This window comes from Arachis stenosperma, chromosome 2 (genome assembly GCF_014773155.1).
Source record: "Arachis stenosperma cultivar V10309 chromosome 2, arast.V10309.gnm1.PFL2, whole genome shotgun sequence".
Classification (NCBI taxonomy): Eukaryota; Viridiplantae; Streptophyta; class Magnoliopsida; order Fabales; family Fabaceae; genus Arachis; species Arachis stenosperma.
In genome coordinates this window covers 119754000-119814947 of record NC_080378.1, presented here as the reverse complement: position 1 = coordinate 119814947, position 60948 = coordinate 119754000, and the positions used below count along the sequence as shown (strand labels likewise).

The 60948-nt window shown below is 33.2% G+C and overlaps 4 protein-coding genes and 1 long non-coding RNA gene across 7 annotated transcripts in view; 2 read left to right on the top strand and 3 right to left on the bottom strand.

Moving 5' to 3' along the window:
- Window positions 1-225: 225 nt before the first annotated feature.
- LOC130960413 (uncharacterized) lies at window positions 226-3979 on the bottom strand. 2 transcript variants are annotated; one of them, XR_009079095.1, is made up of 3 exons: window positions 3720-3978; window positions 1151-3293; window positions 226-646 (listed from the first exon to the last, which is right to left on the bottom strand). XR_009079095.1 is itself a non-coding variant. In XM_057885803.1 (2 exons), exon 2 carries the CDS (start codon window positions 3291-3293, stop codon window positions 1248-1250), a length of 2046 nt encoding a protein of 681 aa, XP_057741786.1. In that variant the 5' UTR covers window positions 3720-3979; the 3' UTR covers window positions 733-1247. The 2 variants fall into 2 exon arrangements, 1 of the variants encoding a protein (XP_057741786.1); XM_057885803.1 differs by lacking the exon at window positions 226-646 and having other exon boundaries at window positions 733-3293; window positions 3720-3979.
- An 821-nt stretch (window positions 3980-4800) lies between these two features.
- Window positions 4801-12289, bottom strand: LOC130961576 (methionine S-methyltransferase). The gene is made up of 12 exons (XM_057887528.1): window positions 11936-12289; window positions 11163-11356; window positions 10718-10924; window positions 9893-9988; window positions 9278-9466; window positions 9008-9196; window positions 8682-8918; window positions 8398-8532; window positions 7691-8011; window positions 7406-7585; window positions 5728-6687; window positions 4801-5409 (listed from the first exon to the last, which is right to left on the bottom strand). The coding sequence occupies exons 1-12, from the start codon at window positions 12150-12152 to the stop codon at window positions 5086-5088; spliced, it is 3249 nt and encodes a 1082-aa protein (XP_057743511.1). The 5' UTR covers window positions 12153-12289; the 3' UTR covers window positions 4801-5085.
- Window positions 12290-17496: 5207 nt separating this feature from the next.
- LOC130961442 (ubiquitin-conjugating enzyme E2 variant 1C) lies at window positions 17497-20151 on the bottom strand. Its single transcript, XM_057887337.1, has 4 exons — window positions 19897-20151; window positions 19000-19139; window positions 18364-18489; window positions 17497-18039 (listed from the first exon to the last, which is right to left on the bottom strand). Exons 1-4 carry the CDS (start codon window positions 19928-19930, stop codon window positions 17899-17901), a joined length of 441 nt encoding a protein of 146 aa, XP_057743320.1. The 5' UTR covers window positions 19931-20151; the 3' UTR covers window positions 17497-17898.
- Window positions 20152-25010: 4859 nt separating this feature from the next.
- On the top strand, window positions 25011-26175 carry LOC130961909 (probable CCR4-associated factor 1 homolog 11). Its single transcript, XM_057887949.1, has one exon. It carries the CDS (start codon window positions 25222-25224, stop codon window positions 26077-26079), a length of 858 nt encoding a protein of 285 aa, XP_057743932.1. The 5' UTR covers window positions 25011-25221; the 3' UTR covers window positions 26080-26175.
- Window positions 26176-56728: 30553 nt separating this feature from the next.
- The window catches only part of LOC130962094 (uncharacterized), a 7051-nt gene continuing 2831 nt past the window's right edge, over window positions 56729-60948 (top strand). The window contains exons 1-3 of one of the 2 annotated variants that reach the window (XR_009079719.1): window positions 56729-57016; window positions 58200-58294; window positions 58894-58950. This is a non-coding gene — a long non-coding RNA (uncharacterized LOC130962094). Of the gene's footprint in view, window positions 57017-58199; window positions 58295-58893; window positions 59329-60948 lie in introns of those variants that run through there. The other variant, XR_009079718.1, reaches the window with a different exon arrangement.

Sequence of the window (60948 nt, the reverse complement as noted above, 5' to 3'; positions counted from 1 at the left end):
TTACTGGTTTAACTAACAACACTGCGATGCCTGAAAGGGACTGCTTTCTCTATTAAGATAGATGTGGTTTCACTAAAAAGAATGAGAATGTTATTTTTTTTTTTCTCAAGCCAAAAGACAAACCGATAACTTAAGTCTATTTCTTTTTTCAAAAAATAAAGTGGCAAGCTATTTGAACTGAACAAATGTTTATCATATTTTTTAGCAATGTGTATATAGTACATACTCAGACACCCCCCACCGCCCCCTCCTTTTCTTTCTGACACCCCTCTTCTCTTTCTTTTCTAAGAATTAAATTGACAAGCTCAATGGCAATAATCCTTCAATTAAGTCCATCATCAGACAAAGAAGAAAACAAAAACTATTATCCTATTGTTCTACCCAACACATTACAGACACAAAATGCCATTTACCAGCAAAGCAAACATGTTTTTTTCTGATTAACCCATACTATAGTTATTTCTTGATTTTCTGATTCCGCACAAGATTAGTTCAGTTATTATTTACATGAAGATATGCTAATGTTATTCAATCCAAAACCCAGCCTACTTGAAAAGGAAAGGAAATAGCTATAGTCCACCAGTCAATGAGATAACCTAGGATGATGAGCAACACCCTTTTTTTTTCCCTCCATGACATGGCAAGCCTGCAACCATAAAAGCCTCACTAAATGTTTTCTTAATTATCATAATAAATGCACGTATTCATATTTTTGCAAGGTAATAAACAGGGCCTCACTTCATCGATCAGAAAATCTGACACAACATAATTACTAAGGATGAAAAACAACTCGAGTATAATGAAATTCAAAAGAATTACATCATATATGAAGGCTTGTCCAACAAACGCTTAGTTAAAATGATGTTCCACAATAAAATGAATTTGACACTTTGACCATTTGAAAGAAAACATGGAAGAATGAAAGGATAATGTTTGATTTGCTATACGATGAACAAGTAACTTGGTTCCTACTTCAGTTATTAATTGATGTTAACCATAGTTGTCTCCAAAAAACTATCATCGGTTATCTACAATCTCTGCATTTGGCATGCTACATTTCTAATATATTTTTATCAGCTTTTAAATGGTGTTGTGCCAATAGTAACCGGAAATAAGTTGGCAAAGCAATACAGCATGTTTTGCAAATTACCTGGGCAAATACAGAGCCATGCCAAAAAGAACATCACAATGTAGTGCACTCAACGAGGTTAAATCTACTAAAGAGGGGATCACTTGTAGCTGCAGTATTAAGAATTCACAAGATCAACTTCTCCCCATCCACTGCTGCTTCTTATATACTTATCAACAATGCCAAATTCCTGATTCTGTGCAACACGCCTAGCATAGTTCTCAGCTGAAATTGGGCCCTTCTTCAACCTACGGTAATAAACGATATGCCAAGGCCACAATCGAGCAGAACCAAAGAATGCATCCACTGATAAAGTTTCTTCATTGTCTTTTGGAAGTTCCAACCCATAATTCTTAAGAACCATGAACATTTCCTCTGTGGATATGGCTGTTGTATGACGAGAATGGGAATTGACACAAGTTTCTGATACTTGGTTCTGAATTCCCTTCTGAATATCATGCACCAATGGTGTCTCAGTGTGACAAGAAAGCTCTTTCTCTTTCACAACCTCTGTAGACAAATTCCTGGTAACAAGCGATTTGGTTAAATCTGCTAATGTATCTGATGGTCTTAGACTACTATTTTTATCATTGTCCACCTGAATGCATTGGTCATTTTCAATGTCATCCACCACTGTAGAGTGCACTGCAGAAGTTCCATTTACAGCAAGACCTTCATCCTTGGATTGAACATTTTCCGACTCCATTGCACTCCCATTCTTATGTCCCTGTACAACCAAATGATCCATACATTCAAGTGCGGTAGCATTAATGGAAGATGATTTTGAATTGGGCTCGATCTTTTTCGCAGATGATGGCAAAGGCTGATTGAGTGAGACAGACAAAGATCTATGAGAGCTTGACCTCCTATAATCCGAACTTTTGCCATTGCGGTGTGGAGATTTTGAAGAAGATATTAACTTTGAAGATGAGGAGTGTGATCTAGAAGACACTGATCTTGATCTGGAACAGAAACGTGACTTCCGCAGAGACTTGGGTGATCGAGAATTTGGGAGTGAGTGAGAAGTAGAGTAATCTGAATGCAAGGAAGAACTGGTTGACCGTCTTGATCTTTTTCCCCTGGGTCTTTTAGGTGATTCTACTTCGTTTCTGCACCGCTTCTTCCCTCCATATTCCCTTCTTCGGTGCCTGTCGGTTTCCTTTGCCATAGGGGACAATTTGTTTCTTAATGGTGAATGGTATTGTCGTGATGCAGACACCCTCCGTTCATCTCTCTGGTTCCTCATTGATAAAGCATCCCCACTTGACCGCATCTTCGACCAGGATTCAGACCTGAATTTATCTTCATCTTCAATTCTATGATTTCCATCTATTTTATTATTTCGCCTACCATCCAACCTCTCATACTTTCTCCGTGAAGAATGCTGTTTTGGACAATCTCGCATTTTGTGACCTGGCTCACCACATCTATAGCATGTTTGCCGGAATTTTGAGTCCTTTGGACGATTCACGGTTTCCTCACCAATCCGCACTCTGGCCATATTCTCTAAGGATGTTGCCCTAGGAGAACTACCGCGGTAACCTATATGATTATCATCATGCTTCATGTCATAGCCATGGTAAGGTTCATACCGATCAAATTCTAGAGCATTTTCGTTTCCATTGCCAGCCGATGTGTCCTGAATTGGCTCACCCCATCTTCCATTTTCCTCCAGGGCAGGCACAACTCCACTGCCATCATCACGAAACTCTTCCCTATAATCTCTTTCTTCCCTAACATAGTCTTTAAAATCATCTTGATGATATCCTCTCTCCTCACTAGGAACCCCAACAGATCCACCCCTACCATCATTGCCCATCTCCTGATCCCTCCATCCATCAGAATCCATTTTCCTCCTCGCATGCCCTATCCTCTCAGAATTCCTTCCACGTCTTGGTTCGTAGATCTTACCACCACCCCTAGGAAACCTCTGAAAACTCCCAGCAGGCTGCTTATTGGACCACGTCAGAGTCAGTGGTTCCCCACATATATTCCTACCTTTCAATGCCCTCAAAGCCTTTGTCGCATTAGGAGGAAAGTCAAACACCACAAACCCATATCCTTCCCTTTTCAGCTGAACGTTACAATGCCCAAACCTACGGAAAACATGCTCGAGCTCATCCTTTCGGGTGTGCTCGGACATATTACCAATATACAAAGACATCTGCATGGTTACAGGAACAAAACCACATTCAAAACACAAGCAGAAATAACATACCAAGCAGAATTTTCAATTTTCAAAGTCTCAGCATATAGCTAGATACACATTTTAAATTATCATCACGTCCTATGCAACATAAGTATCAATAACACCATTGCTTTATATACCATAAACTATGTATAATGACAAGTAATGAAAATCCAAATCTATTTTCAATGGTTTTTTTTTTCACTAGAATAATAAAAAAAAATAAGGGTTTATCGTCACAGGAATTTCGTCGAACACGTAAAACGCATAAGTTTTAAAAAAGAGAGAACAGAAAACCCTAGGTGCAAGGCAAAAGGAGGATCAATCCACGTGTGTTTATTCAGTGAATGAAATCATTTACAGGTGCAAAGTGCGTGTAGATGAAGATTTAAGGAGTGGAACCTTCTAGAAGCGATGGAGAAGTCAGTGGAGTTTGTTGCGTCTGGTAGCTCTGTTTTTTCTTTCTTTTTTTTTCCCTTCTGTCAGTGAAGGAGTTGGCGGAACTCGACTCGCTGTTATTCACTTGAGTTGGAATCGGCGTGAGCAAAACGATGCGTTTCGAAAGCGTAGAATGCGTAGTGGAGTGGAGTGGAATGAAGGAGAAGAAGAAGAAGCAGCACTCGGAAAGGAAGGAATATGAAAGTGCAGTGAAAAATGAAAATGAAAAATGAAAAAGATGGTGGCACTCCTCGTGAGTCCTCAGCTCAGTCACGAGCCACGCACGTTGTTGTTGTTATTATTATTATTATTATTATTATTATTATTATTATTATTATTATTATTATTATTATTATTATTATTATGTTACCCTTTTTGAAAAGATTATTTTTTTAATTTTATTAAATTAGAATTTCTTTATAATTTTCAAAGATATCATATTTTATTAGAAAGATATTAATATCATAATATACTACTGAATTTACTTTCACCTTCTTTTTTCAACTTCATTTATCCCTTTGTAGTTAAATTAAATACTAAATTTTTCATATTAGTAATGGAACATATTTCACCTCCTTCGCCTTTTTAATATTATATGCTCCAACTACCTCCATCGTTTATTCATTATTAATTTCTCACGAGTATACTATGTATATATTAAAATTAGCTATCAAAATTAGCTACCAATATAAAATACATACTAAAATATAAATACACATTAAAAATAAATTAAACTACATATATTTATACACAAATATATTAATAAATAATTTTAGTGTATAAATAGTATTTTTTATTTTTCGCTATGCAAGAGAAATTAAAGATATCGAACCAATCACTACTTGAATAGGTATAAAGAAAAAAATAATGTAAAAACAAAAAACATTTAATTATTAGACTAAAAAAGTTTTGGAATCAACATTGAGTTGGTGAAAGGATAAAAGACTATAAAAATTTTAGATAATTAGCCTGCTTGGGAACTTAGACTTGAATTAAATCAAGATACAACTTGAAGATAGGATACTAAAGATTAAGGACAATAATATACATCCTAAAACCTTTAACATTAAGGGAAGGGGAAACAATTTCATTTTAACGTTGGAAGTTCACATTTCACAATGCAGCGAGTTACTGCATGCTGAGTGGCCATTATACTATGTGTATATATCAAAACAATCCTACACTAAGTGGAAGAACAGAAATTGAAAGTTGGGCATAACCTTTCAAGCATCATAGCCACTGCTTTTTTTTTTTTCTCAAACAAGAAAAGGACCACAAACACTAATGATCAAATCTAAAAGAACACGTGTGCACTAATGACAGAGCTTGTTTAATGTAGTGCAATCTCTTTGAACTTCTTAATGCAATCCAATGCTTTGCTGAAATCGCTCTCTTCCAACGCAATGTTGAAACGACAGTATCCAGGAATTCCAGTCCAGGAGCCACTATTGATGCATAGTCCAGTAGATTTGAGAAGGGCATTCCTAATATTGGAGTCATCAAGTGTGATTTTCATGGTGGCATTGTCTTGTCCACCTTCACCTTCTGGCAAAATCTTTAGTGTAACAGTCTTGTTGAGATAGGCAGAGGGCTTTGCCACTACGGAGACACCGGCACACGATTCAAGCACTTCCCACCCATTTTGCTCAAGTGCCTAAGATCATAACCCAAAAATGGCAAGAATTAAAGCTATGAAAACAAACCAATTAAAACACAGACCAGTTCCAAGATTAGGTGATATTACATGCATCATCTCTTAATTTGTACAACATACACTAACCTCACCTTAAGTTTAACCAATGTTACAACTTACAACTGATACCCTTGGATTTATAAATGTAGCATTGACCTCAGTTGTAAACATGACAAATCAAAGGGTGCAAAGTGTAATATCACTTAAACTTGAGAGGGATCAATGTAATATACATGTTAAATACATCTCAAACATAAAAGTTGACAGATCTGGAATTACCTCTTTCAAAGACTTAGACCTGTTTTTCAATATTGCAGTGTATTCAACAATAGCATCTGATAAACTTGAAGGTTTTTGTGCCCTAAGCTCCAGCAACTTCTTTATAGCATATCTAGCAGTACTGTGAGGCCTGATTAATCCTGGAAAACTATGGAAGGTGTCAACCAAATGCGGCTCATTTAGAATAAGAAACCCGAATTTGAGAACACCGTTTAGCATTGGCAGAGACAACCCTCCAAGAAGAGACACACAAAATGATGGGTTGCATGAAGACTTCAACTTAGATAAACACTGCTCCAAATCCCAGCCATTGCTGTCAAACTCGAGACCAGAAGACGATGTATCAATTATAACTCTTGCGCCAAATTTAGCACAAGTGCTCAAAATCTCTCCTATTTCATTGTTGCTATAAACTAAGCCTGTTGGGTTAACTGTAGGGCCAGAAATATACACCCATGGGTTCTTCACAGTCCCAAAGACTTTGGTGAGTGCCTTCTCCGTAAACTTGAAACCCACATTGGCATCTGTAGGGACTATCACTGTGTCAGCTTTCAAAAATCTGGCAGAAGAAACATAGTTCCCATTTGATCCAGCCGGAAAACAGAGGGTGCCAGCTTCTTTGATGCAGCAGAGGACAAGCTTATTGAAAAGAGCCTTTGAATTGTCAGCGTATATAAATTCAGTGCCGCTTTTAGTTGGAAAACCATAGTTGCTTTTAACATAGTTTTTGATGCTTGTGTTAACATCAGCCTCGGATTCTGACATGTTTTGCCTAGCAAAACTTTCAAAAAGAGCACCCTTAACAGGAGATGGAACAGGCAAGAAGGTTTGATCAACATCCATGTGAATAACAGAGTCGCTCTCCACCCCGTTAATTGAAAGCTCAGCATTATCAAGCACTGATGAGGCTGCTGCGGAATATCCTATCATATCTACTGATTTGGCATTGTTGCTCTTTCTCTGAAGGATGAGTTGAAAAATGAAAGCAATGAGAATCCTAGCAGCAGATATGACATAAATAAATAACATAGAGATGCCTATCCTATTTTCTGGCATAATTGCCATTCTGAGCAACAATAAGCTTAGAAAAAAACAGCCATAAAAATGTGCAGAATTGGAAAATTTAGCAAACAAATTCTGCCTTTAGTTTCCAATCTTACAAAGTCCCAGGACCTAGGGTGTTTATGATATTCAGGTCAGTAATTAGCCATGCATCATATCAGATCATGTATGCTGGAGAAAATATTTTCACAAATATCTCAACAATCTCAACAACCAGGTTGCCCTTATTTTTCTACTTACTAGATTAAGTGATGGCCTTTGCTCTTCTGCTAGCAAAATTTAGACCTTAAGTTCCCAATGTAATTGATCAAAACATCCAGCTAGTAGAATAATGGCACTTACATGATTCCTTGTTTGAATTTAATAAGAGGCAAAGATAAAGAGAAATGCATTTTATGTAACGAAGGCAATTAAAATTGTACCAGGAAAATTCTTGGAATATGTATTCCATATTCAACTTTTTGCACATATTCAACAAGGTTCTTTTATGGTCCATTTGGAGCAAAAAGAAAAAACTAATATTTATATTATATCAGGAATGAAATTTACGTAATGATGGCAATTAAAATTCTACTAGGAAAGTTCAGCTATAGGCAAAAAGAAAAGAGTGACAAACCTCAGCTGGTGCATGTCGGCCAGAAAGCTGAAATGCAAGCAGCTCATGAAAAATACAACCATAATAGTATTGATTAATCAATGAAGTATTGCCTTCTAGTAATTCCACAGTTTTGGACAGTGCACTAAAGAGGGATTCTTCTTCTGTAACGACAAAGGCTGTTTCTAAATCTGGATAAACCTGAAAACCATGTGAATGCAATCAGTAAGAAATTGCGAAAATCAAACCAAAATAGAATGATATCTTACAGACTAAGAAAGCCAGGAAGTTAGCATGGAACATCACCTTGTTTTTTACCAGTCCGCATATGATTGCTGCATGAGATGGCAAAGGAGTTCCTGAAAGATACTTAAGGACACCATTTGATCCTGGAAGACTGGATAGCTCAAAGTGATCTGATATGTCCAAGAAAAGACGAGACCCAATCTCCTGTGTTGTATCTAGAAGGTGCACAAAAGCTGAACTAGTAACTGCCTCAAAATGAGCAATCCCCGTCACCACCACTTGAGGCTTCAATTTCTTTATTAGTTCTATCAGTAAATCTGATTGCCGAGGGGCTTCAATTACAGTAATTGCATCATCTAAAGGCTCAATGGTTTCTGTGCCCTGCAAGAAAGAGAAAAATCATTAAAGTAGACTCAAACAACCAAACTACATTGTTCACAAAAGAATATTCAAAGAAAATCATTCAATCCTTTGTTTTCTTTTATCAATTTATGGAATCCAAAGCTCATAATTAGCAACCATAATGGTAAAATTTGAAAAGGCAAACAGGCATGAAGCTACATTTCTTTCTCAATAGTGCTGCTCATCTAAAGAACTTCTTAAATGATTGTTGCTATAGCAGAAATTTCACAGCAAGGACAAACATACAATTAACTGCATTCATTGACATATCAAATTCTAAAATTCACAGAAATAATATTGCAAATAGCATATGCCATTCGGAAAAGTATGAGAAACAAGGGGAGGAAGGAAGAGCTACTCCATACCTTAAGGGCCAAAGATGTCAACCATTTCCTAGGGAGGTGTCGAGTTAGATGTTCATCAACAATAGCAAGGCGAGGCGAGAACAAGTGAAGAGCATTTTCAATTGCAGCAGCCCTTGAGGGGAAAATGACAACATTCTTGCACAAGATTTCAACAGATCAAGTCAATATTATGTTAGCAGAATTTCATGCTTAAATCAAAGACAGCCAGAAAATCAGAAGAGAATGCAGGCCTGCAGAGTTATACAGGATCTAAAGTAGAACTAATAACATATTTGGAATCTTACATTAGCAGAGAGTGGAATATGGTGATAAGTCTTCAAAAACCCTGCAATAAGATTGCGAAAACGTTTGCTTCCAGCAGGTGGCTCGTATGGAAAATAAGAACTATTTTTTAAAGTGCTTGCAAGATAAGCCAAAAAAGGAATCTTCTCATCGGCAACAGAATCATCCTCAAAGGACAAATCTAGAGAGCTGCTGATCCCTTGAAATCCATTTTTAAGAAACTCAAAAATAACTTTGATCTGTCATATGCAAATGGATTTTGCATCAATTTCCTTCAGGGAAACAGATATTATCTTCTTGAAATATTAAGCTTTAGAGAAGCACCCACCTGGGTAGGATTACGAAGTTGACAACTGTAAACTGATAAAGCATGGGAAATTCTGCCACCAGCCTTTCCATAGGCCCATGCTGTCCGTGCACAAATAGGCTGATCACCAGAAAGTCCCATAAAGAATTCAAAACGGTGGGGGCTGTTCTTCTCAATCTCAACCAATGCTGCAATATCTGTGTCACCAGCCTATACCAATATTTCTCAGTAAGATTGCACTTTCACTGGAGAATTGATGTATAGCCAAATATCTGTTTTCTAAATTCTAACCTGAAGAATTTTGGTTTGCCAAAGCTTTGTAATGCAGAAACCCCGTCGTTCAAACAACCTTTTGCAAACAGCTTGACCTGGTCGGCCTCCCATATTAAAGATCATAATTCCGGCAGCTTTGATTACTGATATCCCCTCTTCAACCGCCCTAGCAATTAAACCCAAGCCAACCTGATCCTCCACAAAACCCTAAATACAAAGTAAAGTAAATATGAAAATGCTGCATTAGATCATCTAATACATCAATCAAAGACATTTCTACAAAGCCAAAACATCTTATCACAAGAGTGTATCAAGGATAAGTTGTGCAGGTAGAAGTAAAATCTTAATAACAAGATTCTTCTAGACTTCTAGTGGCTTGGAACATTTATGAATTATTTCATGAATAAATGGAAAAGGCTTGCTCTAAGGAACAATACGAATATAAAATAATAACTAAGCATGTGACTTAAAGAAAGTTGGAGCAAACCAAAAAATCCAGTGGTGTATAACTTTTTTCCTTTCAAATTGATGAGATTCACATTAAAGCACTTAGCATGAAAGAATGCAAGACATAATAGTCAAGCTCCAGCAAAAGAGCAGATGACCATCATAATAGAATAAAGATCCATTTACCTGAAGTGCACAATAATTACTCAATGCATGAAGGAATTCTTCACTTGCATTTTCTGTTATCATCTTAGACATTGCATCTGGATTTGGATTAAGAATCTGCATAAAGCCAATAACAAGAATAACTGATATTTAGTTGAATTAAAACACATTACAATATCATTTGCAAAAAAAAAAAAAAAGATTCTCCAGCCATGATAATTTTCTTTTATGAGCCAAAGTTTGCAATTAATCCAACTTATAAGACTGCCAGTAAAAGCTACCAATGACAACAACAACAACAACAACAATTATTTGTCTCTCGGGACACTCTTTTAGCTAAAAAAGCTTTATCTGCTTTTAGAAACAATTAAAAATAATGATTACACGTGTAGATGTTAATATATCCAATACCAAAATGATTACTTTGTTCCACAAAATTAAAGAACCAAGACTCAATAGCAGTGGCAGGCATAGCTTAGAAAGTAAGAACATGAAGAATAACATAAAAGACATATTAGCATCTGTAGTCAAATCAAAATTGCACTAATCTATATTCAGTAACTTTAATTCAACAACACTCAACAAAGGAATCTAAATGAAAAACACTATGCATAAAATATTTTAAGGTATAATTTTAGAATCAATAATTTGCCACTAAGCCACACAATACTAAAAGGTATCACCATGTCAAAAGGTCAACATAGAAAACAGCAGGTAGAGAAGTGGCCCTCGAAGAGGCACCTCAATGAAACTTCTATGTACTAGGCACACTAATAAGAAGCAACTATATCATTAATCATAGTAACCTACTTAGTGCTTGGTTGGAAATATGTAATGGTTCTGTACCTGTGGTATGCATCCTACAATTCTGTCAAGTTGAATATGATTTTCTCTGCAATATGACAGAAGATCAGATTCATAGAACTCTACCCTGTCCAGCAAAGTTTTTTTCTCCTCATCATAGATGAGCTGGCCTTTATCATCTAAAGCATTTAAATATAAGTTTATCCAGGATATCTTTATCGCTCTAGGATTGATATCAAGGCCATAAACCTGCAAAAATTACAGCTTGTGCTATGAGTGATTTCAAGGAATAGTTGACAGAAAAAAAAATGCATGTAGAGTGTTTCTAGGCAGTTGTATGAATTTTTAAGAGTCTGTTCAGTTACCACTTTCATTTCATTGTTTCATCTTGTGTGTTTATGCATTCACAATTATGTGAAGAAAATAGTGATGGCCACTATAATTAAAGAGGCCTTAAATAAAAAATGCTGCACATGATTGAAAAAACCTTGGAAGGCAACCACTTGTCAGCAATGGCAATGGATATCCACCCATTTCCACAGCCTAGCTCGGCAACAGTCCTGTCCTTGAAAATGGAGTCCGGGTGCCTATTAATCCCTTCAAAGAAAGTAAAAGACCAGTCCTCTGGCAGAAATATGCTAGGAATCACCATCGTAGTCAATTTCTTTCTCCCCTTGTGTCCTGCAACAAAGCAAACAAGTTTCCCATTATGCACATCAAAAATGGAATTAATGTATATGCAGTAATATAATACAAAAAATTTTACACTGCTGACCAATAACATTGTTAGAAAGTGTCAAAATCAACTTAGATAACTAACCACCATGATTTCTCAGTTCAATTTTATTAGCTGCCACTATAAAACTCGTTTACCCTATCAGTGCATAGAAATTAACATAAATATCAACCCATCACAAAAACTACACACCTTTATTTTTGACAACACAACACTACAAATAAAATTTTCTTGTCTTTTAGTCCTTTATTACTATTATTACTTAATTAATCTTAACTTTTGAATTTTTACAGAGCCATGCATTAACCTTCAACATCAACATCAAAATCAGAGTTGTAATGTCATTATATCACATGTAAAACCTCCAAATTGAACAGTGAAATTAGTAAACAGAGTCAAAGTGAAACTCAATCCAATCAAATCCAATCCAAACAAAATACGTTGTGGCTTTTGGTTGGTGCCTTTATGACTGTGTTTTGCGGCTATAAACGACAAAAAAGAAAACAAAAAAAAAAAGTGTATACCTTCGTTTTGGTCCAAAAGCACGTCTTCGATTCGGAAGTGGTAGGTTTCAAAGCAGCTATCACAATCTTCCTTCGTCGGAAACCGTTTCTGAAGCTCCGACAAGAAGATCCGAGTGTCCGTACGAGTCTTCGGATCCTCGAGCTTGTCAAGCACCGACCTTAGGGCGGCGTATGCGGCGTCGCCGGAGACCTTGCAGGTGTTCAAAAACTCGTCCATTGTTTGTTCACCGGAAAATCTGTGAATGCTGATTGGTTAATGGATTGAGTGTCTCTCTCACTCTCACATCAGAAGAAGAATGCTCCACCTGTTTCTGTGTTCTAAGCTCTCAGTCTTCTGACTCAGTTAGCAACGACCTTTTCCTTTTTCTTCTAAAAAATATAAAATTATAATATAAAAGTGTAGCTACGTCAATAAATTTGTTTATTTAATTGAATTGTTTATTGTTATTTGCATTTGTATATGTAATCTTTCCTTTTTATTTTTTTTAAATTAGGATTCAGATTGGAATCCAAGATTTTTAGGTAAAAAGAAGAGATTATGTGTTTGTTTCAGGCTATCAATAAAAAATATATTTTTTTAATGAAAAAAATTTTATTTTTTATTTTTTAGTGTGTTTAGTAAATTTTTAATAATAAAAGTAAAAGTACTACAAAAATAAAAAAAAATCTTTTTTAATAAGTTATAATTTATATCTTTTTTAAAAGTTATTTTTAAAAAAAATATTTCTTATATATAAATAAACAAAAAAGTATTTTTATCTTAGTTTATTCAAATATAATTAATAAATAAAAATATTTTTTTACATGAGATATTCAAACTTAAAATCACTTTTATTTTTGTAAAAGATCTTTTAAAAAAATATTATTTAAAAAAAATTAGAATAGCACCCATATATTTATACATAAATATATTAATAACTAATTTAATATATAAATAATTTTTTATATTCGTATATGTAATCTTTTAATTAATTAATTAATAATTTTAATATTACCATAATATTTTTTATACTTTGCAAATTAAAGATTAATATACAGCAAATTAAAATTTTATTAAGTGTTTATTTTTGTCAATGAATTACAATATACGTAAAATTCAAATTTTGGTAGTTATTTAAGTTAACTAGTGAATTGATTATTCGACTAATTGATATTAGTTATTTTGTTCTAATAATAATAACATAAGAGAATCAATAATTTTTTTTCAAAAATAATTAATAAACTAAATTTGTAGTATTTTATCAATTTTTGAACATATATATATACATGTATAAATTAATATAATTTATATACTACATAACAAATTTGTTTATATAAATTGACTAAGAATATACACATAAATTATTATATTTTATACTTTTATACATTTATTCAAGTAAATATATGTATTTATTTGTTTTTATTAATGTAATAATATAAAATAGATGCATGTATAAAATAATTTGAAAGAATAAGATTCAATTGTTTATTATCTAGTGTTGATTTTTGATGATTAAATAAGCATTGACCGGAAAAGGCGCGCATGGGTAATTGTGAGGCTAAAAAATTTTGATATTGGAACAAAAGGAATGATATACTTTAACATGGTAATTTTTGGTGTTTTTTAAAACTGTGGGAGTACACAAATCGGACCCTCCGATTTGTGTTTTAAAAGTTGAAAAAATCTAGAGCACACAAATCGGAGGGTCCGATTTGTATTAAAAAATTTGAAAAAATTCAGAGTACACAAATCGGACCATGCGAGTTGTTTGATTTTAAAATTTTGCTTAAGAAATCGCATGGTCCGACTTGTGGTTGGGCAAATATAAATTTCGGAAGCTAGAAAACGGACCATCCGAGTTGTTTGTTGTTTTCAATTTTTTTATTAATAGAGAACTCGCATGGTTCGAGTTCTGTTCCATTGACACCACATGACTGTGAAGCTTATGTATTCCCCACATTTGAGTTCAACATCACTTTTTTATCCATATTCAAATTAAAAAACCTAATTGTGAATGTTTATATATGGGGACACAAATTATTTATTATTGACGTGGATTTGCTTTATTCAATCCTGAAGGATGGATTTGTTAATTGTTGGTTGTATTCAATCACTTTCTATAAACAAATATATTTCATAACTTGCAACTTTTTAATCTTAAAAACTACACTATTATATTTGATATTGTATACTTCTTTTTTTTTTTTTTTCTTCCAGGATTTAGTACCTACTACTGAATATAATGATTAATTATTTCGATGGCTTATAAGCATTTTAAATCTTAATGGGTGAAATTATTAGTTTAAAATTTTAATTTTTTCTTACTTATAAGACAAAAATTAAACTATTAACACTTAATTAGTATAATATAAACATAAAACAGCCAATGAATTATAGTTCAAATGACATAATCTCCTCATATTTAGTTAAAAAATCACGAGTTTAAATCTTCTTATTTTTTGGTCAAAAACAAAAAAAAATATAAAATATTAATTTGAACTAGGGATGGCACCCGCAGATACCCACTCCGTCTCTACCCTCTCGGGGCAGATTCTTGGAAGTAGTAGGACGGGTCAAGTTTAGGTAATGAGGCCTGTTACACATACAAGTTTTTTTGGCTTACAAGTCTTACAAGTTGGCACAAACCCAACAAAACACACGCACTATACTCCCACATTCAAGAGTAAATAAACACATGTTATTCAACCACTTCCTGTTTCCAAAGCGCGCTACTCACCATGCATTATGAACGACTCTTCTTCTTCTTCCTCCATGAAAACAAGTTTCTTGTCAAATTTGAAGATAATGGAACTTCAGAAATACACCCAAACGATTACAGAAATACACCCAAAATTCGTTGAAGTACACCTTATGCATAATTCAGAATTCTTTCTCTTTCTCCTCCTTATCTTCTTTCCGCTGTTTTTTCTTCTTCAAAAACGATTTCAGAGCTTGATGTCAAAAAACAATGAAAATCGAGAATAACGAAAAAAGAAAATAGAGAGAAAAGCACGTAAATGAAGAAGGAAAAAGAGAAGGTAAGAAACGAAAGAAAAGAAGAAGAACAGGAAGAGGAAGAAGAACGTGCAGCAAGAAGAATAAGGTGCAGTGAAAACGTGCAGTAACGGTTCGCAGCGCGTTAATATAAATGACTTGTAAAGACTTGTATAAAAAAACGCTTGTATGTGGAGAATTATACTCTTAGGTAATACCCGCCCCTACCTGCCCCAATATATATATATATATATATATATATATATATATATATATATATATATATATATATATATATATATAATTTTAATATATAATACATATAATATATGTAAAATAATTAGTAAATGATTAATAATATTGTATTATATTTAAGTTTTTACTTTAATTTATGTTATGTATGTGATGATAGTTATATAAAATTTGAAATTTAATTTTATTTGTTGGATTTTAATAATTATAGGGACGGGTAGAGGCGGGACGAGTACCCGCATGGGCGGATTAGGTTTCAACGTTTTACTATTCGGGGATAGAAGTGAAGTGAGTTTTATACATGTTATTGTAAGACAGGCGGGTCAGGTAGAGAAAAAATCCACCTCGTTGCCACCCATAGTTTGAACGTTAAAATAAGAGTGAGGTGGTAAAAAAAATAATTATTATTTTGCTTATTGTTTTATATTTGGTCATTCTTCAAAATATAAAAAATCAACATTTTAGAGATATATAAACGCGATTTCCAAAGAGAAAATCCTTTCAAAATATATAAAGAATTTGTACATTTTGTAAATATAAAAAAATCCAACATTTTAGAGATGCATAAAACGTGATTCTTTTACTCCAAAAAGAATGCCAAAAAGATAACTAATACAGAGAATGTGAGTGAGAAATAGAGAATCCACCTAAAAATAAACATGTAAACCCTATTGCATTTTAAAAATAAAAATAGAGAGAATGTGAATGAGAAATAGAGATTCCTCCTAAAAATTCTTAACAATTCACAAAGATACATTGCGGGTTGCCGTACAAACAAAATATTCTTTTTAAAAAAAAATGTTAGATACTTTTTTATAATACTTTAATCTCACGCACTGACGCACATTTGGTGCCAATTGGCTAATTGCAAATTTATGTCCCAAGCCACTTGCTTATATTATTAGAATAACCTTTTTTTTTTAATTTGGTCATGTGACATGTGACACCTACAATAATATAATACCATATGCGCAATTAGTGGGTGCCAAATAATTGAGTAACATAATTAGAATACCTACTTATTCATGACTTTCACACCGTCATCTAAAAGTCTAACTTATTGCATAATCAATTTAATTTTTTTAACATGAAATGACTATAGAATAAGGATGAGATTCAGTATGAATTGACCTTAGATAGAGAAGGTAACTTGGTAGTAATTGTATGATAGAACAACTTCTATTTTAATTTAGGGTTTAAAACATTTATCCGGTCATTATAATGAACCAAAACTACTTTGGTTGTCTTAGTTATAGTACTAAAAAGAAACAAAAATAATAAAAATAGAGTGTTGCTAAAAGACATATGTTAAAGTCACTTAAAATAAATCTTTTACTTATTTTGATAAATGTATTACAAAAACATTGAAAACTTCAAAATTTTAGATTTTCAACAAACATTATATTTTTTTATGGTATTCCTCAACCCAACAAATCAAGGATTAATCCGCCGTAGTACTAACCTCTATTTAAGAATTTATCAATAGCTAATAAATTACTGTATGCATAAGACAAAATTTAAATTCACGGTACTTGTTTATGAACTAACCACTAGACCAATTTCACTATTATATAAAGGGAGGATCTAATCCACTCTCTAAAAGGAACGTGGCAAAACATCTGCAACAAGCCCTAGTACACGCCAAAAGCAATTGGGTCCAACCTGGCCCAATAAAGCCACTAAGACCACATGACAAGTCTCGGACCCCAAACCAAGCCTACATGACCTGGCACCCGACCCGACTTGGAGAAGAAGTTAAGACCTTCCCACTACAAGTTCAGCGACGCAGGCAGGGCAGTAACCTCCCACCACTATGCAGATAACTGCCGCACGACTAACAAATGAGCCCTCTTCTTTGTTATGATCAACTAGGATTGAACTCAATTCAATAAATACTTAAGAAACACTATTTGGTTTTTATATTTAAAACCTTAATATATACTATAGAAAAACTCTTAAAACAAAAACAAAGAGTTACTATTCTCAAACCACTCATATAGACCAAATCAAATAATAAATAAATCAACACAATATCCTATTAAGAAAGAGAATGAGTTAAATTTTTTCTTTAGTTAACAGTGAGATTACTTAATCCAAAATAGTCTAAGTGACATCTCTTGAGAAGGATAGAACTCAATTCAAACACCAATGGCTATTATCCTCTTCAAGGATCACATTGCCAAATTTAAATAATAGAAATGAGTATATAGAACTCAAACAAGTGGCTCTACATACTCAAAAGTTTGAAACACTTGTTAAATATACTCTAACGTCTTAACTCTTTAAGAGCATGCACGATTTTCACCTCATATATGAGTAAGCAACAAATCCATCCTAAATCGCAATAGCCCCTTTTCCATTTGGCTTCAGCTTACTTACATGTTACAATGCATAAAAATAAAGAAAGAAAGAAAATAAAAGCGGAAAATTGAAAGCATTAATCCGAAGGGAACATTACTACTTAAAAAGAGTTGCTTTCAATATTTGACACACACAGTTTTGATTTTTTGTTTTTTTAATCAAACAGCATCCCCTTCAGCACAGTTAACAAAGATAATTAAAAACAACTCTGAAGCCATGGGAGGGAAAATATGAAGCTTTTTTTTGGGAGGTTGGGGAGGGGGGCATTCCCCTAATATGATCTTGAATTCAGAATGATCCACAAAAGGCATGACACACTATATATTGCATACTGCAAATGCAATATGATCCCGACATCTATATGCGACCTTGGACGCTAAAAGTAGGTGCCTTCTGGTGGCTGGACAAGCTTCCGGTTATGAGGGGCGGCCATTTCCTTCTTCAGCTGGGTAAGTATGTCCTCCATAGTGTACTCTCTTTGCCAGTTTGCGAGAAGGCCGAATTTCTTTGGTTCAACCTGTTTTCATTCACAAGTCTATAAATCTTGCTACAAAGAAAATTTGCCATCAAGTTCGTTAAATCAGAAAACCATGTATAAACCGTAAGTGATAAGGGATGGGGATGAGGCAACCCTGCACTTTCTCATCACCGGGAAGGAGGAATATATTTCGATATTCCTCTCATTAGTTAGAACTATATGCTATCATTCATCTCAAAGTTATCGAAAGAGAATTCAAAGTGGAAAACATTGTAGTAAGCATAGTTTATGTATCAGAAAACATCATGCTCTAAACAAGAAATATTTAAAAGCTGAAAGCATGTATGGAATTATAAATGATACCACTCCAGTTTCATGATTAACACAAGTCATGTTGATCCTTGAATGAAACCGAACACTTGGGGGCTTTTCTGGGTAGTCTTTGTCACAGAACAGCTTCAACTGATAAATTCTTCCCTCATGAACAGTCTAACAGAGAAAAAAATTGAAAAATTACACAATTATTTCAAGTAAATTACAGAGAAAAAGATGTACTTAGATTAAACTTTGAAATTTATAGATAGATAAATAGTTTATACTCTAGAATTCTCTACAACTGGAGCAAATACGCTACATTAATCAGGCAATAGCAACAATCCAACACCCCAACAGAAGGTCATATATATGATACACTATGTCATTCTATTATTAATAACACTACCAATTATAAGTTAGCAGTCATCAACGTCATCATGCATACTTAAGTTTCAGAAAGATAGACAGGGTAGTTGAATCTTGCACAAACACATGCTCCGTTGCTAAGAGCTGCGTAGTAAGGTCTCAAATTTTAGAAAGTCTAACTTCCACACTTTAATTGATTCTAGCATTGAGGATTAAGCTAATTGCTTCATGTTAATTCAATTGTTTAGACAAAATAAGCTGAAATGCACACACATACAAAAGGTAAAATTGAAGTATTGCGGCAACATAGCTATTTACATTGTGGGGGCCGATGATGGTTCCAGTCCAAGAGCGCATGTAAATGTCATCTCCATCATCCATTCCATAGCTAACTGTGCCATCTCCAATACCTTTTTCTCCGCGTTCAAGTTCCTCCAGCAATCTGAAGTTCCTAGGAACTGCGACCGAGAATAAACCACACTTAACAACTCACACTACCAATCTTAAATTTAGCTGAAAAATTAGCATCTTCTAATATCAAAGAGAAATAATTTACATTGCCACACAGTGATTCATAATAACATTACATTGCCACTTAGTGGGACAAGGCTTTGTTGTTGTTGTTGTTGTTGTATACTTATAGACAAACCAATTTATTTAAACCCTAAACAAGTGTAACATATTTAATTGAACCTCAAAATCATCAAAAACATGTTTCATGAACAATCTCAGTAATTGAAATGGCAGAATTAACTCATGCAACAATGCATTTATCACTCAATCAAGGTATTATTAATGACTAACCATCATTTCAAGTTTTCAAGTTCTCAACCCCACGAATAAAAATTCAAATTACAAACGAAATGCACAAAATCAAACAAAAGGCTAATTTATTAATACATCAATCAAAGTAAACCCATAAAAAAATATAAACAAATAAAAGCCCCCAGCTGAGAAAACTGAAATCACGATCCAAAATTCCACCGGCATAAAACGAAACAAGAAAACATACATATTATATTTATTAATTATTGTTTTTAACGAGAAAAAAATAACGCATCGAATGTTCTAGGTCAACGGCACACAAACATGAGCAAAATCTAGAAACTCGAAGAAACAAAAAAATCAACAAAGAAAAAGAAAAAAAAAAAAGAAAACGAGAGAGATATTATAAAGGAAAAGGTACGGTTGAGGTGTATAATAAGGGTTTCTCACCCACGACACTGGATCCTGCTGAGCCAAGCGTCATGGATATAGCAGATAGAGGGGTTTTGGCGATGTGGATGTTGCGGATCTGATGAAAGAGAATCGAAGTTTGGTGAGGGAAGACGCAGAGAGAAGCGAAGGAGAGAATCTGGGGTGCGGTGAAATTGGGAATTGGGAAGAGAAGAAAAGAAGGAATAGGGTGTGTGTGCGCGACTGACGAATAAGGGAACAAAGGAAAAAGAAGGAAAAAAATGTGAGACTAGAGGGTAATGTAGTAATATTATGGATTTTGTCTACTTAATGATGAGAAATGGAAAATTAAAGACAGAGAATAAGAGAAAAAAAAAAGAATGGGTCTTATTTCTTATTTCAAGATTTATTATTGGCCAATTGATCATTACCTACAAAAATTAAAATTCAAACGCTTATTTAAATAAACAAGTAAATTGATTATTTAACCAATTTTTTATAGTTTCTCACGGTATCTCTCAATCCGACAGGGCAAGAACTAATTCACTGCGCTACTGAACTCTATTTAAAGATTTATGGCTGGCTAATGGGTTACTACATGTACAAGACAAAATTCAAACTTCTTACACTTATTTAAATAAACTAATGAACTAATTATTAGAATAACCCAACTTGATTATCATTTAACCAACTTAACTCGCATAATTTCTTCCTATTGGACCAAAGGGCCCATTTGCTTCTAATAAGCTCGCTTGTTTTATAATTTTTTTAAAAAATATTTTTTTAAATTTAATTTTAACATATTATTATTATAAAATAATTTTATACTTATATCTAATTATATAATGTCATATTAATAAAAATAATTATTTTTTATATAATAATTATTTAAAAAATTAATGTAATTATACGACTATATAAAATGTTTTATATTTTGGTATACTAAGATTAAACGATATTTTTTAGTGATATTTTCAAAAGTAATGTTACTAAAAGAAATAAGTAGATGGATGCCGTAATAAAAATGTTTTATGTATATTAAACGACTTTAATTTTGATTTATTTATTGTATACAATCTTTTACATGATTATTTAATTAATTTTATTTTTTAGATAATTATTTAATCAATTCATGTATAGTAATTATTGTTATTAACGTAATATTTAATGTAGGTATAAAATTATTTTATATTAAAGTTCAATTTACATAAAAGATAAGTATTATGTATTTGTGTGAATATTTATAATATTAGTTCACACATTGTTTTAAGTTAACAATCAATTATTAGAATAATAAAAATATGCCTACTAAAATAATTAACTACGTATCAGACAAATAATTTATTGTATTTAAAATAGTATGATAAGTTGATAATATTTTCTATAAGATATTAAATATATATTTTTTAGTAACAATAAATGTATAGATTGTTTTATTAATTAAGTCCAACTAAAATGGTTTAAGACTATTAAAAATCATTTTTTTATTACTCTCACTTATTTACTCATTCAAATTTTATTATTTACTTTAGTTAAATTTAATTGACAAAAAAAATTATGCATATAGTATTTTTTATATTTTTTATACTTAATAACTAATTTTTTTAATTAAACTCTAAAATGATTTATGAGATTTACAAATTATACTAGTTTAGTTTTTTATTTGTCAATATATTATTTAAGTCTTTGACATTGTAAAAAATGCACTTAATTAGTCCCTCGTCCTATTTTCGTCCATTTAATCTTGCCATTGACAGTGATATGGCACTGGCATGCCACACTGGAGTATGTAACGGACAGTTGAATTGCCAGTTGAAACTATTTGATTAAATATAGTTTCTCTATATATTTTAACCCTAATTTAGCAGCATTTTTCTATCGTTCTTCTTCTTCTCTTTGTTCACCAATGTTTATTTTTTGTTGTTTTTATTTAAAACTAAAAGTAGAATTATAATTGGAAGTGTGAGTCAGAGTTAAAAAAACTCTATGCTATTAACATCAAGAACTCTAAGTCGGACTCCAGGTTTGTGGGTGGCAAAATATTGTGGGTGCAATTGTTGTTCTGTGCTCCGATGGTTTGCAACAGATACTAACCAAAATAAACACTTCTTCAATTGTCCCAATTACAATGTAAGTATTTTTCTTAAAAATGATTGTTAAGTGTTTGTATGTTCATAACTTCTAACCCTACTTCATACAAACTAGGGACAAAACATGGCGTGAGGTTTTTCTCTGGAATGATGATGTAGAAGAAAAGCATAAAAAAAATTATCCACTACATCTTTCTCCTTTGATGGTAACCTGTGTCTAAGAGAAGGGGGGTTGAATCTTAGCTATCCTTTTTGCAGAACATTACTTTTGTCCTTGTACAGAAACTTCATGATATATTTTTACTTTTGTCTCATAAGAAGTTGAGAGACATTTTCATTTTGTCTCCTGAGTGCATGAAGCATAAACGAAGCAAAGAAGAGAGAATCACACCAAGATGTATCCTGATTCAGCTGCTAAGTGCAATGCAGTCTACATCCAGTCTCCATCACAACAATGATGAAATTTCACTATCTTTTAACAGTATTACATTCACCAATTCTCCCTAAGATCTACCCAGTCCTATATGGGACAAGTACAGATTCTAACCCAACCTGAACTTGACTAGGACTCACTTTAGCTTTCAACAGCAAAATGCTCACCCAACTTGTAAGGGAACAAGTCCACATTCTAACCCAACCTGAACTTGACTATGACTCAAACCTAGCTTTCAACGACAAAGTGCTAACCCAACTTGTAAGGAAATCTCCTCAGGATCATGACAACAAAACAAAAATACATACAAAAATTTCTGAGATAACTATAGATTTTTCTTTAACTATTTGCCTTTTTCCACTCATTAGCTTTTTCTTACAAAATCTCACATTTTGCCTTCTCCCAATGAAACATAGACAGACTAAATTGAGAAAATGAATTATTCAATGAAAGCCACGAAGGAGAAGAATAAATAACTCAAAGAGCTATGGGAACCCAAACGTGTGCTCTCACTCCTTGCCTTCAAACCTTAGCCGTTCACCCTTAATATAGAAGAGTGAAGCTTCCAAGGTTGAATCACGTTCAACCCTAGCACTGTCTTCTTCTCCAACATCAGAGTAGCGGCAACTTCGCTAGAGGAGAGAGAGATCACCCGAATCTGTTGCATGCATCTCTCTCATCCTTTTTCTTCCATCTTCTTCAATCTTGGCAATTGATCTTGACTTTTGCTCTAAGAATTGATTATGAGCGTTGATGAGTGTCTGACCCAAGCTAGTTTCAAACTTTCCATTTTCGCTTCTTCCAGCTTGAGACTCAGAAGCTATCTTCTTCTTAGTGGAACAAAAACGGAAATAAACTTTTTACCAAGGAAGATCTGTTTCCTGACCGAGGCCGATCTTTTTCTTTTCTTGGCAACAAAAATCTTAAAGTCTTTTTCCAAATCTTTCTTTTTTGTAGCAAATATCTTTCATAGCCTTTCTTCTTCATAGGTTTTTCTGTGACTTCTTATTTCTTCTATCTTTTTCTTTGATAGATTGAAGTGTTTGAAAGCAAGAGAGAGGAGAAAGAAGAGAGAGAAAACTTTCAAAGGAAGCATTAAATGGAATTAAACCAAATTGAATTTTCACTTCCATTACCCAATAGATAAAATAACGTGTGAAGCTTTCAAAGCACATTAAACTCAATTGAATTTTAGCTTCCAATTCCCAAGGCATAAAGTCATGTTTTAGACTTTTGGTTCATGGAGGAAGCTTCCTTGTGATCACCAAATGGTTTATGAAGACTTTGGGCCAATTTGAGCTTCTTTGTCTTTTAGCCACTTGAAGTGAACAATTATTATTGGGCTAAACATGTTTAGTAACCAAACTGGGCTTCTATCACTTGGGCCAACTTGTTTCTTTTTTATTTTCTACACATATGGCTTGTTTTCTTTTTCTTGGTTCAGCCGTTTCCCATTTAAGATAAAGACTTGAAGTTACAGAGTGGGCTTGCTCCATGAATGATTAATGTGTGAGATATATTGTGTGCATGCATGGATCATACGGAGTTTGGGCTGCATCTCAAACTTTTTGGTCCATTTTTGTTTAACTTATTTTTCTGCACACTAAACCAAATAAATTACACAAACAAATAACCCAATAATATTTAGTCATCATCTTAATTATAGTTTAGCTCTCTAAACTCACCATCCTTTTCTCAAAGTACACAAAGCTCATAGTGCGAGCGAACTTCACTCCGTCGAATAGTTTCACCCTTCAAACCCTAAACAACATTTACAGAAGATTGCATATCGTTAAGTGTTTAATTTCATAGAAAGAAGAAGATGAAATGATTACTGACTTTGGAGTTTTAAAATTTTAACTCGCAAAATTTGTCAAACAACGTTGTTCCAAAAGTGTTTTAGTGTCATAATCTGTACGATATTATTATATGATGTATAACGTGATTTTCATTTGTCATGTCATTACCGCCAATAATGTTAAATGGCCAAAAATAAAGTGAAAGATCAACTAAATATATTTTTTTATAATATAAAAAATAAAAATAGTACAATTAATAAATTAAAGACTAAATTAATACAATTCGTAAATCTTAAAAACTACTTTAGAGTTTAACCCCTTTTTTCTTTAATCTATACATCATGTAACATGATTGTTATCTCATAAATGAAAACCAATCAACATAATAATACATACAATCATCAATTTGAATGATAAATTATCTTTTTAATTAATAATTAATTAAAACATAAATTTTTTACTATTTTAATTAATATTTTAGTTGATATTATCACACTGCATAAATATATAAAAATATACAAAACTTAAAATTAGAACATTAATAAAAATAAAATAATAATAATAATAATAAATATAATTTTTATTACGTATAAATCACATTGCATTGATTTAAAAATAATTAAATCTTTACTTTATTATTTTACAAACAATTTTATTTTTTCTTTTATTTTTAAACACACTTGACGAGTCCTAATTAGTAATTACATGCACACAGCACACAAAAAGGTAACAAAGATTTTGAGGACCGACTAACGTAATTCATAATAATTTATTTATAATTAATTAAAAAGGTTGAAAGAAATAAGAAAGAGGGCAATGGCTACCAAAGCGGTAATTAGAAGGAAGGAGAGTTACGTAAACACCAAAATGTTGTTCATCTCTTTCTCTTCTCTTCCTATAAAAATTCAATGACACTCTTAATCACTCTCTCTCTTTCTCTTCCTTCGTCTTCTCCTTCTTCTCATTTTCATTATTACAAACCCTAAAATGTAACCGTTCCCCAAAAAAAAAAAAAATCGGAGATTCTTTTCAGCTAAACACCATGATCGTGCCTTCTCCGCCGTCACTACACGGCACCTCCTCCGCCGTCCCCGTCATCGTCACACGATCAGTGTGGTCATCGAATCTCGAATCGGAGTTCAAGTTGATCCGTTCCATCATCGGTTCCTTCCCTCTAATCTCAATGGACACAGAGTTCCCCGGCGTCGTAGTTCGCCGCCTCGCCGATTCCAACCTCCGCCGCCCCTCTGCGCACTACGCCGTCCTCAAATCCAACGTCGACAGTCTCCCAATCATACAGATTGGACTCGCTTTTTCGGACAACAAGGGAAACCTACCGAACCTCGGAACCTCAGAGAACTTCATTTGGGAATTCAACTTCAACGACTTCGACGTGGCGCGTGACCCTCACTCGCACGATTCAGTCGAGCTTCTCCGCCGCCAGGGCATCGATTTCGACCGTAATTTGAGATTCGGCATCGAGTCGAGGCGTTTCGCCGAGCTCATGATGTCGTCGGGGCTCGTCTGCAACGACGACGTTTCGTGGATAACGTTCCACAGTGCTTACGATTTCGGATACTTGGTTAAGATGCTGACGCAGAAACAGTTGCCGGTGGAATTGGGGAAATTTTTGGGGCTGGTTAGGGTCTTCTTTGGGGATAGGGTTTTTGATGTGAAACACTTGATTAGGTTCTGTTCAAATCTGTATGGAGGATTGGACCGGGTTTGCAAGATGTTGAAGGTGGACCGGGTTGTTGGAAAGAGTCACCAAGCTGGTTCAGATAGCTTGCTGACCCTACATGGTTTCCGGAGGATAAGAGAAGTTTACTTCGGTAAAGAAGATGATGCTGGTTTGGCTAAATATGCTGGGGTATTATATGGTTTGGAAGAGATCTTTTGATATTTTTCCGAGTTTTTCTTTTTTACTTTTTGTTCTAATAATTGTGTAGACTTTGCAAGTGGTTAGTCCTTAATAATGAAAATTTCCTTTAAATTATGCATATATGTGTAGATGAGATTAGATTTTACGTGTTGATTGTGTTTTTGTTAATAGTAGATTGATAGCATTGTTGTTGGAAGTGTGCATTTCAAAAGTAATGAATTTCAAGTAGAGTGGGATTTTAACGCTTAGTTGAGGAATGCTTTGGATTCTGATTTTTGCTTCTCAGGCAACCATGGATGATGTTGTTGAGGCCAATTTTGCTTCAAATGGAAGCAGAGGAAGAGTCACTGATGGTTTGTAAGTCATACTTTACTCACATCTTCAAAGGGGGCAGATTTTCATCTATTCTTAGGGCTACCTATAAAACTTGTACATGATAATAGAGTAACAAAAAATGTTGAGCACATGAATGCAAGCAGTTCTGGCCTTACTTTATGCCTCAAAAATTGTACGTTCTGCATATACTCATTACTTAGTAGTTAGTATTATATACGATTGAATAGATATTTTCCAGAAATGTTTGTGCTAATGTATACTCAAGAATTCAGATAATGTTTTATTGAATCATATAGCTATTTCTGCCTCGGAAAATAAGATTGTGTCTCATGCAGATTCATTACTTAGTACTGTGCAGATTGATGTAGTTTTTATTAGAAAATATCAATTCATCTTCAATTCATCTGTTGACAACAACCTTCCCTCTTTTTATTTTGCTACTTTGATGATTTTTGAAATGCAAGAGCTGCTTAGTTGAAGAATATAGTATGGAATAGTAAATGCACATGCTTCTATGATTTTGGATGACTCCTAATTCTTTGGTTCAAAAAACTCAATAACTGAAGAGCTTAGCATGTATACCATGTTCAAATGTCCAATTCTAATATGTTTTGATTTTTGGATTACTATAGCTAAAATTTCATTGTCTATTCAACCTTCTATCCAGTGAGTGTTTCGTAGTCATAGAGTAGAGCTAGGATATTAGTGCAGGATTTCTCTGTAGATTTATAGAACAGAATTGAGTCATCCACAAAAAAGTGGCTAACTGCTAGACTTTTTCTATAAATTTGAATACCTTGTATCATCTTATTTTGCCCTGGGTAGTATGAAAAAAAATCTTCTCCACAAAAAAGAGAGAGGTATGGAGACAAGAGTTCTCCTTGATGGATTCCCCTTGTTGGCTTAAAAAAGTCATAAGGATGTCTTTCCACAAGTACAGAGTAAAAAACAATAGTGACAAGTTCCCAAATCCAAAATATCCATCTAGCATCAAACCCCATTCTCTCCATTATAAACTATAGGAAACTTCACTCAACTCTATCATTCGCTTTGCTCTTGTCCAATTTAATGGTCATCTCATATTCCAAACCAAATTTCTTAGTCTTTAAATAATGCATACATTCATGAGTCACAAGAATATTGTCAGAAATTAGTCTACCGTTCAGGAAAACACTTTGATTGAGGTTAATAAGATCATTCATAAAATGTTGCAATCTATGCACTAGATTCTTTAAAATAATCTTATAAAAAACTGAGGATAAACTAATTGGTCTGACGTGTGTCATGTCTTTGGCATCTGGAATCTTCGAAATCAAACATATTTGAGTATGTTAAAGCCCTTTAAGATTCTTCCTCCACCAAAGAAACTCTCTGCTGCTCTAAAAGACATCATTGCATACTACATCCCAAGAGAAATAAAAAATTTTGCAGTGAACCCATCATCACCTATAGGCATGGCAAGGATGGTTTTGGAGGCTAGTTTTTCCCTGCAGGAGGCGGGGACCTGTATAAAAAACAGGGAGGGAGTGGGGATAGAGGTCCTCGTCCTGTGGGTACCTGTATAATCTCATCATAGGAAATGACTAAAATACCCTTGATTTATATATTAGTTTTACACTTTCAAACATTCTAAACTGTCACTTCTCACCTCTCAGTTCATCAAGTTTGAAAACCTAAGGTAGCGTTTTGTGGAGAAACAGAGATTGAAAGACTGAGATTGAGAGATAGAGATTAAGAGACAGAGATAGAAATAAATTTCAGTATTCTGTTTGGTGCAAAGTGGAAGACGGAAATTAAAACAAGAATGAAACTCTAATTTAATTTGTACAAAACGTAAAATTGGAATTAATTAATTGAAATGAGAGTATTTTATGTATAAAGTGTTATTAAAGTTTCAGTCTCTGTCTCTAAAAATTTCAGTCCCATGTGTCTTCACTTTTTGGAGGTACTGAAATACTGAAATTTTAGGGACAGAGATAGAAATTTTAGTACCAGTCTCTGAGCCAACAAACATGATACTGAGTCTCAATCTTTCATTCTCTGTCTCAATACTTCAAATCAAACGCTACCTAAGGGATTCTCTCAATCTCAACCTTCCCCTCATCGTTGCGGCGCCGCCACCCTCCTCCACCCTCACCGCTGTGCTTCCCCTTCTTACTCCTTTCCCCTCTCGATCTCAAGGTCACTGTTCACCACAACAGTCGCATGCCTGAGAATCCTACCCGAGGAGAATATCGCGTTGCACCGTCACGCGTCTCACCCAACTGAGGAGGACGTCATCGTCATGTGCCTGACTGAGCCAAGGAGAATGTCGTCGTAACCACCCTGACCCAGTCCGAGGATAATCGTTGCGTCAGAGGCAACACCGTCACGTCAAAGAGCGTCGTCATCTTTGTTGCGTCAGAGGAGGGTCATCTTTGCTGCTTCCAGCAAGATCGTTCTTCATCGCGCCCCTGACCTAGCGGAGGAGAACGTCATCGTCGCGCGCCTAATAAGAGAGAAGGGTCGTGGGGCTGCTGCATGCAGAAATAACGTTCGGTAAAGAGAGATTGGAGAAGAAAGAGAGGCGACGTTGCTGATGGAGGTTCTGGCATCGACGATGTTACAGTTGGCAAAGAAAAAGGTGTTTCTTCTTTTTTTCAAAACAGATTTAATTTCTTCTTTTCATAAATTGATTTATTTACTACTCATAGTTAGCAGAACCGGACCGGACCGGCCGGTTCGACCGAAAAACCGGTGAACCGGATCTAGTACCGGTCCGGTTTGATATTTGGACCGTACAAGGTATAAAACCGGAACGAACCGGTCAAACCCGGAGTAAACCGGTGAGAACCGGTCAAACTCGGTAAGACCGGTCTGACCGAACCGTTTGAAAGGCAAATTATCCAAAATGTGTGATATGGGGTTCAAACCCCTACCTGCTGGAAGATCAAAACCTCTCCTTGCCGCTGAGCTGTGTTGATTTTCATTTATATATATGCAAATTATAATATATATAGATATCTTTCATCAAATAGTTTACTTTTATTTATTTTATTTTAATTTTAGTTATAAACTCACTCATTTTTAAATTAATTATCTTTTTATTTAACAATAATTATAAACTCACTTATTTTTTCTTTTCATAATTATATAATATATTAATATTATTTTTAATGAATACATATAGCAATTTTTTATTTTACTTATATTCAATTAATTTTAATTTTAAAGTCACTCATTTTTAAATCAATTATATTTTATTTAACTATAAATTTTATTAATATATATATATATTGAAAAGATAAAAAAATTATTAACCATAATTTATTTTTTCTTTTTATGATTATATGATATCTATTAATATTATTTTTCAATAAATAATTGTAGCATATAATAATAGGTAAAGACTCACATGCAGTTATCTTCATATGAAGTTAATAATTGAAAATCGTTAGATGATATTTAGTTAAACTTGTCAAATCATCTAACTGTTTTTAAATATCAACTTCACATGAAAATTAACTGTATGTAAGTTTTTATTTATAATAATACAATAATACAATAAATATAAATTAATTAATAAAGTATTAAAATTTGAAAATAATTATTATTTTTATAAAAACAAAATAAAAGTACCTATAATAAAGAAAAAATAATTAAATTTTACATAATTACTTAATTATACCGGGTTAACCGGTTCAACCCGTGACCCACCGGTTGAACCAGTAACCCAGTGACCCAGTGACCTCATCGGTTCGATCACCGGTTCGGTTCTGACAACTATGCTACTAACAAATATTGTTCTAATTTTTTTCAAATCTGCTTCTGTTTTTTTATGAAGGTTGAGACGGGTTTGCAGAGGATCTGGTAGTTTTTTATGGTTGATGGCTGGTTTGTATAAGGTAGGGTAAACAGTTTTAGATTTGGTTTAAATTTTGTTTTTGGATTAGTGATGGCTGGATGTAAATTGGTGTTTGATGTGACTGGTTGATTAATTTGGTATGTAGTTGTGTTTGACTGAAATGAATTTAGAATTGAATGAATGAATCTGAAAGTTTTGTTGGTTTAGGTGTTTTTTGGTGTCCGATTGATTTGGTTTGGATATGGTTTGTGAATTTATGACTGAATGTTGCTGGTGATAGTGCATATTTCTATTATTTTTTTAGTTTTTTTAACCCCCGTTATCCGATGTGATGATGGGGTGAGGACGGATTATGGGTGGCGGTGATAACGGGGAATCCTCCCGTCCCATGGAAACATGGAAATCCGTTACCATCCCTAATCACCTGGAGCTCTTGGAGAGCAAACACTGAAAGTGGCTCCTTTGTTTCCTCCATTGATACTGGTTTCAGCAGCCTACGCTTCATAGAAGCTGTCACTTATATAGGGCTGAAATTATCAAACACCTTTCCAGGATCAAAGTGATTAGTGGATGAAAATAGCTCTTTGAAATAGTTTTCAGCCATCGAGGTGATGTCTTCAGGATCTGACACTACTACATTATTTCTAATTAATCCCCAAATTCTATTTGTCAATTTCTGGCTTGAAATTTCCTAGTAATTTGTCTCTCTCTTTTAGCTACTTATATCTCGATTTTTCTCTCTAGTTCTTGTTGTTACGGTGGGTAACCGGAGATAAATGAGGTGGATGGCGTTTGATGGCCCAAATGTATGAAGGAGGAGGACTCCGGGTGGATCTGCAACTCGGGAGGCTCCGTCCGACTTGCTCGCGTGAATGAATGGGGGGTGGTACCTGCAAAGACACTCCGATGCTTAAGTTAGCAAGAGTGTGAGCAGGTCTAGAGAGTATTGGGCTTAGAAATACCTGATAGGTGTCAGTGTACTTATAGTGGTGAGCCAATAACCACCGCTGGTATAGTGCCGTATCTTTAGGATATTAACCGTCCCATTATCTTGGGGAGGTTAAAATATGGCTTTAGGAAGCGGTTAGAGAGATTTTAGGGGCGGTTACTCATTTGAATGAGTGTTTATCTGCCAGCTAATCTCATGTCCGACTTCTTTAGCGCAGGTCGGGACGAACACCGACTTCTTATGTGAAGACCGGCGTTTAGTAAGGCTTAATCTATTGGATTAGGCCTTTTAATTGGACCTGGGCCCTTATCATTGGGCCAGGGTACGAACAGTGCCCCTACTTGAGCCCAAGATCCTTTTAAGGCTTGGGTTCAAGTATTCAACTCGGGTTCGTGGCCGACTTTCACGGGTTTTGGAACCGACGTGATTTTCGCGACCTTTTGTTTTTGACAGTTACGTCAATTCAAGCGTCGTGTCTGTTGAGGAAGCGTTTAGGGATTGAGGGCTTTGGTAACGGTGCAATCTCATTAATGACTGCCTCGTTTTTACCATTATGCCCCTTAGCCTATTTATAAATACTTTCCCTCTCTTTCGTTTTTCCGTTTCTGCAATCTTTCAAATTTCTCCTTTCCCTGTTTGTGTTGTATTCTTGTGCGTGAAGATTTCCGCTCTCTCCAGCCTTCATTTCTTGGATGAAGGTTAGTTTTATTTTTCCATGTCATGCCTTATGTTTGCATGTTTTGTTTTGTGAGTGGATAGGTTGGCCTGTAGATTCTAGCTTCGTATCTCTCCTCTTTAGGGGCCGTGTTTTTTTATTTTTCTTTTTCTTTTTCTTTTTGTAGGTTTCTGCCACTTTTCTTTATATATAAAAAATGGCTTCCGTAGATGTTCTTTCTTTGTGGGTTGATGACACTGTCCTTGGGGAGGAACCCCTGGTCGACGCTGAGTTTATTACTCATCTTCGTACTCATCACCGGCTTTGTACTTCAGAGGAGGACGAGCCAAAATATGAACTAATAATCCCGGGTCCTGAAGACCGGGTCTGTTTTGGGAGAGTTAATGAGGCGGCCCCTCATTTTTTCTTTATGTATGAATGTATGATCACCCATTTGAGTGTTTTTCTTCCTTTCTCAGATTTCGAAATATCTGTTTTGCACCACTGTAGAGTTGCCCCTACTCAACTTCACCCCAATTCTTGGGGTTTTTTGAAGATCTATCAGTTTATTAGCCACGCCCTGGACTTTCCGACCTCTTTGAGGATTTTCTTCTTTCTTTTCCATATGATCAAGCCTTTTAGTGGGCTAAACAACAAACAGCAGTGGGTATCCTTCCGAGCCATACAAGGTCGGAGGATTTTCACCCTTTTCGACGAATCCTTTCATGACTTCAAAAACTACTTTTTCAAGGTTCAAGCCGTAGAGGGTCACCACCCCTTTTTCCTTGATGAGCACTCTTCCCCTCGCTTTCCCCTTTATTGGTTGGCGGCCTCCCCTTGTGAAAAGTATGGTCTAGATGACCTTGACGAGGTGGAGGCGGCTATTGTGGGATTTTTCAAGGAAGCGTGGGGAAGGGCCCCTACTTGGATACCAGAAAAATCCTCCAGGGAACGCCGACTTTTGTTCAGTCTCAATTAGGTAGTGCATGCATTTCTGATTTCCGAGTTGTTTCTACCGACTTGAATGTTGCCGACTTATAACTGTTGGTTGTTTTTCTTGTAGATATGGCAAAGAAGAATGCTCAAGAGGCTTACCAAAGGGTCCAGGAGGCTAAAGCGAAGTCCCGGGCTAGGTCGGGGGGTGCCAAAGCAGTCATCTCTCCTCCTCCTCCTCCTCCTCCTAGGAATGTGGGCACTCCCTCTCAACCCCTTGTCATTTCTTCCTCAAGTTTGTCTCGACCACCTCCTTCTGCCCAACTACTCTCCGAGCCAGAGAAGAAGAAGCGCAAGACTGCAGAGTCTGGCTCTTCTTCTTTTGATGGGGGGGTTAAGGCGGATGCTCTGGCATTCGTCCGAAAGAACATCTATCCATTTATAAGTATGGATGATGCTTCTGTTCGAAACCACCTCACCACCATGGCCGAGGAGAGTTTTAGGACAGCGGGTGTTTGTGGCAAACTTTTGGACATTTTCGAGAAGACTCCCCTCAGCTCTTTGGGGGCATCCTCAAGGGTTGAGGAGTTGGAGGGGAGACTTCTTATTTTTGAAAAACATGAGAAGGAGTTGAAGGAGGAGAGAGATAAATTGAGGAAGGAGAGGGATCACCTTAAGGAGGAGGAGGGTAAGCTGCGGGCTCAATGTACTTTGGAGGCGAATTTGAGGAAAACGGCACAAGACAGCTACCACAGTTTATTTCAGGATATTGTGGCCGTGAGGAAGGACTTGCTGAATTCTCGGAACGCATACGCCGAGTTGGAGGACTCTATTGCCGATGGTGCCGAGGAGTCTTGGAGAATTTTCTTGGAACAAGTCAGAGTTATCGCTCCCGACTTGGATCTTTCTCCTCTACATCCGGACAAGGTAGTTATTGATGGCGCCATCGTTTATCCTCCTGCCCCCGAGGTTGTTTCCGAGTCAGATTTGAAGACTCGGGGGCAGAGGATAATTGAGTCTCCTCCTCGAGATCCTCCGAGTTCGTCCTCCGTTCCTCCTCCTGGCCCTGGTGGTGGTGATTCCTCTGCTTCTCTGAAAAGATAACTTTATTTTTTATGGCTATATGGGGGCTCGGCCTGTGAGTCCCCCCTTTTTAAAACTTATTTGTTGTTGGTTGTGTGAACAATTTCCTTTTGGCCTTTTAAGGCCGTAAACAAAATATTCTGATCTGTGCCCTTTTTTGGATAAGGGTTTTTAAACAAAAAGTGAATTCCCTTTTTCGGATAAGGGTTTTAAGTTACCTTGTGCGTGTATGCTTTTCTGATCGCCCCTTATCTTTTTCTTGAAAACTTTTCTTTTTTGGATTGCTCATTTTTCGTTAAGGACTTTCGGGTTGTCCTTTAAGCCTCTCCTTAGGTTTCCCTATCTCTTTTTATTCCTCTTACTCAACTTTTGTTTTAGTGAGTTCTCATGACTTAGGTTATTTTTGCGATGCGCTTTTCTTCTACTCGGTTTTATACTCCGATCTATGGATCGAAGTGTTTCCAAGTTTTCCTACTCGGGGTCTCGTTCCGACTTATGAGTCGGGTTGGTTCCCGAGTTTTTACGATCGACTCATATAACCTCTTTACACCGACTTGTACCTCGTCGTTTTATCCTGACGACCATCTAGGTCGATTCATGGGATTTTCACGTTTTGTCGAGCTTAAGTCGGCGCGTTTCGTAGAAAGACTTAGAAAAATAAAGCAGGATATTTATAAGAGATATTATGAATGAAAAAGATCTTTATTAATTGGGGAGGTACCTTCTTTTGCTACTAAGGGTCTTGATAGCTTATTTTTCCCTTAGTCTCTACTATGATGCCTCGTTAAAAACCCTTCTCCAGAAAAAACCCTTTTTTGGGAAAAAATCATGAAGTTGGGAAAAGAGTACATCAGGGAGTAGAGTTCGCTTTTAACTGTAGTACCTTTTCATATTACAAGCATGCCACGACCTTGGTAGCTCAGTTCCGCTTAGGTCGGTTACTTTATAATAACCTTTCCCTAATACTTCTTTGATTTTGTATGGTCCCTTCCAATTTGCGGCGAGCTTTCCTTCTCCCGATTTGTTGACTCCAATGTCATTTCTGATTAGGACCAAGTCGTCTGTAGCAAATGTTCTTCGAATGACTTTCTTGTTGTACCTTGTAGTCATTCTTTGCTTTAGCGCAGCTTCTCTTATCTGGGCACTTTCTCGGACTTCGGGGAGCAGGTCGAGCTCCTCTTTGTGTCCCTGTATATTTCCGACCTCGTCATGGAGAATTACCCTTGGGCTTTGCTCATTGATTTCTATTGGAATCATGGCTTCTACGCCATAGACTAGTCGGAAGGGTGTTTCTCCTGTGGCGGATTGAGGAGTTGTCCTATAAGCCCATAACACCTGAGGGAGCTCTTCAGCCCAAGCTCCCTTTGCTTCCTGTAGTCTCTTCTTGAGTCTGGCCAGTATGACCTTGTTAGCTGCCTCGGCTTGCCCGTTGGCTTGTGGGTGCTCCACCGAGGTGAATTGGTGCTTGATTTTCAGACTGGCTACTAGACTTCTGAAGGTGGCATCGGTAAATTGAGTTCCGTTGTCTGTGGTGATGGAATAAGGTATCCCGTACCTTGTGATGATGTTTTTGTAGAGGAATCTGCGACTTCTTTGGGCGGTGATAGTGGCTAATGGTTCTGCTTCTATCCACTTTGTGAAGTAGTCTATTCCCACGATCAAGTATTTGACTTGTCCTGGTGCTTGGGGAAAAGGACCTAACAAATCCATTCCCCATTTTGCAAAGGGCCAGGGAGAGGTGATACTGATGAGCTCTTCTGGTGGAGCTACGTGGAAATTTGCGTGCATCTGACATGGTTGGCACTTTTTCACAAAGTCTGTGGCATCTTTCTGCAAGGTCGGCCAGTAGAATCCTGCTCGGATTACTTTCCTGGCGAGTGACCTTACTCCTAGATGGTTCCCGCAGATCCCACTATGTACCTCCTCCAACACCTCGGTAGTTCTTGAGGTCGGTACGCACTTTAGTAATGGTGTTGATATCCCTCTTCTGTAAAGGACATTTTTCACCAAAGTATAATGTTGTGCTTCCCTTCGGATCTTTTTAGCTTCTTTTTCCTCTTTAGGGAGGATGTCGAATTTCAGGTATTCGACTAAGGGATTCATCCATGCGAGGTTTAAACCGACTACATCAAGTGTCTCTTGTTTATCTTCTGTTTTTGTTACCGAGGGTTCTTGAAGGGTTTCTTGAATCAGGCTTCTGTTGTTTCCTCCTGGTTTGGTACTTGCCAACTTGGATAGGGCATCCGCTCTGCTATTTAGATCCCGAGTTATGTGTTTGACCTCGGTTTCTGCAAAGCGTCCAAGATGCTCCAGGGTTTTTTCCAAGTACCTCTTCATATTAGGGTCTTTTGCCTGATATTCTCCGCTTATTTGGGAGGTCACCACCTGTGAGTCGCTGTAGATCGTCACCTTAGTAGCGCCGATTTCCTCTGCTAACTTTAATCCGGCAATCAAGGCTTCATATTCTGCCTGATTATTTGAAGCTGAAAATTCAAATTTTAAGGAGACCTCTATCTGGGTTCCTTTTTCATCTACCAATATTATGCCTGCGCCACTCCCTGTTTTGTTGGAGGATCCGTCTACATAGAGTTCCCATGTAGTCGGCTTTTCCTCTTGTTCTCCTGCATATTCTGCAACGAAGTCGGCGAGGCATTGGGCTTTAATTGCTGTCCGAGTTTCAAACCTCAAATCAAACTCGGAGAGCTCTATCGCCCACTGAACCATTCTTCCTGCAACATCCGTCTTTTGGAGGATTTGCTTCATGGGTTGGTTTGTGCGGACTCTTATTGTATGAGCCTGAAAGTAAGGTCGTAACCTTCGTGAGGCTATCACTAAGGAGTAGGCAAACTTCTCTAGTTTGTGGTACCTTAGTTCAGGGTCTTGTAGGACCTTACTGGTGAAGTAGACCGGGTGTTGTCCGACCTCGTCTTCTCTTATCAGGGCTGACGAGACAGCCCTGTTTGCTACGGATAGGTACAGGACGAGGTCTTTTCCCGGTATTGGTCGGGTCAAGATAGGAGGTTGGCTTAAGAACCTTTTGAACTCTTGGAACACCTCCTCACATTCCGGAGTCCATTCGAATTGGCATCCCTTCCTTAATAAGGAAAATAATGGAAGGGATTTTAGTGCCGAGCCTGCCAAAAATCTGGAGAGGGCTGCAAGTCGGCCATTGAGCTGTTGAACCTCTCTCAAACAAGTCGAACTTTTCATTTCTAAGACGGCTCTGCATTTATCGGGGTTGGCCTCAATCCCCCTCTGTGTTAGCATGAACCCTAGAAATTTTCCTGCCTCGACCGCGAAGGCGCACTTTGCAGGATTTAGCCTCATCCCATGCGACCTTATGGTGTCAAAAACTTGTGAGAGGTCGGTTAAGAGGTCGACTTCTTCCTTGGTTTTTACTAGCATGTCGTCGACATATACTTCCATCAAGCTCCCTAGGTGGGGAGAAAACACTTTATTCATCAATCTTTGATACGTGGCTCCTGCATTCTTTAGTCCGAATGGCATGACCACGTAGCAATAATTGGCTCTCGGCGTGATGAAAGATGTTTTCTCCTGGTCGGGTTCATGCATCGGGATTTGGTTATATCCCGAGTAGGCGTCCATGAATGATAAGTATTGATACCCCGAGCTGGAGTCCACCAGGGTGTCAATACTTGGTAGGGGATAAGGGTCCTTAGGACATGCCTTATTCAAGTCGGTATAGTCGACGCACATTCTCCATTTACCATTCTGTTTTTGACTAGCACTACATTGGCTAGCCATGTTGGTATTTGACCTCTCTAATAAAGCCGGCTTCCAGGAGCGCCTGTACTTGCTCTTCTACTATTAGGGCTCGTTCTGGGCCGAGCTTGCGTCTTCTTTGTTGCACAGGTCGGGACCCCGGGTAAACCGAGAGTTTGTGGGACATGAGCTCGGGATCAATCCCGGGCATGTCGGAAGCCTTCCATGCGAAGAGGTCAGAATTAACTCTCAGGAGTTCACCCAACCTTTGTTTTAGGGTTTCCCCTAGGTTGGCTCCTATGTAAGTGTTTTTTCCTTCCTCCTCTCCGACTTGTATCTCCTCGGTTTTTCCTCCCGGTTGGGGTCGCAGCTCTTCTCTGGTCCTTGTGCCGCCTAATTCTATGGTGTGAACTTCTTTGCCCTTTCCTCTCAGATTTAGGCTTTCGTTGTAGCACTTTCTTGCCAATTTCTGATCTCCCCTCACCGTTGCTATTCCTCCTGGGGTTGGGAATTTCATGCAAAGGTGGGGAGTAGATACCACTGCTCCAAGGCGATTAAGAGTAGTCCTGCCGATTAAGGCATTGTAAGCTGACCCTTCATCGATGACTATGAAGTCTATGTTCAGAGTCCTTGATTTTTCCCCTTTTCCAAAAGTGGTGTGGAGGGGTAAGAAACCCAGTGGTTTTATTGGCGTATCCCCTAATCCGTATAAGGTATCGGGGTAGGCTCTCAACTCTTTTTCATCTAACCCTAGCTTGTCGAAGGCGGGCTTGAAAAGGATGTCCGCCGAGCTTCCTTGGTCTACTAGAGTTCTGTGGAGATGGGCATTGGCTAGGATCATAGTTATCACCACGGGATCATCATGCCCGGGAATTATCCCTTGCCCATCTTCTTTTGTGAATGAGATAGTGGGGAAGTCGGGTGTCTCTTCCTCGACTTGATAGACTCTTTTGAGATGTCTTTTGCGAGAGGATTTAGTGAGGCCCCCTCCCGCAAATCCTCCCGAGATCATATGAATATGTCTCTCTGGAGTCTGTGGTGGTGGATCTCTTCTATCCATATCATCTCGCTTTCTTTTTCCATGGGCGTCCGACCTTTCCATGAGATATCTATCAAGCCGACCTTCTCTGGCCAGCTTTTCTATCACATTTTTGAGGTCGTAACAGTCGTTGGTGGAGTGACCATATATTTTATGGTACTCGCAGTAGTCGCTGCGGCTTCCCCCTTTTTTGTTTTTAATAGGTCTAGGGGGTGGCAGCCTTTCAGTGTGGCAAATCTCTCTGTACATCCACTATAGAAGTTTTGAGAGGAGTATAAGAGTGATATTTTCTGGGCCTCTCGAGGCCGAGCTCTTCCTTTTTCTTGGCTTCCCTTTCCCTCTCTTTAGATGAGGGAGGGGGTCCAGGTCGCCAACTCAGGTCTCTTAACTTTGCATTCTCTTCCATATTGATGTACTTTTCCGCCCTTTCTTGTACATCGCTTAGAGAGACGGGGTGCCTTTTAGATATGGACTGTGAGAAGGGACCTTCTCTAAGTCCATTACCCCATTATGACTGCCTCTGTGGGCAGGTCTTGGATCTCCAAACATGCCTTATTGAACCTTTCCATATAGGCTCGCAAAGACTCTCCAACCTCCTGTTTTACTCCCAGGAGGCTCGGTGCATGTTTTACCTTATCTTTCTGAATTGAAAACCTCATCAAAAACTTCCTTGAGAGGTCTTCAAAGCTAGTGATTGATCTCGGGGGGAGGCTATCGAACCACTTCATTGCCGCTTTCGATAAAGTGGTCGGGAAAGCTTTGCATCTCGTAGCGTCGGAGGCATCAGCTAGATACATCCGACTTTTGAAGTTGCTTAGATGATGCTTTGGGTCTGTGGTCCCGTCATAGAGGTCCATATCAGGGCCTTTAAAGTTTCTTGGAACTTTTGCCCTCATTATGTCCTCGCTGAAAGGATCCTCTCCGCCCGGGAATTGATCTTCTTGGTCGTCGCGGGAGTTGTGACCCTTGAGGGAGGATTCTAGCTGTAAGAGTTTTCTTTCTAACTCTTTTCGTTGTTCCATCTCCTCTTTGAGGTACCTTTCAGTTTCTTTCTGCTTCTCCCGCTCTTGCTCCAATTGTTCTAAGCGACTGTGGACTAACCCCATTAATTCAGTTATGTGGGATGGTCCACCTTTTCCCGATTCTCGCTCGTCTGAGGGGTTAGCCTTCGGGTTTTTTACCCCGGAGGCGCCCTCTCTATTCTGATCATTAACTTCCTGGTGGAGGGTTACATCCACATTGTCGTTACCTGCGTTCAGATTCTCTTCTTCGGAATCCGTTTCCGCATGTACTTCCTCATGGGATCTATCCGCCATCGTTGGATGATCTCTCGGGTCCCCGGCAACGGCGCCAATGTTACGGTGGGTAACCGGAGATAAATGAGGTGGATGGCGTTTGATGGCCCAAACGTATGAAGGAGGAGGACTCCGGGTGGATCTGCAACTCGGGAGGCTCCGTCCGACTTGCTCGCGTGAATGAATGGGGGGTGGTACCTGCAAAGACACTCCGATGCTTAAGTTAGCAAGAGTGTGAGCAGGTCTAGAGAGTATTGGGCTTAGAAATACCTGATAGGTGTCAGTGTACTTATAGTGGTGAGCCAATAACCACCGCTGGTGTAGTGCCGTATCTTTAGGATATTAACCGTCCCATTATCTTGGGGAGGTTAAGATATGGCTTTAGGAAGCGGTTAGAGAGATTTTAGGGGCGGTTACTCATTTGAATGAGTGTTTATCTGCCAGCTAATCTCATGTCCGACTTCTTTAGCGCAGGTCGGGACGAACACCGACTTCTTATGTGAAGACCGGCGTTTAGTAAGGCTTAATCTATTGGATTAGGCCTTTTAATTGGACCTGAGCCCTTATCATTGGGCCAGGGTACGAACACTTGTCATTTAACAACTCTTTCTCTAATTTATTTATGATGCAACTAATTCTTTCAATTTTCATGTTCATTATTTTATATTTATCCTCTCTCATGAATTATTCATGAATGATTTTTGTGGATGTATAATATTTTATTCTTTTCGTTTTGGAAGTAAAAAAAGGATCTTCAATAGCTCAATGCTAAATTGAAAAATTTTAAGTTTGTCATATTTTCAAGATTACTTTCTATGAAAAAGCAAATAATAATAATAATAATAATAACAATAACAATAATAATAATAATAATTCTCAAGGTCTCTTCAGGTCACAGAATGAAATATCCTTTTCGTAGAAGGGAAATTATAATACGTAACTTATTGTTAACTAAAATTGTTTTATTTTACTATTATTTATTAATAAAACGAAAACTTTAAGGGAGTTTTGAACTACATCAACAACCTTTTTTATAGGCCAACTGAAGAAGTTAAAGAGCAATATATAAGGTTACATTTTAACCGAAGACTTTAATATAAGAAGAGATTATTTCATTGTCCATAAATATATGTAAACAATAATGAGTAATACTCTTTCGAAACTTTGAAAGAAAAAAATTATACACTTTTCTTTCGTTAATTTAAGAATCGAACTTCAAACAGAATACTTAAGAAATTAAGTCATATACGTATAATTAGATGAAATGACACTAGTATTACTTTAAGTAAGTATTAGAAAACAATCACGTTAAATATATATTAAAATTAATCACTAAAATTTATTAGTGCGTAGTATATTTTAAAATATAAAATATATATTAAAAATAAATTAAATTATATATTTATACATAGATACATAACTAATTTCAGTATGTAAATAAAATTTTTTATTAAAAAAATACTAGAAAACTATACATTTAATATTTAAAAAAGAAAATTAGTTAATATTGGTTCAAATATAAGACAAAAATAGAAAAAAGAAGTATTAGTCATCTAACATTTCCTATATGATCATTTCTCAAGGTTGACTATCTAAAATAAATTTTAACAATATATCGTCAAAATCATACATAGTACATTCATTTCCGAATGGACATTATATTAAAATTTGACTATAATGTATTGAAATTTGAAACTTTTAAAATGTTTTAATACATTAGGATATTGGTCAGCAAAACCTTAATATATCATTATTACAATAATATTATTGGACTATTGGTCAACAAAATATTTATGATTACATTTGTTAATTCAATTCCATATTAGGAGTTTTTGAAATAAGTATATACTAATAAGATTTTTTTTTTAAAAAAAAATCAAGGCATTTAATGATATTCAACATCATAATTTATTTAGTATTTTCTGACGGAAATGGTTTGTTTTAAAAATATTAATAAGTACCTTTAAAATATTTGCTAGCATCTCATTACTCACACGTAGTCAAAATTAAACCTTAACATTTAAACGTTTTTCTTGAAGAGAATGCATTTTGTTTACACAGATTATGACTTAAGAAAAAATCCAAATTTTGCGGCACAAAATTTTTCTTAAAAAATGAATTTAATTATACTCAAAATAAAATTGACCTCATTCCCTAACAAAACGACAAAAGTTATACCCTTAAAAAAAATAAATAAATAAAATACTAGTAAAAACTAAAAAGTAAAAACTTTTGTTATTCATATTCTATTGCATTTAGTGCCCCAAAGCACGTACCCATTTCTCACTATTAATATGTATAAACACCAATAAGGGTAGCAATAAATGGCACACAATAAATTGGACTGACTGAATTATACATTACATTTATTTCTAAAGCCTGTAAAAAAATACATAAAAAAATAATAATATATATTGGGATTTGACCCCACCAAAACCTGCCCTTAAAATAGAGGTATTCAACTTTCTCCCAATCTTATGTCCCCACAATTTCTTTAAAATCTTCCCAATCCCATCTCTGAATTTGTCCCATTAATGCTCCCTCTCTATGGAGTTATTATTAACACACAAGTTTTCACAACCTCCAAAATTCATTTGAAAAAAAAAAACCCAATTTTTTTTTCCAATTTTTTTCCTCCACCACCCTCAACATCATTTGAAAAAATTTTATTACACTCAAAAAAAAATTATGCTCAAGAAAATGAAGTTTCTTTCATCACTTCTCAAGAGCAAAAGAATTAGGTCTTCTTTGCCATCTTGTCACCAACAACCTAGAACACTTTCTTTCAAAGCCTTAGCCAACAAAAACAACAATGACATGTTCAAAACTATTAATTCAGCCTTTGACATTATTGATGAAGATTTAAGCCCTGAATTATCCCTTTTCACTGATCAATCTTTTGAGTGTGCAACTAGCTTCTCTACATCTTCTGAGGATCATGATCCAATAGAGACATTGATCCATGAATTGTGTTCGGATAATGATGACAACAACAACAACAATAGGATTTTCTTTGAGCTTGATGAAACAAGTTCCATTTTTTGAGGCTTCAAAGGGTCCATTATTCAAGGATAGTGTTGTTTTGTCTTTGGATTCTAATGACCCTTTTGTTGATTTCAAGAAATCAATGGAGGAAATGGTTGAAGCTCTTGGATTGAAGGAGGATTGGGAGGGTCTTGAAGATCTCTTGTCTTGGTATTTGAAGGTTAATGAAAAATCCAATCATGGCTATATTGTTGGTGCTTTTGTTGATTTATTGGTAGGTCTTGAATTTTCTAATAATAATAATAATAATAAAAGTAATAATAATTCTTCTTCTTCTGATTCATATTTATCTCCTAATATTCTTTCTTCTCCTTCTAATAATAATTTATCTTGTTATAGTACTTTTCAATCTTCTTCTTCTTGTAGCACTAGCACTACCCTTTATGCTTCTAATCAATGTATAGAAGGTGAAAGAGAGTGTCATCATAATCATAATAGCCTTGTTATTAGTGGCAGTTCTTCATTGTTGTTAGAACAAGTTAAGGAAGAGATTATTCTTCATGAAGATATTATTGATGAGGCTTCATCTTCCTCTACTAGAAATGCATAAGGTATTAGGAAGTTGTATGTAAATTTTGAATAATGAAAAGTATTATTATTATTATTATTATTATTATTATTATTATTATTATTATTATTATTATTATTATTCAACGTCTCTCTCTCTCTCTCTATATATATATGGAAAGATTTTTGTATATTTGTGAGTGTATATTTAATGTGTTTTTTTAGAAATATTCATGGTCACACATATCTGTTAAAAAGGTTATAGAATTATGCAATAATAATAATAATAACAATAATATATAATAAATATTTTTTAAGCTTATTGGATTAAATGTAATAATAGACCAACAAATAAATATTTCCAACTTTTATCTAAATTATATTGTGAATTTTCTGTTTTGGTAAAAAGAATATTATTATCATCTCATATAAATATATATATATATATATATATATATATATATATATATATATATATATATATATATATATGCTTCTAAATGAACAAACAATAGAAAAATCATCTGTAGTTTTCACTGCAGACAGTCTAACTCTTTTTTCTCAAATTGAACATAGTTTCATTTTGAAAATAATAATAATAATAATAATAATAAATGTCCCAAACATGAATATAGTGAAAGGAAATGAGGTCATCTTGTTAGGTGATGCTTTTGCTTCAACGGCAATCTCTCATCATTTATGACATAGAGATATATCGTGGCAAAAGAAAATTAAAAATGAAAAATGAAAAATTTATTAGGTTATGGGGACAAAACTTGTTAAAATGCAACACAAATCTTGTGAACTATAGACTTCATGTGACTATGTTATGATTTCGTACAGACAAATTAATGATCCATATATGATATAATAATGTCACGAATTCTTGTTTATAGTGACAATTTTGGTGTTTTCTCCATAAAAAAAAGATATATAAGGTTTAGGCAAATGCATACCATATACACTTGTAGCTGCATCACTCGTGGGTTATTACTTATTCCCTTATCTAATTTGTTATTTAATTTGAAAAAAGAAAACACTTTCGAAAAATAACAGCAATAACAAATTATTATCCTTAGAATACATGCATCTTATAAAAATATAATTTAAATAACTTTTATGTATGGAATAATGTTTGAATAATTTAAATAACAATAAGAAAGATAACGAAAGACTAATTTACTTTTTGAATTAAAACTCACATGTAAAAATATGTTAAATTATCTAATAATTATTAATTTTATATAAAAATAACTGTAAGTTTTTATTTACTCTTAAACGAAAAATTAAAAATTTATTTATTATTTTTTTTCAATTTTTTACCTCTTACGCATTTTTCTTAAATAGATGTTTCTATTAATCGAAAGAGCCTAATCTATGTAAAAGGTCCAAATTTTAAATTTTCGTGGGAAACTCATTTACCCATAATCGATTTAATACATTAAAGACTAATTTTGCTAAGTTACGAACAACTGAATCTATAATCCTTTTTATATGAGATAATTGTTTGAAGCTAAATCTATCCAAAAAATGTCTACAATTTAATATAATTACTCCAAAATAATTTTAATATTTCTGGCCGTTCTTTTTTTATTTATTTTATTTTTGTGTCAGAATGGTGAATTAGATAACCTCCAACTTTTGGTATTATAATATCATAGGAAAACTTTCAAGTGTGCCATTCACTTTATTGTAACACTGGTATGTCAAGTACGGTCAGGTAAAAGTTAAAAATTTTGTCATGTTGTGTGCGATGAATTACCATAAACATCCCTCAAGTTTTGTTTAAAAGACCAATTTGGTAATCATGTGGTAGTCACTGCTGAACAATGAGCGCAAAGCTGAAGGCTTGAAGCCAAGTCTGTCTAGTGCAACGAGACTAAGTCTAGTGCTAATCCAATCATGCTATGAAGCTCCACTTGCCATAACTTTAATTCGTTATATATGTCTATTTTCTAACATTGATAGTAATTCATAAATATTATTAAATATTAAAATTATATATACTATTATTTTTAAAAAAATTCTCAAGTCATTATGTATACATAGTAAAATTATGCTAAGTTAATTTATTCCAAATCATATTTATGAAATAGAAAAGATTTTAAATACGAATATATTTTTAAAAAGTTATAATATGTATAGGAAAACAAACTCAATTTAATTTTAAAATCTTATATTTTTATTAAAAATATAAATAATATTAAGTAAGAAAAAAATTAAAACTATTCAGAGTGTATTATTAATTTAATTATAAAAAAATATGTAAGTGACATTTTAGAATATGTAAAAAATGAACCTATTAAATATTACCATATAAAAAGTGCCAAAAAATATAAACAAGAAAGAAAATAAAATAGAAAAGTACAAAGTTTTTTTTAATAAAAAAACCCAAGAATTTTAGTTATATAAATAAATTTATTTTAAATTGTGTAAATTTTTTGTTGAATAACAATAAAAAATACAAATTTAGTTTCATAACACAAAAATTATTTAAATAGTGCAAATACTTTTTTATATCTTTTTTTTCTTCTTCTCTTTTATATGTTTTATTATTGACATAAAATAATTTATGTATCTTCATATATTTCTCCTAAAAATAGTAATTTCATTCAAACAAATTAGTTTTTAAGTTAAATTATATAATATATAATAAAAAATAACATAATAAAATACATAAATTTATTTAAAAATTATAAAAATTATTTTAAATTGTACAAATTTTAAAAAGGAGGTAAAAACAGAGAAAGAGAGAAATACTGGAGAAAGAAGATGAAAAAAAGACACTTACGTATATGTGCATATAACTAATACGACTTGATTAAAATTTGATTATTACAAAATAGGGCTGCTAGACATCCATATAACCATATAAACAAGTTGGCCCAATCCCAAATAGATTCAGGTGCATTAAATACAGAGTGAGAAACACGCGTCATACACCAAAAAAATCTCTCGTTTTCCATTCGCGCTTCTTTATGAAAGAACGTTACATCTTCAACACGAAATCAATACACCAAAACACTCATTCTCTTCGAATCTCTCTGAACATCGCTCAAACTTCAATCACATTCTTTGTGGAAACCATTACTGCAAAGGAATCGAAAGAAGATTTCACAAGCAACAACTAGAAACAAACGAAAACAACAACAAAGACTACAAAAGGTATGAGAAAATTACTGTTCATTTAAAATCTTGTAATGTCGCGTTTTGCCTAGTTTCATTTTAGTTTTACTGGTTTGATTTGCTTCGTTTAGTAGATTGAACTATTGTGAATGATTTTTACAGTATAACTAGGGCTTTAAGATATAGGTGCTTGTTCTTATTGGTGTGGATAGTTTAACTAGAGCTTTGTTACTATCTTCAGTACTTCTTTTGCATTGAAGAACACTATTCTTGTTGATTGAAAATTGATAATGATTTATTAACCACATGAACATTTTTCGGTTCGATGACCTTTGTGATTTTGGTTCTGTGCATGAAGGATTTTTTGTTCGGTGGGTTGTGGCACATTAATTAACTTGATTAAAATATACATGCTTGTGGTTGTTGATGTATTGAATGAGTTTTGTTTAGAACAATTGACATTAGGGACAACTCTTTCACTTTAATAAGTCATACTACTGTAAAATTGTCTCATTATATTTGATTAAGATATGTGGTTGTTCTTATTTGTGTGAATAGTTATATACATTTTTCAGTTCGGTGGCCTTTGTGATTTTGGTTCTATGCATGAAGGATTTTCGATTCGGTGGGTTGCGGCATATTAATTGACTTGATTAAGATATACATGCTTGTAGTTGTTGATAATGAGTTTTGATTAAGATATACATGCTTGTGATTGTTGCCTAGTCTGGACAACAAGGATGTGAGTGATTCAAAATAACTTTGGAAATTGTCCAAAGACCAACATCCTTCATTATGTATACGTATATTCTGGCCGGACAATTTAACCCAGCTGAAGGGTTTGTCTTCAAAATTGGAAATATCTTTGATTTCCACCTCCCTTCTCTAGAGCATACAATTAGTTGATTCTTAATCTTGTCTCCATCTTGAGTCGTGTTCCTGATTTTGGTAGAACAACTGACAAGTTTAGAATAATATTTGTAGAACTTTTCAATTTCTTCTAGTGTCTTAAAAATCATTCCCACCTTTGGGACAAATTTTTCATCCACAACACAGCTGATCTGCATGGTGAACCAAAACGAAAAATTACTCATATTTACTCAGAGTTACTCACAGTTACTGACACTCACAATTACTCACAGTTACATATTATCAATTCAATTGAATTCAATTCAGATGTAGATCATCTCAGTCCATTCAATTCACTTCAAATAAAATTAGCAATTTCATTCTATTAAATTCGATTCAGAATTCAATAATCTAAATCTCATCAAATTGATGCATTTTAGAAGAATCATCCAAATCACACTCATTCAATTGATTTGAAGTTGATTCATTCATTGTTTCAATTCAAAAGTGCATATCGAAAAAGAAAACAAAGAAGAAGATGAACGACGAAGCTAATTCCGTTGAATCAATCCATATCTATAATGCAGAAAAAAAATACGAAAGAGGAGAACAACGATTTTAATTAGGTTGAAGAAGAAGAAGAAGAAGAAGAAGAAGAAGAAGAAGAAAGAAGAAGAAGAAGAAAGAGGTTTACGTTGTATGAAAAGGTTTACGTTGAGAAACATTGATAACGCAAAATAAGGATTCGTTATATAAGTTATAAGAGACGCGTGTAAAACAAACGGGAGTATGGGACGTGAAGTGAAAGTTACTTGGATACCATCCATGTAATTTTTACATGGATGTAGTGCTTTTTCGATTATAAAAATGAATTTTTCATCTAATATTTTTGTAGGTTTTGTTTATTAATATTTTTAAATAAAAATAAAAAGAGTAAAGTATCGTTTTTGTCCCCAACGTTTGGGGTAAGTCTCAAAGTTGTCCCTAACGTTTCAATCGTCCTATTTAAGTCCCCAACGTTTCAAAATTGACTCAATGTTGTCCTACCGTTAGGGATCCGTTAATAAAATTGACGGCGGGACAAAATTGAAACGATTTTGAAACGTTAGGGACTTAAATAGGACGAAAACGTTGGGGACAAAAATGATACATAGAAATAAATTTTAATTTATTCTTCAATAATAATAATTTTTTACTATACATAGTATTCAATTATTTTTAATCACATTTACACTTAATCACACACTTTTATTCTAAATATTTTTTTTATTTATACTTAAAGTAATGTAATTTTTATAAATAAATAAATTTTACACTTTATTCTAAATAAATAATGTAATATGAATAGAATGAAAGTGTAAAATTATAAAAAAAATATAAGTAATGTGATTGAGTAATGAAAGTAAAATTACATTATTTAGAATGAAAGAGTAAAAGTAAAAAAATTAATTTATTTTGAATGAAAGTGTAAAATTATAAAAAAATTATAAGTAATGTGATTAAGTAATGAAAGTAAAATTACATTATTTAGAATGAAAGTATAAAATTATTTATTTATAAAAGAATTACAATACTTAAGCATAAAATTATAAAAAATTTATTTATTTAGAATGAAAGTGTAAAATTAGAAAAAAATATAAGTAATGTGATTAAGTAATGAAAGTAAAATATTATTTAGAATAAAAGTGTAAAAGTTATTTATTATAAAAAAAATTACATTACTTTAAATGTAAAATTATAAAAAATTAATTATTTAGAATGAAAGTGGAAAATTATTAAAAAAATTATAAGTAATGTGATTAAATAATGAAAATAAATTACATTATTTAGAATGAAAGTGTAAAATTTATTTATTTATAAAAAAATTACATTACTTTAAGAATAAAATTATAACAAAATTAATTTATTTAAAATAAAAGTAATGTGATTAACTGTAATTTAAAAAACGATTGAATATTATGTACTGTAAAAATTAATATTATTGAAGGATAAAATTAAAATTTATTTTTATGTATCGTTTTTGTCCCCAACGTTTTAAAATTGTCTCAATTTTGTCCCGCCGTTAATTCTATTAACGGATCCCTAACGGCAGGACAACATTGAGTCAATTTTGAAACGTTAGGGACTTAAATAGGACGATTGAAACGTTAGGGACAACTTTGGGACTTACCCCAAACGTTAGGGACAAAAACGATACTTTACTCAAATAAAAAATAATAATGAATCCACTATATAGTAATATGAAAGGCAATTAATAAAATAAAGTAAGAGTATTGTATGAAACTGTTATGAGAACACCTAAAAGAAAATTATGGGTTTTAATATATTTTTTAATTATCTTCTTAATATTTAATAAGTTAAGTTTCAATATATATTTAAAAAAAAATCAAAACGATAAGAAATTTAAAGTTTTTAAGTTAAAAATTAAAAGAATAATTAAAATAAGTTAAAATTTTTAATATTTTTTAATTGATAAAAGTAGTTCAAATATTATTGCAGATAAAAGATAATATTTATTATGAAATTAAGATGGATAAATAGATAATTTTTTATTAATACTGATGTATGTCCAGAAGGAATAGATAATTTTTTAATTAGTGTTTTCATACATTATAATGACCCCAACAGAATACATATATAGGTTATATAATTAATTATTTACCTATTCTAAAGGAAACAATAATTAATTATTTACTAGTAAATTCGTTTTTAAATTTTTTTGGTCGAAAAGTTTAATTTTCAGCAAATTTTAATTATTAAATCAATTACTAAAATTATTACACAAATTAATTTTTTTTATGTTAAATTCTATAACAAATAGACAAATCAACCTCTATTATTATTTAAGAAAATGTTAGAAAGTTATCAAAATTTATTATTTTTTATTATTACTTAGCTATCAGTTTAATTTTTTTAGTTTAATCTTTTTAATCTAATAATCCAAAAACATATTTTATCTCATACTTTTAAATATTAATAACTAAGTGATGATAAAAAATAATAAATTATGATGATCTTTTAGTATTTTTTTATTATTTAATAAAAATTTGAATATTTATAGAAAACAAATAATTTAATATAAAAATTAATTTTTTAACAAAATAAAAGTTTAAAGAATGATTTGATTAAAAAATAATTGAATACTATGTATAGTAAAAAATTGATATTATTAAAGGATAAAATTAAAATTTATTTCTATGTATCATTTTTGTCCCCAACGTTTTCGTCATATTTAAGTCCCTATCGTTTCAAAAATGTCTCAATTTTGTCCCGCTGTCAATTCTGTTAACGGATCCCTAACGGCAGGACAACATTGAGTCAGTTTTAAAACGTTAGGAACTTAAATAGGACGATTGAAACGTTAGGGACAAAAACGATACTTTACTCTTAAAAATTTATTTTATATTACTTGACAAATAATTAGATTGTTATATTCAAAATTTATTAACTAATTACTTTTGTTAAAAATATTATTATATAATTGTTCATACCCTAACCCAATGTCTAAGCCCAGACCCAAACACCTTAAGAAGGCCCCATCAGTAAGGTTGGCCTTCCCCCGCAACTGACATCCGCATAGGAGGTCGGTTCCAACGCTAGGAAGTCGGTAAAGAGTGTTAACTGGCAGATAACACTCATTCAAATAAGTAACTGCCTCTAAAATCTTTCAACCCACTCTCCAAGTCAAATCTCAACCTCCCTAAGATAAAGGGACGGTTATCCTCCTTAAAAGGTGGAACCATCCCAACGGTAGCTATGGGTTTACCATTATAAGTACACTGACAATCCTCAGGTAATTAGAAGTCTCATACTCTTAAACTTGCTTAGACTCTTGCTAACTTAGGCATCGGAGTGTCTTTCCAGGTACCACCCCCGTTCCCTTGCACATACATAAGTCGGACGAGGACTCTTGACCGGGAGTCGGATCAAAAGCCTCCTCATTCACCCGATTGGGCCAACCTTGTGAGTCTAGCCCATCAATCTCCGGTTACCCAACGTAACAATAATATATTTTTTTTATCAAAATATTTTAAAAAATAATTTATTTAAAATATTATATATAAGTATATAACACATAGAGATATTAACTTTTTTATTTTTTTTAAATTAAAAAAAAGCATAATAAGTATTAAAATTATATACAAGTCGGACTATTGCAGAAATATAATCACATAAATGCAACGTGAATCACCTTAATCACATCTCTATGTAAATTAAATGAGTCAGACTAGATTTAGTTTTCTATATAAATCAAAACAGTCTGGTTCGATTTATACATATTTGCATGTTATCCTAGTAAATCTAATCAGGTTGTTTCGATTTATGCATGCGTGCATGCTATCCTAGTAAATCTAAACATAGTGATTAGATTTACACATGCATAAATCAAAACAGGGTGATTAGATTTATATAGAGAGCTAAATATAGTCTAGGTCATTCGATTTACTTAGAAAAGTGATTGGGGAGATTCATATAACATTTTTTAATAACCATATTTTTTTATTCATTTGATAATTTAAATAATTATCAATAACTTTATACTATTCACATACGGTTTCTACCTTTTTCGATTCTCCATATTTATAGTTGCACTAAATTTTCGTATCTTTTTTTGTTTTAGTTAAGTTTAAAATTTTAAACATTATTTTAGATTAGTAACATACACGAACAAAAAATTATTAATTTCTAAAAAAATCGATGTAATTTAAAATTGTTCATTTGAAATTAACACATTATTTTTATAAAAACCAACACATTTAAATTAGTATTCAAGCAAAAAAAATTAGTATTAAAAAAAGAATAAAAAATTAAAAATTTTAATAAATTTTTATTTGAACATATATAATTAAAAATTTAAACGTGTTGGTTTATATAAATATAATGAGTTGGTGGTTTTAAATGGACAATTTTAATTCACTAATTTTACGTAAATTCATATATTTTCTAAAAATTAGTAATTTTTTACGTGTACACTAATAATTTAAAATTGATGTTTATCTCTATTGTAATTTGAAACCATTTATTTTGAATTGTTCAGTACAAATAAACATGAAAAAGTTATTAATGGGATCAAATATTATTTTCTCCAAGAGAACCTTATTTAGTTTATTTAATGGGATAAAATATTATTTTGGTTCTCAATGTTTTGGCCAAATCCTAATTTGGTCCTTAACGTTTCAAACGTCATACTTCAATAAAAAAAAAAATTTAAATCTCCTATTTCAATCCCAAAAAATATTTAAGCAGGTTTAATGTTGTCCTACCATTAAATTTGACACAAACAATTCACATATTGAATAGCCAATAACATTCGATTTCAGTATATAAGTAATATCGATCCACCAACGGTCACTAATATAAAAATTTTTTCTTTTGATTTTGAAGCGTTCATAATTTATTATTAAGATTTAAAATTTTGTACCAAAAAATGAAAAAAATGTTATAAAAAGATTTTGACTATATATATATTTTTTTATATATAGAAGAAGATATGACTTAATTAGTAATATTATTAACGTCTATATCAGTCATTTTATTAACTATTAGTGTTAAATTTAATAGTAAGACTATATTAAATTTGTTTAAAATTTTTTGGAATGAAAATAGTATTTAAAATGTTAAAGACTAAATTAAAATTTGTTCCAAATATAAAAAATAAAAAATACTACTTTATAAAGAAAAGAGAGTGTGGCACGTTTTTTTACTATACTATATTAATACTAAATAAATGTATAAGACTTAGTTCCATTTGTTATCTGTGGGTCGGATTTCTCAGCTTAAATAATAAACCAAAAAAAAAAAAAAGACTGTAAATTTAACAATTATGGTTTCAGAGTTTGTAATCTCATAAAATAATGCTAGCAAAAAATCATACAAAAATGTTGCACTTAAAAATTATTCATTATCCTTAAATTAATATAAGAAAAATCATGTACCAAAAAGGTCTATTAACCGTTCAATAAAAAAATCAGTCAAACCAAAATAAAAGGTCATGACAAAAAAAAATCGAAAACATAAGGTAAGCCATCCAAAATACCAACGACTAAGCCACCAAGCCACGCCACCAACAAGAGAAGCTTGCGTCAAGACTCAAGAGGTAGCAGGATGTAATTTCCATAAATCATACCTCGTGGAAATTTGATACACACCTCACAATGCTTTCCATTATAAACACATGTTACATAGAAAATCACAACCCTTTGTTTAATTAATTATTAAATCCAATGGACACTTTACATGGACCATGAGAGTTCCAAAAAAGTGCTCTGGACCATTTAAAAACTTTCCAATATCATATACTCACATTATAAATTCACGCAATACTTTTACAAGACAAAGATTACTATTAGACTAAAGATTTGCATTACTTTTATATGCATGTGAACTTTTTTTAATTTAAATATAATTTATGAATGACGTTTCATCAGAAAAATATAATCTGTCAGTAATATCTTGTGACAATATTATATGATTAGTAAATAATATTATTATATTCTGATTTAAAATTTAGTTAAATTTAAAGTAAGTAAAGCTCAATCAACATATAAAAGATTCACCGATATTTACCTGAACTTATTGCGAAGGTCGAACTCAACAACACTAGCCTTGGTCCTACCCATTCAAATCAATAAACTAACTCTTGCCGTCTCTCATTCATTTATAAGAGAGATCTCAACAACCTCCCCAAACAAATGAGACAGTTATCTACCATTAAAAGTAGAGCTACTAAAAAAAGTGGTTACATATTCTATACTTATAATTATAAATTTCTTGACATCCTTAAGTATTCTTTGAATCTAATTTACAAAAAAACCGCCGCAGAAGAGGTCGGACAAACCACCCTATACCGTCGTGCAGTTTGCGTCGTTCCCGCAGTCCCGCATCGCGCCAGTCGTGTAGCCCCTCCCCTGCACCGGCGATTTCTCCCTCTCAACGTCGTCATTCGTGACATATAGGGGACACACAAGTGTGTTATTTTCATACATCCATCACGCCTCACAAGATCGTAAATAGAGACACTCCCTTCGCATACGTTGCGTCCGTCGTGCAGCCCAAGACCGCCATGGCTGCCGCTGCCTTCAACGACGTTGCCTCCCCCTACATAGGTATAGGTCAAAGATCGACGTAAAATAGCACAACAATAATTGTGCAAGCAATTAGTTTAGTTCATAATACTCTAATTATTGTACATGCAAACTTAGCTTACTTCAAAAATGGGCTGTTTTACGTGGATGGTCATTTCACTATAACTATGTAGATGGTTGTTTGAATGCCGGAAGAATGATTGATGAGGATGGAGACATTTGGGAGAGAGGATGTTTGGATAAATTCCATTGGTAAATTCGAGTTGGGATGGTTAATTTTTTTGTTGTATTAGACCAAATTTAAAACTCATTATATATATTATATACATTATCAAAATTTTTCGTTGTCTTTCTAGCAGAATTTTTTTTAAATATAAAAATAATAAAATTTTTGGGATAAAATATAAATTTTTAATTTAAATTTTCAAAAAGTGAATTCGTAGAAGTAAATTGTCAAATTTTATTTTTTAATTTTTTACAAAGTGAATTTATGGACGACGAATTCTATTTTTTATTTTTTTTTTAATTTCAAAGACGAATTTGGCAACAGCAAATTATTTTTTTTATTTTTAAAATGTTAAAAATACAATTCGTCGTCGTCGACGTGAATTGTTTTTTTTTTTCTTTTAAAAATACACTATGCTAAAGACAATTTCTAAACATCATATATTAATGACGATATTACACTATTATTCTGAAAATCACTAAATCTAAAACCATATACAAATTAAAAAGTGTGCAGAAAGCCTAGTCTTCTTTTTTTTTTTTTTTTGGTAATATAAAGCCTAGTCTTCTATTGCAGAAAATTAAAACTCTATGGCTTTTTGGATTATTCAGCACTTTCCATTACCCTTGACCCAAAAAAAAAAAAGCACTTTCCATAACCTAACCTTGATGTGATCATAAGCTTTTCTCCAACGAATTAAGCAAATGAAAGTACTTGAGGTAATAGTAGCTCATAATAAGCCGTTTTTAAAAATATAAATACATTTAGTAAATCAAATTAAAAATAAATTTTAATAAATAAAAGTATCAAAAATTGTGTTTAGCAAATTAATTTTTATTTTTTAAATTACAATAAATATAAATATAATAAATTAATGTATAAAATTATATTAATTTTTAAAATTTTAATAAATATAAGTAAATTTTAAAAAATATCACCTTAAATTCTTTTAAAAATGACAAACACAAGTACAAGTAACTTTTTTAATTTTTGTTTGTGTTTTTAAAAGAAAAATGTTTGTAAAACCAAACTTCACTATTATAATATTATTTTTTTTTTGGTTAAAGGGAGAGGACGAATTTGTTGAGAAGCCATGTGGACAATTCTGATTGGTTGATACTATAAGGAGGAGATCGCCAACTGTGCCTGTGCTTGGCCTCCCGATGCGCGACACGTGTCTGGTCCGATTGTATTCTAGCTTCAACGATAAACCCAAGCTGCACTGAACTGAACAGAGAGTTATTATATACCTGGTAACAGTGTTCCGGCAAGAATTGGTTTTTTTGCTTCTCTCTCTATCTTTCAAATTTCAAATTTATCATTCTCCCTCTCTCTCTCATTGCCGATTTTGCTTCTCCTGAAATCAAATCTCAACTCATGCACTACCAAAGCATGAATTTTCACTCTCCGAACACATGAGTGAGTAAAGCGAAGAAGTCAATTGAAGAAATCGGAAGGTAGATAATTTTACTTGAGTATAGTTGGATCAGAGTCTATTTTTTGAGAAAACTAAAACATGCAGTTTAAAAAGTATTTGCTATGGCTTTTGCATGCTCTTGCACACCAACAATCTTGTTATTTATTTTTTGCCTAATAGAAACATTCATTTTAAAGTTAAAATAGGATAATTTTTCCATATGATAAGAAACATATGGATGTTTCAATAAATAATTTATAGGAAAAATTTAAAATAAAAAATATAAATTATAAAATATCTATTGTTCTTTTTGTTTTGTTTTTTTTTTTTTCACGTTTTTGGATTGTTCCTTTGTTCTTTTTTCCTTTTTTATTTATTTTTTTTTGTAGTTCGATCATTACTTTCTCTGAGATTTTTAACATATATTCTTCTATCATTTATTTTAATTTTCTAAGTTAACTATTCATTTCATCCTTGTTAGTTTGAAAATGTGGTTTTGGTGTGTTTCGAGCTTTTTAGTGTTTGTCTACACCATAATTAAGAATTATTTGTAGAGATTATTTATAAAAATATCCATATGTTTTTTATCAATGGAATGGTTATCTTATTTTAACCATAATGTTTCTATTATGTCAACAATAGATAATCAGATTATTGGTGTGCGTTGGCATAGAAAAGTCATGACAAATCTTTTTTTTTAAATCGCGTGTTAAAGATTTCTAAAAAGCCAGACTCTAATCTAACTATACCAAGCATAAGAATTTTCTGCCTTACTCTCGCTTCCATGCATCGTGGTGCTTGGTCTCCCTCTTCTCCCCTTGCATTCTGCCTTCACATCATGAGGTAAAACTTTTAATTTTTTATATTTATTCAGTTATTTGATTATAACCTGTTGATTTGTTGTTTTTACATGGTTATGGTGAATTGAGCTGCTGTTTTGAAATTGTTGATGCTGTTTTTATGTTGCTGTAAATTTATATTGTAGAATAGTGCATAGGCTCTATGAATTCAGGTTCTGATTTGTAGTGTTGGTGCACTTCTATATTGATGTTGTTCTATATTGTCCAACGGTTATTATTTTATTTTTGTATTTTATTTTAGAAATCGAGAATGTTGTTGTTAAAGTGACAATATGTATTTTTTAATTTTTACTGGTAAGATATTAATTATTTTTTCAATCCGTTGAATTAGCGACCCAACGGTATGTTTTACATTCTTTTCTCTTTATTTTTACTTCAGTCCCTCGGGTAAGTATTCTAAAATTTTCCCAATGAAAGCAAATTTCTAGTTATACTAGGGCAAGTTTGTGCCTTCACTATAATGTCGTCGAGCTCAACAGAATGACCTCTGATTTTTCAACCATTATTTTCTCTTATCTAGTTTTTGCACTCTACTTAATTTCAAGTGAATAGCTGAGTTATATCTAACTTCTAGTATTCTTATTTTATTGCTTCTACAATGTATTCTAAATTTCCTTGTGATTTTGCTTTGATATAGTTTTTTAAATTAATTTTTGAAAATTTTAATGGATTTATACTTTTTTATGTATAGGTTAAATTATTATGTTTTTTATTTCATTTTTTATCCTCATTAGTGAAAGCATTACCATTGATGTATTTAGTACGCGATATTGTTAAATATTCTTCCGAGTAGTTATACCAAGTTATAATTTTATGAATTATTTTATTTATTTAGTTATTTTGTCCTTTACATCACATGGGGTACAAATATTATGTAGTTATATCAAATTATATTTTATACATTGAATTGGAACCAGAAAAGACTAGTTTTGGGGCTATAAAATATATATTTTAATTGTCGATTTAGAAGGATATTGTATAAATACCTTAAAAAAAAAAATACAAAGAATTATTTTGCACATGGTGTTGACTAATATAATTTTTTTTAAAATAATAAAGATTTAGTTAATAGGTAGGATTTTCATTCGATCAGTGAGAGATTTTATGATGATTATAATTATTTAAAACTAGAATGTAATAATAAAAATGTGGATGTTATGCATTAGGTTATATGACTGCTGTTGAAGATCTTCATAATACAAATACTTGACCACTCGCTGACCACTCGCTGATCGCCTGGTTGAGGTTACGTTAATTTTCGGTAAGTATAGATGATCTGTGTGTGAACTGCTTTGGTAAGATCAATGCCTTGAGATGAAGACTAATTCTTTGTGTTTTTATGTGTTTGAAATAAGAAAGAACGGGTTGAAAGCAATCTTTTCTGATTAGGATTGTCCATGATTCCTTAAAGGTATATGTTTGTTTAGTAATTTTATCTAATATCAACAACCTAGAAGAATTGATTTTCGATAATTGGAATATGCAAAATAGATCTTTATTTGTGGATTCAAATTGTGGAACATAGGTAAACATAAATAGTGAAATTCAACTCAAAATCGATTCATTGAGTAAACATGTAAACTTTAGAAATTGATACCCTTTTTGTATCCACGCATCATTGTAGGTACAAGTTCTGGCTGTTTGGATACCTTTCTTAATCAGAACTAATGAATGATCTAAAAGCAGAATGGTTTAATTTGCTTTTTCTTGATGACTAAATGTTGCTGCATCTAGATTTGGAAACTATGAATTAGACTTTGTAGTACTCTTTTGTTTATTGGAGAGAATGAATTTAGGGAGCTGAAATTATTTACTTGATTTGAGTAATTAATAATTAATTAAGTTTTAACGTCTGTGCAGCCTGTAACTGAAAACAATGCCAATCTGAAGACACGCTTCTTTTATGTTCTCTTCCAGGTTTGGTTTATCTGGTTATGATCTCTTTGCATATCTTCCTATGAGCCATATTTATTTATTAAAGGTGTATGCATATCTTAAGTTGTGGAGGTCTTTCTTAAAATGTTGATGTAAAACAGCATCACACTTAATATCTTGCAAATTGGTGAGATATTTAGATAGCAACCATAACTAGAATCTAAGCCAAATTATCCTGGAAAAAAGATAAATTAATTTTACTAAATAAAATAGCAATAATAATATAAGTACCATATCAACCTTTGGCTTTTAATATTAATTAGACATTTAAGGGATGGAGAGGAACACAATGACGAAACAATAGTTTATGAAACCTTTTAAGAAAATCTTGACCAAAGATTTTCAATTCTTTGAGTAGCTGATGTTGTTTAAAAATATAAAATAATTGATCTTAGATGAATTTCAAAAAATAAATCAAAATCTAATAAAAGAAAGACTCATTAATTACACTTACTTTATTACCATTTCTTTCAAATTGTAAAAACTCGGAAGATAGAGAACTTTTATACTTGCATATAGTTCGATTTAGAAAATTAAATCACTGATACCAAGAATCTCGTTATTAATTATTGGCCTAGTAGAAGCTTCTACTTTAAGAACTTTAAAATAAGATAACATTTACATGTGATATGAAACATATGGATGATTCCATAAATAAACCCTACAAAAAATTTAAAATAAAAAAATCTACTGTTCTCTCTATTTTGGATTGTTCCTTTGTTGTTTTTTCCTATTTATTTATTCTTTCATACTTTCTTTGAAGTTTTTAGTCTCTCATCTTCTATCATTTATTTTAATTTTTTTAAGTTAAGTATTCATTTCATCATTATTAGTTTAAAAACGTGGTTTTGGCAAGGCTTGAGCTTTTTAGTATTTGATTATGCCATAATTAGCATTTGACTATTTATGTTTTTATTTTTTTTGGTAAATGACTTGATGTTTTGGTTTTTGATTTTGCTATGTTGTATGAGTAGAAAATTGTTTATATTAATTCGACGTGTGTAGTTTTTTTTTTTTGTATTGTGCCTATGCTTATATTTTTACACTACAAATCTAGTATTACAATACTACTTAGACCTATTGGTTCACTTGTGCAATTGAATCTTATTATTCAAATTTAAATGGTTTAGAGGGTTTTGCACTTTTTGCAACTATATCTTAAATTAGTGATGCAACTGTTGTTAATTGACTTTGCTATAATAATCAGTTTCATCCTGTATTTATGTTGATGCTGCTGGTTCAAGTAAACATGTTTCAGCTTTTTCCTCCCTCTCCAACTCAAAACTCTCTTTATTCTTTTTGTAGAACATTATTGTTGTTATTTTTGTATCAAGTTATCACTGTTTTGATAGTTGTATATTATTTATTTCTTGTGATTATTTTTTATTGGTTGTTATGGATGTTGATTGTACGTGCTATTTTCAAGCTTTTATTTTATGTTTTTATAGTTTTATATATAGATTATTTGCTTGTTTCCATAAATAAGAGGTTTGAGTTTTGGGAGAAATTTTTGTTCTATAGTTTAACATGATTTTGAATTTTAAACTATTACAAAGGAGAAGTAGATTTACAAAGTCAACTCCAAATATTAACATCTGATGTAATTATATTAAGAGTTTTATGTTTAAAAGCGAAAATATAATGAAAGGAAATGAATATTGAGAGACAAATGTTCTATGTGAATTTGCTTATGATGACCTCGTATACAAATCAATGAACATAGCTTTATATGATTTGTTACTATATTTCATTCGTCAAAGATGTGAAGTTATCATAAACAAATCCTCCCGGAACATGCGTCTCTTATTGTCCGTTTTCCTTTCATTATGTTTTCATTTTCAAAGATAAAACTTTATTGACATGATTTCATCAGATCTTGATATTTACAATCAACTTTGTAAATGTACTTCTTAATGGGAGTTTGGAATTTGAAACCCATTTCTAATGTTAAATTATATAACAAAAGCTCCTAGCGAAATT

Bases quoted from the DNA above. Each gene is read 5' to 3' on its own strand.
- LOC130960413 (XM_057885803.1), bottom strand. From the start codon at position 3,293: ATGTCTTTGTATATTGGTAATATGTCCGAGCACACCCGAAAGGATGAG.
- LOC130961576 (XM_057887528.1), bottom strand. From the start codon at position 12,152: ATGGACGAGTTTTTGAACACCTGCAAGGTCTCCGGCGACGCCGCATAC. The intron at 10,925-11,162 runs GTTTTTTCAATC...TAATTTTTGCAG, and splicing joins ACAAGTGGTTGCCTTCCAAG to GTTTATGGCCTTGATATCAA. The intron at 7,586-7,690 runs GTGATGTTCCAT...CATGGTTTTCAG, and splicing joins GCGGACTGGTAAAAAACAAG to GTTTATCCAGATTTAGAAAC.
- LOC130961442 (XM_057887337.1), bottom strand. From the start codon at position 19,930: ATGACGCTTGGCTCAGCAGGATCCAGTGTCGTGG. The intron at 19,140-19,896 runs GTGAGAAACCCT...TCTCGGTCGCAG, and splicing joins AGCAGGATCCAGTGTCGTGG to TTCCTAGGAACTTCAGATTG. The intron at 18,490-18,999 runs GTAAATAGCTAT...TTTCTCTGTTAG, and splicing joins CCATCATCGGCCCCCACAAT to ACTGTTCATGAGGGAAGAAT.
- LOC130961909 (XM_057887949.1), top strand. From the start codon at position 25,222: ATGATCGTGCCTTCTCCGCCGTCACTACACGGCACCTCCTCCGCCGTC.